This window comes from Arachis ipaensis, chromosome B2 (genome assembly GCF_059453495.1).
Source record: "Arachis ipaensis isolate K30076 ecotype BB chromosome B2, ASM5945349v1, whole genome shotgun sequence".
Taxonomy (NCBI): Eukaryota; Viridiplantae; Streptophyta; class Magnoliopsida; order Fabales; family Fabaceae; genus Arachis; species Arachis ipaensis.
Window position 1 is genome coordinate 97,367,787 of NC_142437.1, and position 72,089 is coordinate 97,439,875.

Sequence of the window (72,089 nt, forward strand, 5' to 3'; positions counted from 1 at the left end):
AAATGGCCTAGAATCGAAAAAGATACCCGACTAGAATAATTAAGAATAGCTCCGGTGTCTACTCCCAACGGCAGAAAAACAGAAATCAGACCCAGGCATTCGTCCTAGCGGCAGTAACATCACTCCGAGTGATTAAGGCAACAGAGACACCAACAATAATAAGAATAGTGGAACAAAATAGAAGCGAAACAAATTCAAGAAAGGAAGAAACAGTTATCAGTAAATCTGGCCCGGTTTCGGCGATGGCGTACAACTAAGTAACTCGCGGCAATTGAAACCCAAGAAGACAGAGGCTTTAGTTGCGGTCTCTGGCGGCCAACACGGCAACGTAGAGCTCCGGCGATGCAACAGCAACCTGGGTGCAATGACGGCGAGTCCAGCAACTTCGGTGGCAGATCTTTGGCGACGGTGGAAGAGCGATAGCGGCATAGGCACCGATGCCTCCCTCTCTCATTTGCAAGCTCGACAACAACACCCATGGTAGCTTTGCACGAAGCTGACGGCGACCCAGAGCTTTAGCGGCAACGATGGCTTAACGAACGGCGACTGGGCCGGGCGGTGACACGCGATTCCATCCTCCTTCGGGGCTCTCTCTCTCTCTCTCTCTCTCTCTCTCTCTCTCTCTCTCTCTCTCTCTCTCCTCTGGACTTGGGCTCGACGGCGACAATGGTGCGCGACGATGGCGGCGGACCCAGCAGCGTCGGCCAGCTCCTTCCTTTCTTCCCTCTCCTTCTCCTCCGTTCCCCCCTGCTTTCTCGAATCTCCCTCTCTTCTTTGTTCGTTTCTCCCTTTATTTCTTCCTGTTTTTCTTTCTTTCTTTCTTGGTGAATGGGTGAATGGCTGAGGGTTTTGGGGGGTGGATGGCGGTGCTGTTAGTATTAGGGAGGTTAGGGTTTAATTTGAGGATATTTGGGTTAATTAGGATTTGGTTATTCTAATCAAATTAGGGTATATTTTATTAATTTGAAATCTAATTTAATCCCTTGAAATTACTTTAAAAATATTACTTAATTACAATTTGTTAATTAGATTTTAATCAAGTATCTTAATTTAAAATTAGAGATGATATAATTTATTTTCTTTGTTTATGAAATTAAAATATTAAATTCTAAAATCTCAATTATTTAAACTAAATCATATAAAATTCTTATTCTTTTACAATTACTGAATTTTATAATTTAAGTATAGAAAATTATCCAATAATAATGAAATTAAGTAAAATTTATATTTTAATTATCAAAGCCTAATTTAATTATTTTCAATGAAATAATTTCTAAAAATAAAATCTCTAATAAATAAATAAATTTGAAATTGGCTCATAATAAAATTTTCTGAAATTTCTGGGTCTTACACTTCTTGCTCTCTCTAAGTTACAAAAGTGAGGGAATAATATTCTAAGTCTTCAAGATGTAGGCCAAGCTAAACTTCATCAAAAGGCAAAATATTATGTATCTGCACGATTATCTGTCATTACTGGGCCATTGGAGCTTCATCTAAAGGGGGAAGGAAAGGGGTAAGAACTTGGGGTTTTTAGTAAGGTCGGAGTTGTTAGTTAAGTTCATTAATTCTTTATTATTACCAAATAACCGTACTTGAACATAAAATACAGGAAATAGTAAATAAACAGAAAAATAATAACCAAACAGGAAATACAGAAAATAGAATACAACAAAGAAAGCATACACAGGTACATAATGCACATCAGGGAGTATATATGGTAAACAAGTATGATGCATGTCTGTCATATATATGCAAACCATGAGCTCACGTGTTGGTTTACACCCGATAGCCCGACATTACGTAGGCACAAGTCCTAGATATAACTTTTGCATCGGTTGCATATAAGTCGTATGGCCAAAACCACATCAGTTGACTTTTAACCCCTTTTCTACAGATATGCATACCCCCGAAAAGCAATTCTTAGTCTGTGGGCGTCCCCACTATACAATCGGCACCAAGGCCCAATCAATATTTACCTTTCAGTTTTCTATTTCTATAAATCCTTTTCAATTCCTTTCTTTGTTCTTTCTCTATTCCTTTTTTCTTAATTGTTCCTTTCAATCACTACAAAAAAAAATACCCATTTAGCCACACTTTTTTTAAATTACATTTGAAAAGTGTAGTCTATTCCTAGAATAGGCTACGCTTTTCTTCATGTTGCCCTTTTATAAGAGAATAGGAAACACAGTTGTGGTATCACTTGAAAAGTGTCTCCTTAGATATTACAAATATCACTTATAAAGCGTAGCCTATTTGAATAGCTATGGCTACACTTTTTACACCAAAGATAATGCTTTTGAAGAGTAACCTATTTGTTATGTTTTGGGTGCGCCTCAGAAGTGTTGCCTAATGTATGTAGAACCAAATGCCCCAACACTTAATCATTTTTTTCCCTTTTCGCCAATAAACACTAATGTAACTTAGCCAAATCAGAGAAGAACATAACTCTCACCACCAACACTTTGCGTCACTCAATCCCAAATTGGAGGAAGGTTTCGCCATCACCAATCACCACGCACTACTCGCCACTCCAGAACCGTAGCTCCTCTTCCACACTCACCGCTCCTTTTACACACTCACAGCTAACTATAATATCCTACGACACAGAGCTTTACGCCTAAGACGTAAATAAGAGGTGACAAAGCGCTATGACCTCTAAAAGAAAAAGACGTACATAAATATAGTTGAAAGAATTTATAACTAGGAGCCTTGAAAGAAAAAGTTAAAACGAAACACAAACAGGAAAGCGCATCACTCACGATCGGATAAATATAGAAAGGTAGATAAGATTGAGTAGAAAAGATAATGTGTATATAAGATTAGAGTTCCAAAGATATAAATAACAAGCTCTAGGCTCGACCTGCGAAGCAAATATATAATCCCAAAAGCAACCCAAAATATATGACAAAACACCTGTTCCTCCAAGTTAGCCTCTAAGAGGGACAAAACATAATATATACAAGGTGGAGAATCTACGAACATATATAAACATAAACAGAATACAAACACCGAGTCCTAAGATAGTTCTTTGCTTCCAAGAGTCTCCAGAATGCTCAATGCGGTATCTCATGTCCTGCTTTTGAAAATAATATATATATATATATATATATATATATATATATATATATATATATATATATATATATATATATATATATATATATAATGAGAACCCAGGATTCTCAGCATCGTAAAGGTACCTGCGTAGTTAATATAAAAGGTCCCAAAAAAGCCAGAGGCTTTCCTAAAACTCCGACACTCAAATTTAAAACTTAGAGTTATAATTTAAACCAAAAATTAGGTAAACTATCTAAGGTACTCAGGTTCTAAATCTAATTGTAACTCAATCCGTCACTTTTCGTTTCATCCAATCCTCCGAAATACTATTGGAACAATCCTCGTCACACCTCCAGCATACGAGGGATCTCTCAATTGCAAAGACATACAATACAGACAAGGAAAGACATAGATAAAATGCAGTTATAATAGGCAGAACATATAGTAAATAAGCATAGATAATCAACCAAGCAAACCCAAATAATGCACACTCAAACAAAATAGACAAATTCATATGATGTATGCCTACCCTACTGGCTGTGAGCTCACGTGTCGGTTAGTTTGCCAGAATCTGACACACCCGGTAGCTAACCTGGATATCGTCTCTCTGACATGCCTCTACACTCTTGGGATATAGTGTCTAGGGTGTTCAAAACCGATCCGGACCAAACTAAACCGATCAACCGAACCAAAAAAATAAAAAATCGACCAAACCGAAAATTAAAAAAAAATCGAAAAAAACATATTTTGCTGTTTTTATTACGGTTCGGTTCGATTTTCAATTCTGACCATGAAAACCCCAACTGAGCCAAACCGGTATACTAAAAAAAACCCTAAAAAATTAACCCCCCAGGCCCACACCCCCTGCCCCCCATACCCCCAAACGTGACCTAACCCCCCACCCCCAAACATAACCTAGCTGCTCTCTTCTCTCAGTCTCGCTCTGACGCTCTCTGCACTGGAGTCTCGAGGCCGGCGGTGAACCCACCTTCTTGCAGCACCTCTAAGCGTCGGCAAAGTCCTTCCTCCCACAACCTTGCAGTGCCGCCGAAGCATTCCTCCCAGCGCTGCCAAACCTTTTCTCCCAGGACCTCCTCACCAACAGCACCACCCAACGCCAGCCAGCACCACCATCTTTGTTTTAATGATTAATTGGTGTTGGGTATTGCAGCAATTGCAGGCATAGAGAGGTTTGTATATAAAGGGGTGGCATCAAATTTGGTTACATACCTAGCTGATGTAGTGAAGCTAAGGAACTTATCTGCTGCAAAAATGGTTAATACTTAATAGTTGGTGTGGCTTCACTTCCATAATGCCCTTGTTGGTGGCACCCATTGCTGATGCTTATTGGCACAAATATTCCACAATTATGGCCTCTTCTTTCTTCTATCTTATGGTGAGTCACCCTCCACAACTTCAATATCAACTACCTTTATATATGAATAGATAAAATATGTTTCATTTAATGATAGATAAAATATGAGTCAAGCAACATATTCTTAACAGAGGACAATTTTTTTGGAGTTTAGATATGACATACTAATATAATATAGCAGCCATATTTGTAATAATATATTATTCTTATAAGTTCCATTATGGATTACGTTGTAGGTTTGTTAGAAGCTGAGTCATAAATAATCTTCCTATTTGGGCATATATGAAGTAATGCTTTCTATAAAAGTTACAGCGGGTATAAGAAAGTGTATCATGTTTTGCTACCTTTCAAAGTCAGATATAAAATCAACCAGAGTATCAACATAATTTTTTTTTTTTTTGAAAAAGAACACTGACACTTTAATAATCCTGAATAACATGAAAGGTTTTACTTGTAATCTAAGCAGGAAACGAATTTTTCATAGTCCCTCATTTTTCAATACTTATATTAAATTTTCCAGGCATAGATCACCTATGTAAGTTAGTTGTTAATGTTGTTGTGTTTATTATTATTATATTGGCTATGTAATATAATTATAAGTCTGCTAATTTTCGATTATATGAAGCTACTTAAATATACTTATTATTGTTTTCCATAACTAATATGTCTGGGATTTCATATTCTTATGTATGTAACCACAAAATAAATAAATAAAATAAAAACATAAGCATGTGTTATAGAACTGAAGTTATTGTCTTGTCCTGTTTAAGCAGTAAAGCATGATGATAACATGATAGGCTTGAAAAGATTAACTTTAGATCAGTTGTGTTACTATCGAACTTTTAAACTTTTTAGTTGTCGTAATTAAATTCTTTTTGTCATTAAATTTTATTGGATCAAAACTTTGTTAGCTATTCTATATTTGTGTTTGTCGATTTCAATGTTATGACTTTGTGAAATAGTATGGTAGTATTTTTTTAAATTGATTGAAAAAACCGAACAAACCGAACCAAACCAAACCGATTTTAATTGGTTTGGTTTGGTTCAGATGACTTCGATAAAAAAACCGAACCAAACCGAACTGCAGTTTAATTAAACGATTGGATCAGATGACTTTTCTCTCAAAAATCGAACCAAACCGCACCGCAAACACCCCTAATAGTGCCCGTCACACTCTTGGGATATAGTGCCCGCCACACTCATGGGATATAGTGCCCATCATTTTCTAGGATAAAGTGTTCCCACACTCTTAGGGTATAGCGCCCGCCACGCTCTTGGGATATAGTTCCCATCACACTCATGGGATATAGTGTCCAACTCACTTCTTAGGGTAAAGTGCTCCCATACCCTTGGGATATAGCGCCCGCCACACTTTTGGGATATAGTGTCCGACACACTTTACAAACAGAGAAAAAATAATGTAACAAAAGTGGAACAGAATATACACAACCAAACACACAAGTAGAATCGCAACTTAAATAATCATTCCTCAATCCACCTCATCATAGTCACAATCACCATCTATCAGGGATATAGTGCCCCAGCACACTCTTGGGATATAGTGCCGGTCACACTTTTCAATCATAAACATTATCCTCATCTCTTACCCAGAGCAAGTGGAAACCGCCACTGCCTCTTACCCGGGGTCTCTTTCTCAATCAGATTCAATCTTATACTACATTCAATATTTTCGCACCCCATTGATTGATCTCTTCTCTTCATAGACCCCTTTGCACTTCAATTTAATTTCCTCAATAATTTCACTCTTCTTCTATAATATAAAAACTAACTTTCGAGCCTTAAATATTAGTTACCGGGGTTTGAAAAGCTAGTGGAATGATTTAACATTAAAAAATATCACATTTGGGAAAAACAAGGGTTTTGCGTACGCGGGATTATGTCCGTGTACGCGAGATTTCAAAACAGCGGGGGATTCTCGCGTTGCGTATGCTGTTCGCGTACGCGAGCGTCCAAATTTGCAGGTCCATGTATGCGGAACGCCTGAGCAGAGCCCGAATCCCGCGTCGCATGCACGTTTGCATACGAGACCACCCCTTTTTCCTCAAAAGCTGCTAAGTTTGCAGAAAACCAGATTTTTGCACCAAACTTCGATCGCACATAACTTTTTTGTTTTAAATAATTTTTCATCCATTTTTTAAATGACATAAACTTCACGGACCCATTTTTCATTTGAAATAAGTTTCACAAAATTCGGGAGTCCGAAAGTCGTGTTATGACCCGCCGAAATTGGTCAAAAATCAGTCTTTACCAAAAGTTTCCAAACACTAGTTTTCCAAAATCCTCAATTTATATCACTTCAATCACAATAAAAAATCACTACCAATTACCTCTCCATCCTTCCTCAATCACTCCACACCCAACTTCTCAACTCAATTCACATTCCACATTCCTAATTATCACAAATCATCACCAACATCAATAATTATCATCACTCCATAATCATCAAATCATCAACATATACAATTTATATACAAAGCAATTCCATATATATTCATTCCTTCTCTTCCTCAACAAACCAAACAATTCAAAATCAAACAACACAATTCATCAACATTAATCTATTACCATCACAATCCATTATCATCATCAATCATCACAATCATCAAAAATCAATACATTTTCATAATAACTCAACATTTACACCAAAGTTACTAAACCTTAACAAGCTTCTATAATTCAACCTATCCTATAGCCACTAGCCTAAGTTTTCACGTGACATTAAACATTAACTACGAGAAACCAAAATCATACATTGGTCGATTTCTCCCTAAGTGTGGAATACTTTAAAAGCCTCTCCTTTCACAAGCTTCAAGCTTCCATATGCCAATTTCACAAATTTAACTGCTAGAATTTCATCTCAACCCTCCAATTGAACTCCAATTCAACAAGATACACAATCTTATTCATACAATATTACAATAATCAATATAGGGCTCACTAAACCACCAATTCACAAAGTTTAGGGTTCCTTCACTGTTACCTACGAGTCAAATGGACAAAATCGGTGATTACTCGCCGCTAGAGTTCACCTAAGTCATCAAAACACCAAATCCCTCAATATTCAAAAACCCAAAATCACAAATTAAAGAGGGGAAGAATTGGACATGAAATCTCAAATTCCTTACTAAATTGTTCGGTGAGTTTTGTAGAGAATTTCGAGACGAACGCGTGGTAAAATTGAAATCAAGAATAAGGATTTTGGAATTTTGTTTTCCTTTCCTCTCTTCTCCATGGGCTGAAGCAAGAATGAGGAAGAAAGCTTGATGCTAAGCTTGTATATATGGGGTTAGGTGAGTGGACTTGGGCCCATATATATTGGGCCCGGTTCACTCGATTTAGCTCGTTGGGCTAAAATTTTTAAAATTATTGTTAAAATTTATATTTTAATTATTTTTACTCTTCTAACTTATCAAATTTAATTTCCTAATTCTTTTAAATAATAATTAATTTGGTAGCTAATTATTTACTAATTACCGAGTGTTTACACTAACCACTCAAGAACCATTGTTCCTCTTTGTTGTGTGCTCACATCAGAAAGACTCTGCAGTCAGCATCGTCCTCCCTTCACTCACCATCGTCGATAAGGTATGTATTTACCTTCATTTGATTCTAAAATTTGTGAAGGTTAAAATTTCGATTTTAGGGTTTTCAATTTGGAGGTTTGGCTATTGTTGCAGCGCAGGTGAACTCTCGTACCCAACATTCCGTTCACGCACGGTAATGTGAGCTTAGCTAATCAAGATTTTGCCCACTACCAACCTTGCCGCGAGTCTCGAAAAATTTGTTAAGTGGTAGGTTGGCTATTATGGTGTTCAATTAGTCACCGAAATTTTTCTTTTTTCGTATAATTTGATTATACTTGATGTTACCATGAGCAATTTATTTATGGTGAATTCTATGGTGTAGAAAGAAAAAAATTTTTACACCTATAGAATACTTGTGACATAGCATAAGAAGGATATGTGGACATTTGTAACTGATTGATGGTTCAGCAATAACAGAAAAAGCTGACATTATAACTTACCGCAGTGATTAGTAGCATACTCCCATAAAAATTAACAATTTGATTTGAAATGTAATCACAGGTTTTTTTTTTTTATCATTTGATGGGCCAAATTTATTTGTTGAAAGAGTATCTTGTTTAGCCAAAACCTCGTGAACCACGCAATATGATTATCCTAGCAGTATATTAGAGTAAAAAAATATATAAAAAAGAACCAAAATGCAGGCACGAAAATAAAAAAGAATTTGTGATGAATGTATATTATGGTTATCACAAATTAATTTCACCAAAGAATTTTTGTAACTCATGGTTATCACAAATTATTTTTATTTTGTTTTCTAAAATACAACTAGTATAACTTATTTTTCAGGAATTATAGTTTGGTTTAATAGCAGTGTTTATGTTTTTCAAAAATTTAAAAACCTAGTTTTATATTTAGTAAACTAAACCAAAAAGATAATATATTTATACTTGTAATTTTTAAAAGTTAACTTCTATTTATTAAAATTAAAAAAATCTAAAATAACTTTGTATATTAAAAAATATAAACATTTATCTTTATATTTATATCTATTATGATATTTTAAATTTTAAAATTATTTTACTAAATATAATTATTGTTTTTTATATTTATTGAAAAATTATTTTTAATTTGATTTATCAAATTTATATGCTACAAATTTTAAAAAATTATCTTTTAAAAACTAATTTTAATAAGTTACTTTCAAAAGTTAAAAATTTTACTAAACCAGCATTATATTTAAAAAGTAAAAAATATACAACTTTTTATAAATTGCAGTCTTTAATAATTTTACGCTAAATATTAAAATACAAAAAAAAGTTATTCACCCAATTTTTTGCTACAAGATGATGTTATTGTCTTATAGCATAATTACGTTGTTTTTTTATTATTTACTATCATTCATTTCATTTTAAATTTATGATATTAAGTCTATAAATTATTTTTTGACAACTTTTTTTAAAATATTGGATGTTAACTTTTATAGTAAAGTTACTTTATAATATAATATGTTATGAAAAAAAAAATATTTTAATTTATATAACTTATCCAAACACCAAATTATGGTCTCCCAATTTCAAAATTGGTATATTTATCAAAATCTACTAAATAGATAAATATTAAAAATGTGGTTCAGCTTTTTTTTTTTTGGGGTAGCAGTTTAAAATTTTGATCCTTTTTTTTCACTAGATTTATGGAAAACACTGCATCCCACCCAAATATTTTTTATTCGTCTTGTGCTTCATGATTATTGGTCAAACAAAACTCTCTCAACTAACTCACCTGGCCCATAAAAAATAAATTAAAAACTGTAATTATATTTTATCAAATTGTTAATTTTTTAGTAATGCACTGCAAATTACCGCAACAAATTATAATCTGTGTATCATTTCTGTTATTGCTGAACCATGAATCAATTGTAAATGTCCACATGTCCTTTTTATATTATGCCACAAGTATTTTGTAGGTGTAGAAAATTTTTTTTTTCTTCCATAAAATTCACCTTTATTTATTTATTCGTTTGAATTTATGAACCTGACAAAAAAGCAGTGACATGTTGCTTATGTGAACAGGCCTCTCGTTACCTAAAATTTAGCATTATCTAAAAATATCACGTTATCTAAAAATCTCACCATCATTTATAATATGATAGTTCCAAACTTCTAATTGACAGTTGATAAGGAGGATTGAAAATTCACCATATTTAACTAGCTATTAGAAATACCATACAATTCAGCATATAATATGTTAAAAATAATTTTACTTAATTGCATGAGACAGAAGCCAAAAAAAAAAAACAATAAATAGTAAATATCATTATGCAAACAAATAATCAAAACTGAACTTAAAAATCATAGTCTCTCAAATGATTTTTTTTTTTTTTTTGTTGAACTCTCAACCTAATATTCAAGTATCTTTCAATTACATAATATTTTTCAACAACTAAAACTCATAATTGGTTGTTTTCACACAATAAATTCTTAACTCAAACTTTTTTCTTTCCAACACAAATATCAATAACAAAATTTCTAAGCTAATGAACACTTTCAATAATAAGAATACTCTCATCTAATTTCTGAAAAATTAGAAATGAGACACCAAAAACATAAACACATCTAATATTAACATGAACAATATAAACACAACCAAAATTAAAAATTGACACGTCAAAATTATATTAATATTTTAAATTTGAAATTAATAGAATAGTAAAAATTAGATATTTGATGTAGAATTACAAATGTTTCTCAAGATAAATTTAAAAAAACAAACAAGTATAATGTCTTCAAAACAAATCCAAAACTCATCATTTGATCACACAAATCTTACACAAAAATGTATAGAAATACAAACTCATATACAATTAATTAAATAACATAATTCAAGCATCTTTCAATTACATAATATTCCTCTACAGAAACTAAAACTCACATAATTTTTTTACTCACAATAAATTCTTTGACTCACTCAAGCTTTTTTCTTTCAAACACAAACCTCAATAACAAAATTTATAAACTAATGAACACTTTCAAGAATAAGAATACTCTCATCTAATTTCTGGAGGGGGAGGCGCTGTAACTATGAATTTTTGCGAAAAAAAGGTTTTACTAGTAAAAGTCTGATTTAGAATATTTATAGTTTTATTTGGGATGTGTTAGTGTTTATAAGATTTAAATTTTAAATTTTAAATTTTAATTCTTTTTGTATATTGGTATTTAAATTAAAAAATAAACCTATTTAGATGTGATTGTTTTAGTTTTTTTAATTAATTAATATAATAAAAAAGTTGAGTAAAAGATTAATTTAAAGAATATCTAGTTAAACTTATATATATATATATATATATATATGATCTCTCAAACAGTCACGCACTCACATTATTGTTATTATTAGGTTGTCTTTTTTTATTGGTTGTTTATTTTTAATATTAAAAAATTATTGAATAATATTTTTGAAATAAAGTAGACTGATAAAAAAGAAAAAAAAAAAACACTATCTTCGTGAAGAAATACTAGAAGTCGTTTTTAAAAAAATTTTGAAAATATGATCATATTCACATTTCTAATCTGATCACATCTGAAAGTTGTCAGATTGGATCAGATCAATCTAGATATAAAGAACATGTATATCAAATTCGATATTTTTTATGTGGATCGGACAAGATTTTAGCTAAATCCAATCTTATACAGAGAAGTAAGAGGAGCAGATGATGAGGTATGCAGAAGTAGAGGATCAATACCGTGAAGAGCAAGAGTTTCGACGCATAGAATACAAAGGTGACTAATATGAAGAGCATGGTCAACCATATGTACATGCAGAGTGGCTCCTCCAATGCATTGATGCCCTTCCATCTCCATTCATGGCCGGCAATGATAGCATGCGAGAGTCGTGAATCAACAATCCACCACCACTTAGATGTCCCGCGCTCCCTCTCCCACTAGCACGAGGTTGATGCGGACTAACAATGATTTCTTCCACCAATACTACATATAAATGATGTTTTATAACATGTCTCACGTTAACATAAATTTAATAAATTTTACAAAGTTTTAATGGTTGGTAATTAGCACTGGAAGTGTTCGCAGTGCGGTTTGAATCGATTTTGAATCAAAAATTCATTTGATCCGAACACTAATTTTATTTGCGGTGCGATTTGGATTGAATGTTTTTTAAAAAAAATTCGGCAGTTTGGATTGGATTGGATTTGTGGTTTTGTAAATTAAAAAAATTAAATAATCAATCAAATTTTAAATAATCAACAATGACATAACAAGTTTCAACAATATCTTAAAAAGTCAGCGATAACATAACAATAGAAATAAAATTATAGGTTAGTTAAAATAAATAAATAAATAACATTTTGAACATAAAATATTTATTAAATAATAATAATACATGAATAATATAAAAATATATAACAAATTGAATATGTTATAAATATAATTGTAAATATAATAATAAAATAAGCGGTTTGAATTGGATTGGATTGGTTATGAAAAGTAGATCCAAAATCCGATTCGATCCAGCGGTTTGCAAAAAGTAGAATATAATCAAATTCGAATTAGTGGGATTTTAATTGATTTCCGGTTTAGATTTGATTAGATAAGCGGTTTAATTTAGATTCATTTGGATTTAAACACCCCTAATTAGTACACATAACTTTTGCCTTTATAATTTATTTGACAATTTACCACATTTTAATGTTTTTATGTGTACCTGCTTCTCCTGCAATCAAAGCTTCAATGGATTCATTGGTATCTCCTACGGCAAGACAGTAAGGAATACGAAGAGAACAAAACAAAAAGAAAAGTATAATTTAGTGATGAAGAATTGTGTGTAAGTTTAATAACAAAAGAATATGAATTAAATCTTAAAATGGTTTCTAAGATTGGCCGCTTACACCGAAAAATTTTTTAAGATCTCAATGTCAAGTTACTCTTTACGTTGTGCCTGTGAGTGCTAACATGTACCCTTTCACATCGGACTAGACGATATGACGTCGCTTTAATTTTTGCGCTTAACACTTGATTCAACAACATCGCATAACATTAATGAACCAGAAAAAACATATTATCCCCACAAAGAATATGTATAACCATTAAGACAAAACTTACATCACTGAAGATCGTAGGAACTACTTCCATTCTTAACTAACTTTACTGGGATATTCTAATTCCACGAAATAATACTATTGAACACAAACACTAGACCCTTTAGATGTGAGAAAGGAAATAAGTTGAATACATATTCATATAAATTCAAATGAACAGTCTTTTATTCTACATAGGAACTTCAAAAGAATCAAGAAAGAATGTGAGAATCAAACATGATGTAACAAGATTCCATTAAAAATGATTATGCTTATTCATCAATTGTTATAAAGGGTATGTGAGAAATCTTAGGCCAATCTTCCCCTATGTCCTTCTTGCAACGTTCCCTTAGCAAAGGGCAACCCCAAATGCTGAGAAATTTTAGTGTATTAGGCAACCCTTCTTCTGGCAATGACTGAATCTGAGGGCACATGCTAATGTTAAATTCTAACAGAGAATCAAGATTTTCAAGCCCTTTGCCGTTCAATCTTTTGAGATGCACAAATCCATCAATGAACAACTCTGCTACATTGGCAGGTAAAAGATCATCATCAGGGAAACTTTCCACATTCTCGCATCTTCCAATTATGCTAAAAATTTCCAGAGACTCCGCCCTTTGCAAGTTCCAGTCAGACCGGTTCGCAACAAGTTTGTCGCAGTATCCTATTTGGAGTTCAGCTAGACCAGATGGTAGACTGCCTCCAGGAAAGTACTCAATTTTGGGACATTTGTATATTATAAGTGTTTGTAAAGATGGCATGAGAAAGTCCATGTTCTCTGGCAATGAGATCAAGCTCTTGCAACCAGAAATCAAAAGGTGAGTCAGGTTGGGAGCTGAAAAATTCCCACAACATACAAAAGCAGGACAGTTTACTATACTCAGTGAGTAAAGGCTTGGGAATTGGAGACAGTTTTGTGACAGCAACAAGCATGTTAGAGCTTTGCAGCCCTTAAGAAAAAGGTAACTGAGATTGGGAAACATGGACATTGGGAAAGATACTAATGAATCACAACTTTCTGATATTGATATCCATTCAATTGTTTTGTTGGGTTGCTCAGTTGGAATCACAAGTTTCTCACAGTCTTGGACAATAAGTTTCCTTAGTGAACTTGGCAGTTTCAATTGCGGAAAAAGTATGTCGCGTGAACAGCTAGACATTTCCAAGCTTTGAAGGCGAGATCCTGTGTACTCTAACGCTTTAAATGTAGATTGCATGATCTCACAACCTTTCACTTTAAATGATTCTAGATTGCTTGGTATTTCCTTTAGAACTACCTTGTCACAATTAGTTATCTCCATTTCCTGCAAAGCTGGAGCCTTGGGGATTGAAGCAGCAAGCTTTTGGCAGTCTCTGATGACCAGTTTTACCAAACTCTGTAGCTGGCGAGGCAAATCGTCGCTCAATGATGGACAATTTTCTATGTGAAGCTCATACAGGCAAGGGAAAGATTTTTCTCGAAGAGAATGCCATTTTGTCCATGCCGGTAGACAAATGAATTTCAGTATCTCCAAAGATGGAAATGGCTTCAATGCAGAGGATCCATAAAACTCATTGCCAATTGTCACCAGCTCATCAAACTGCAAAATTTCAAGAACCTTAAGGGAAGGAAGTTGGCCAAGAGGTGGCAAAGAATTACAGTACCTACAACAATTTAGTGACATAGATGTCAAGCTATGAAAAGAATGATTTCCCAACCAATTTGGGAATCTTGTTCCGCGATAATAATGGAGAGAGAGTTTCTTCAGGTTTTCATGGGGCCTTAGATTATTTAGCAGATTGATTTCTTCCTGTGAATCTTTGAGACCAGTTGTACCATCCCAATTCAATTTCAGCTCTTCAAGAAATTCCTTATCCACCAATTTAGCATTCGATGCATCTGCAGAACCAGCAACATTTTGTAACTTGTTAATAGAGAGCGATCCATGAAGTTTTGATATCTCTTTCAACTCTTGAATTGTTGATCCTTTATTTTTGCCTACAACAAATGTGCTCAACATTTTAAGATTCACCAATTTGCTGATCTTCTTTGGCATCTGCTGCAAGGGAGTTCCCCGAATATCAAGGTATCGCAAATTAACGAGACGACGCAGATTCTTCGGCAATTTCCTAAGGGAAGCACATTTTGCTGCCTTCAGTGTCTGCAAGTTGTACAAAGTGCAGACAGATTCAGGAAGCTTTGTTATTGAAGTGCGAGAGACATCCAAATAGCGAAGATGTATCAGATTGCCAATTGATTTTGATAATCTTTTAATCTCATAACAATCATTCAGAGACAGCACTCTCAAACACGTTAGCACTGTAAGATGATCAACTGGCACCTCCTGAGATGTAGATGCCAAGAATGGCCATAACAAATTCAGTGATAAGAAGGTGCGCAGCCGCTTCGCCATTTTTAAATCCTCTACCAAGTCTAGATCATAGTTATCCCTTAGAAAGGATATGTGCCTGGTCTTTTCCATGACAGGTGGAGAGAACTTATCTTCCAACTTAGAACAAAATTCTCCAAACACATCTCTTGCTAGATCATTTATGAGATCATGCATCATGAACTGCGATTTGTGAAAGCTCGACTTCTGAAAGAACGATCTAGAGACCAATTCATTGAAGTATTGGTCACCGACTTCTTCCATTGTTAAACCTTGATTTGGGGTTTCAATGAAGTTCTCTGCCATCCACAACAGTATGATTTGCTCCTTATCATATATATATCCCTTAGGAAATATAGAACAATAAGCAAAGCACCTTTTCAAATGTGAAGGGAGATAATAGTAGCTCAATTTCAAAGCTGGAATAATGCCAAGTTCTTCATCCGAAAATTGCCATATTTCTCTCTTCAGTATCTTGTACCAATCATCAACAGAAGGAATTGATCTTAAGAGACCACCAAGAGCTTTCGCAGCTAAAGGTAATCCTCTGCATTTCTTAGCAATTTCGCCACCAAGAACATGAATATTTTGATCCTGAATTGCACTACGAGACAGAAGCGCATGTTTTGCAAATACCCTCAAGCAATCTTCATCCCCCAACTCTTTCAGAAAGTAAGTCTCGACGGTTCCCACCTTCAACGCAACAGTTTCGTGTCGGGTTGTTACTATGATTTTACTTCCCTGATCACCAATTTGAAGCGGCCGGCAGAAAAGCTCCCAATCATCAGGTCTAGCATTCCAAACGCCATCTAACACAATTAGAAATCTCTTCTTCAATAGCTTCTCCTTCAGTTTCACCTGGAGCAGATTCAAGTCATCAAGGTCATAATTATACAAACCGGTCACGGCCAATATCGTCTTTGTCACATGAGACACATCGAATTGCTGTGAGACATCGATCCATGCTTTAAGACCAAAATGCTCCTCCACCTTATTATCATTGTACACAAGCTGAGCAAGTGTGGTCTTTCCAACACCCCCAATTCCCACAATTGGAATAACACCAATCTTACTACCACTTGAATCATCTTCTTCTAACAATAATTTCATTATTACCCTCTTATCCATTTCCCTCCCAAAAACTTCATCTACCAATGATGTTGTTGGAACAATTTGTGACACTATGTCCACATTCCCCTCTACCAAACCAAGATTATTCTTTTCAGCAACAATAAACCCCAGCCTCTTTAGTATCTCTTCCAGCCTATTCTCAAGATCTCTATAATAAGAATTGAATGAAATTGGGAACAATTTTTTCGAAACCGTACCTGAATTTGAAGCTTTTTCAGCTTCAGTTGCAATCTCATCCAAGATATCATCAGCATCAAAAGCTGCATCTTTCAGCGTATTGACCCATTTCTTAACTTCTGGATCATGAATCTGTTTCTTCTCTGCATCACTCAAAACTTTACTCACAGATAACAACTTGATTTCCAAATTTTTCACCGAATTTCGGCTGAGATTCTTTTCTTTGATGAAATCAAGCATTTTCTTTGAAGCCAATCTATCAAACAACACTTGAAGTGCAGCAGATAGAAAAGCTCCACCCACTAGTGCTGCTGCCATTTTTTTTCACTGGAAATCAAACCAATCTTAGAAATGGTATCAAAGAGTAAATGGTATCAATGTTCTTGTGTGTATAAATTGTGAAGAACTGTTACCCCAAAAAAAAGGAACACATTATGTGAACAAATCATTGGTTGACTTGATTCAATGGGATTTCTGAAGATAACAAAGCAACAACACTAGTAGGTACATAAGAAATAAGAATATTTTATTGTTATTAATCTAATGAAGGAACTAAAAGGTGTGCGACTTTAATAGTACTAAAATTGAATATTTCAGTCCTTTTTTTCTTGGATTTTTTATTTAAACAAATAAAAATATTTTATTTATTAAAATAAAAAATTTATAAAATAATTGTAAGACAGACCGAATTATACGTATATAAACTTATCCTGTTTACACTATAAACGAAATAAGAGTAACAGTAGCCTATATACATGTCGTTGGACTCCATTTCCAACCTTTCGACCACTTTCTTTAAGTTGAAAATGGGTCAGAACGTCGCTGTAAACGACATGTATATATAGGTCGTACCCACTTTATATATTTCGTTTATACCGTAAACAAGATATACACGTGTCATTCGGTCTATCTTATCTCGTTTACAATATAAACGATACATGTGTTTCGTAATTATTGTATAAATTATTTATTTCATTAAATAAAATATTTTTTAAATTTATTTAAATAAATTTTTTTTTCCTTTTATAAATAGGAAAGTTACACCGTTAACTTTTACACAAGATTATACCAACTCTCTCGATACCAAATCTAACAAAAACTACATTCACTCACTGGAGTGTGATAACACGCGCGTCAGCTCACTCGTCCGCTTAAGCAAGTGTCGGGGGTTCGAATCCCGCCTTGTGCATGCAGCAACTCATTGGCCAGTGGCAGACCCTTAAATGGAGCTCCGATCCGCGACGGATTAATTATTGGCCTGTCGGGTTGGGGGATACCGTGGGCAACCAAAAAAAAAACACGCGCGTCACTCAACCATTTTCAAAGCGCGCTCTCACTCACCATTATGGAAGATACTTCTTCTTCACGTTCCTCTTTCTCCTCCTCCTCTTCCTTCTTCTTCTTCTCCTTTTTCTTCGCGTGTTTCATCTTCATCGTTGTTTTTTTATTACTATTGTTGTTGCTGCATTTTTTTTCCTCCTCTTTTTTCTATTGATTTTACAATATTATGTATTTTTTCTTCTTTGTTAGATTTTTTCTCCCGAGAAGAATTATAAGAAAACGAAATAAGAAAATGAGGAAGAAAAAGCAGTAGAAGATGAAGAGGCAGTAGAAGATGAAAATGAGGAAGAGGAAGAGTTTTAAATTATGCAGAACTTATCAGAATAAAAATACACCAAAAAATTCTTAAAATACACCCAAATATCTTCGTATTACACCCAAATATCTTCGTGTTACACCCAAATTTGCTGCAAATATAGAAAAATATTTTCTCTAATGCTGCATTTTTTTCTTCTGTTTTTTCTTATTTCTTTCTTTCTTTTAGTTAATTGAATGTAAGTTCATCCTCTTTCAAGTAATTTTGCAGCATTATGTGTTTCTTCTTCTTTTTTGTTTGATTTTTTTTTGTTTTTATTCTTGTTAAGAGAGTAAAATAAGAAGAAATTTGAGAAGGTAAACTAAAAAAGAAAAGATGAATAAAAAAAAGAAAAAAAGATTGTGATGATGATCAAAAAAAAAAGAAGAAACAATAGAAGATGAGAAGGAGGAAGAGGAAGAATTTTGAATTATGCAGAACTTATCATAATAAAAATACACCTAAAAATTCTTAAAATACACCCAAATATCTTCGTGTTACACCCAAATTTGCTACAAATACAGAAAAATATTTTCTCTAATGCTGCATTTTTTTCTTCTTTTTTTCCTTATTTCTTTATTTCTTTTAGTTAAATGAATGTAAGTTTATCCTCTTTCAAGTAATTTTGTAGCATTATACGTTTCTTTTTCTTCTTTGTTTGATTTTTTTATTTTTATTCTTGTTAAAAGAGTAAAACAAGAAAAAATTTGAGAAGGTAAAATAAAAAAAAAGATGAATAAGAAAAAAAAGAAGAAGATGGTGTTGATGATAAAAAAAAAAAAAGAAGAAATAGTAGAAGATGAAAAACAGGAAGAGGAAGAGTTTTGAATTATGCAGAACTTATCAAAATAAAAATACACCCAAAAATTCTTAAGATACACCCAAATATCTTCGTGTTACACCCAAATATCTTCGTACTATACCCAAATTTACTGCAGAAAAATATTTCCTCTAATGCTATATTTTTTCTTCTAAATTGAACCACACCTTAGCCTTGGATTCAAAACAATAATCAAATTTGTTATGGTTCAATTGACATTCTGAACCTGAATTATTTATTATCTTCAACAACGAGATAACTGATGATGAAGGAGAAAGAGAAAACAAAAAGAGGAGAAGAAACTTCAATGAAAAAAGAAGGAGAAAGAGAAGGAGGAGGAAGAGGTGGTGTTGATGACGACGATAACGAGAGAGAGAAATTACGAAGAAGAAGAAGAAGAGGAGGCACCGAGAAAGAAGAAGAAGGAGAAGAAAAAGATGAAGCACGAAGAAAGAAGAAGAAGAAGAAGAAAAAGAGGCACGGAGAAAAACGTAAAAAATATGTAAATATAAATGACTTGTATGGAAAAATGCTTGTATGCAGAGAATAACTCTTTTTTTTTATCTTTTTTCATAACTTCGAAGAAAACCCAAATTTAGTGTTGTATTCTAAATCTCTAAGTAGAAAAATATATTATTGGTAAGGTAAGTAAAAATTTTTAAAAATGGGCGTAGTAAAAAAATTGATAAAAATAAGAAAATAATATTTTAATTTTTTTTTAAATTAAGATAGTAAAATTTATACATGGTCAAAATTACAAAATTAATAATAATTAAAATTTTTTATTAACCTTTTTATTTTAGATTATTTATTTTCCTTGTAATACGATTATAATGTATATAAATATTTTTTGTTGGATAAACAAATACAACTTTTAACGAAAAATGCTAGGGTCCAATATCTTTAGTGTAAAAAAAAATGAGTTAAGTCTTAAAGTGGTTTCGAAAATTGCATTCGAACTTCCAAATAGTCCTTGAAGTTAATAGTTATCTAATTTTGTCCTTGAACTTGCCATCCAGGATTCATACTAATCCTTAAGACGCTGTCCGTTCATCAGAACCTTGAAATGACATCGTTTTGGAAAAAAAAGAAAAAAAAAGGAAAAGGGGAAAAAACACTCTCCCCTTCCCGTTCCCTTTTCCTTCCCTTTCTGTTTCCCCAACCCGAGGCCCGTCCTCTTCTGCTTCCCCTTCTGCTTCCCCAACTTGAGGCTCTTCCCCATTCTCTTCCCCTTCTCCGTCCCCAACCTGACCCCCTCCCCCTCTCCAACGATACTCTCACACTCACAACGCTAAACACACAGAACTCTCCTCAACTCTTGCTGTCGCAGCCTCTCGCCGGCTCTGTTTCAGTGTCGCGCCGCTCATCCGCCTCCCCAACCTAGTTTCTCACAGTCAAACACAGTAGAGGTAGAGGCAGAGCACAAAGCCTCAACCTTCTCTATCATCGTCGTGCCGCTCGCCAGCCTTCGTCTTGTTGTTGTCCCACTCGTCGCCGCGCAGCTTGCCAGCCTTCATCTCGCGCAGCTCGTCAACCCCTCTGCGTCAACACATCATCTCGTTTCTCGCCGTCACTTCTCGCTTCTGCCTCCCTCTCTAGTCATCGCTGCCACTGCTCGCGCAACGGCAATCTTCTCTTGTCTCCTCTCTGTCTCCCTCTGCCTCCCTCTTCTCTCCTCTCTCTCGACCATGGTGAGTTTTTTTTAGTTATTCAATCATTGTTCTTTAATGTTCAGGGTGATTATTGCTGCTGATCCTATTTTAATAAAAAAATAATGGTTGATTTTAGCTATTTTTTATTCTATAATTATTGATGTTTTTTTTTCATTGTTGCTATTTTTGTGTTTGTTGTTGTTTAGGTTGAGTGATGCTTGCTATTTAGGTTGATTGATCTTTTTTTATTGATGCTGGGTTTTTTTTTTGGTGAAATTTTGTGTTGCTGTTTTTTTTTTGTGATTTGTTGAAGAAGAAGAACAGAGTTGAAGAAGAAGGGATTAGAGTTTTAGAAGGGGATTGCTATTTTTTGTTAAATATAAAACGACGTTTTAATATAAATCAGTCCAACTCAGCTTTCTGATGGATGAAAAATGCTTAGAGACTACTATGAGTCCCGGAGTGCAACTTCGAGGATAGATTTGGGTAATTATTAACTTCAGAGATCACTTTGAGGTTCGAGTACAATTTCAGGAACTATTTTGGAACTTAACTAAAAAAAAAAGATAGTTGACTAATGTAATTCCAAATGTAAGGCAAAAACAATAAAAAATGTTAGTGGTATAAAATTTTGCTTTTTAATTTTAATATTGGGAGATAGATGGTATTTTTCACTATTATTGTTGGCGTGTGTGTTATTCATGTGTGTGAATGATTGTTGACTGCATAGAAGATAAATCTGAGCCTCTGATTTTTAGGGGCACAAAATCGGAGCGTCAGTTTTCAGTGAATTCGGAGCCTTAAATTTGAGAGTTGAAGAGAAGTGTAAGACCCAGAAATTTAAAAAAAAATCTTATTACAAATTAATTTTAATTTATTTATTCATTAAAGATTTAATTTTCATAAACCATTTTATTAAAAGTAATTAAATCAAATTCTAATAATTAAAATAGAAATTTTAATTAATTTTTCAATTATTGAATAATTCTCTATATTTAAACTATAGAGCTTAGTAGTTATAAAAGAATAAGAGTTTTATATTACTTAGTTTAAATAATTGAGATTTTAGAATTTAATACTTTAATATTTATAAGCAAAGAAAATTAATATTATCTCTAATCCTTGAATTAGAGTATTTCATTGGAATTAATTTGTAAATTTATGATTAAATAATATTTTTCTTAAAGATAATTTCGTTGAATTAGTTTGACTTTATAAATGATTTAATATTGGAGCTGGTTTGATTTTGAAAATGATTTATTATTTGATTTGGTTCGATTTTGAAAATAAGTTGATATTAGAACTAGTCGAATTTTAGAAAATGATTGAGATTTGGAAATGAGTTTGATTTATTGGAAATAAATTGAATTAGAGAAATAAATTGGTTTTGAAATGGTTTGACATAGAACCTGATCTGTTATCAAAATTGGGTTAAAAATTAGAAAGGATTTGATGTTTGATATTGAAGCTAGTTGAGAAATGGTTGGAAAATGTAGTTTTGATGCTGCCGAAATTTTTATAGGATTCGAAAATTTGGTTTGAAGTATTATTTAAACAAATATAGATGAAAGAATTATACTATTTTGAATTTAATTTATCAAAGAAAGGTTTATGTTTCGAGTTGGATTTTCTTGAGAAGAGAATTACGTTTTGAGTGTGAATTATTGATGAACGGAAGGGAGGTGTGATGATGATAATTATTGAATGAATTGAATGATGATGAGGATGTATTTGATTTGGAAATATTTTATGGGGATCGTGGTTATTTACCGCCCACCAGATTTTAAAGTAAAGACTTTTTGCTTTTATAATTAAAAATTCGGTTCATATTCGCGAAGGTTCAATATTAAATAAATATAGTATTAAATTATAGGATTAGAGGTAAGTAACGCCTGTACTTTTAGTACGATCATGAGGTATTAACAGTAAAGGTGTTACATTATGGTATCAGAGCAGTTCATCCTGATTAGAGCCTTGGGAATGGACTGACTATGTTTCATTGAATACTTTGAGTGTCTGTCATGTTATATAGGTCTTGTCCTAATGATGAAAAATAGAGCTTTATGCACATGACTGTCTATTGATTAACGCTGTTAGCTTACCGTTGCATATCTGCTGATGCTATGTCTGGCCAACTTAATATTGATGGTTTATGTATATGGAAAAGTTAGCAGGTTATCATAAGTAAAATAGAAATAATAGGTAACGCATATCGCGCGATTTAGGGATATTAGGAGCTATTTCTCAAGGTTACTATGTTACGTGTCTTGAAATTCTGTTGATACTTGTAACTTGTTCTTTCATCATATACCTTGAAGTCTTTGTTTGAGATTATTTTCCAACCCTATCCCGTCGTTCATATGTATTCTCATTTCATCCAAACTGCATGTCTGCTTAATTTCCTTGAGGTACTTGCCTTCATCTGTTTAAACTCTTCTTTTTGGTTCATGTACTCTTGATGTAATTTTGAACTTGTTCGATTTGTCATGCATTGTGAATCTTGTTTGAACTCTTTGATTTAAGTTTCTTTCTCAGAATGTGAGTGGATTTCCTTGCATTTTTCAATCTGCTTGAATATCCTTATGAGGTTTCGATTTCAAGAATACACTCAAAATTTTGGTTTTAAACATTTTAAAAGAAATTTTGGATTCTCTCTGAAGAAGTTTCAAGTAAATCTTCTCTTGTTTGATTGTATCTATAGCCATTCTTCAAATTTGATAAAAATGTTGAGTTTGGCATGTCCTTATTTACATGAATTTTTGAAAGCTTATGTATTTAAGACCTTACCTTGAAATCCTCCTTTTTGAACAGAATTTGAATTCTTTTCAATTTTACCGCAATTTTATTACATACCTCTAATTAACTGATTACTTAAGTACTTTTTGAAATTTTTGAGAAATTACTTTTGGTCCTTGACCCAATTTAATTCCATCTTTCAAACTTCGCATATTCTATCTTTACCTTAGAAATAGTTTTGACAAAAAACAACTCTATTTTCTTCCGATCCTCTTACAATTTTATGCATATCTTTGTTTGGTTATATATCTAAGCATACTCTGATATTTTTGAAGGAAAATTTTGTTTATATTCTAAATAACCCACACTTTACAAACCTCACGTAACTTATTCAACCTGAATATGTTTCAAAATAACGCAAACATCCATACTTTTGTTAATTCCTTTAAAAGTTTATTTCATGTTTTCTCTTTTATAAGGTAAGATGATCCTTCACTTAAATTTATCTATTCTTCATGGACATTTTATTCGATTGCATTCTTAAACAATTTCTCTTGAACTTTGCAAACAACGTCCTTGACTTTGGTCACTCTCTTCTTATAAATCTTGTACTTTGATTCAGCTTGAATCTGTTTTAAACTAATACATTGTTTTTCTTCTTATTGATCCTATCGAATATCTTTGATTCAAGAGTTATTCTCAAAGTTGCCAATTGATTTCTCTCTGGAAAACTTCATTGCTTGTGCATCCTTATTTACTTGCAATTTCATTCATTCTTCCAAAATTCTTATGGGTACTGTCTTTGTCGCTTGTCCTTCCTTTCTAAAATCTCGAGACCTTTTGAGTGAACTCGAGATGTGTTAGTATCACATGCGACCTTTAGATATAGCAAGCAATACATTAGTTCTTAGAACACGGTTGGTGGACGCGGAAGGCGAAGCTTGTAAATATGCGATGCCATAGAATGTCGTGGAGCTTTGTTTTACGCGAAAGAGTTTTGTTGATATTAAACTTGTGACTGGTAGTGAGTTTGCGAAGTGATTAATGAGGTCGAGAACTTTCGAATAAATTGTACGATAAAGTACAGTTGGGAGTTATGATAGTAAGCTATGTTGGAAGTGATGTTGACACCATGTAACTTCTTTGTTTTGAGCCTACCTTGTAACTTTTGCTTTATACCACATTCTTCCCTTATATCCAAGTCTTACAGATTCTTTGGTATTTGAAGATTTACATATATCCCAAAACTTCTTGTTTTTCTAAAGTATACAAAAGAAAAGTATTAAAACTATGTAATATCTTATGTATTACTTTAATTTTTGAGGATGAAAATTTTTATAAGGAGGGTAAGATGTAATACCCAGAAATTTTGAAAAAAAATCTTATTATAAATTAATTTTAATTTATTTATTCATTAAAGATTTAATTTTCATAAACCATTTTATTAAAAGTAATTAAATTAAATTCTAATAATTAAAATAGAAATTTTAATTAATTTTTCAATTATTGAATAATTTTCTATATTTAAACTATAGAGCTTAGTAGTTATAAAAGAATAAGAGTTTTATATGACTTAATTTAAATAAATGAGATTTTAGAATTTAATACTTTAATATTTATAAGCAAAGAAAATTAATATTATCTCTAATCCTTGAATTAGAGTATTTCATTGAAATTAATTTGTAAATTTATGATTAAATAATATTTTCTTTAAAGATAATTTCATTGAATTAGTTTGATTTTATAAATGATTTAATATTGGAGCTGGTTTGATTTTGAAAATGATTTATTATTCGATTTGATTCGATTTTGAAAATAATTTGATATTAGAACTGGTCAAATTTTAGAAAATGATTGAGATTTGGAAATGAGTTTGATTTATTAGAAATAAATCGAATTAGAGAAATAAATTGGTTTTGAAATGGTTTGACATCGAACCTGATCTGTTATTAAAATTGGTTTAAAAATTAGAAAGGATTTGATGTTTGATATTGAAGCTGGTTGAGAAATGGTTGGAAAATGTGGTTTTGATGGGACCCGTAAGGGTGGTATAGTCCGAATTTTGAAGGAGATGCTGCCGAAATTTTATAGGATTCAGAAATTTGGTTTGAAGTATTATTTAAACAAATATGGATGAAAGAATTATACTATTTTGAATTCAATTTATCAAAGAAAGGTTTATGTTTTGAGTTGGATTTCCTTGCGAAGAGAATTATGTTTTGAGTGTGAATTATTGATGAACGGAAGGGAGGTGTGATGATGATAATTGTTGAATGAATTGAATGATGATGCGGATGAATTTGATTTGGAAATGTTTTGTGGGGATCGTGGTTATTTACCGCCCACCAGATTTTAAAGTAAATTATTTTGTGGGGATTGTGGTTATTTACCGCCCACCAGATTTGATATGAAATTGTTGTGGGATCATAATTATTTACCGCCCACGTGTGTGTTGCTTTCCAATTGAAAACGTCTGTGGGGATCGAGGTTATTTACCGCCCGCAGATGGTGGGGATCGAGGTGGTTTACCGCTCACCAGTTTTCAAGGGGACGATGCCTAGGTTAGCTACCGGACATGTCGGATTGGCTATATAACCGAAAAATGAGCTCATTAGCCATAGGACAGGTGACGAGTGGGATTTTTGCCAGTAAAGAATGTCACAAAAACAGTCGCGTTGTAGATATAGTCTCTAAACCAACAAAAACCCCTTTCGTGCAAACATGTTGGGTGTCACAAGTAACAAACCCCTTTAAAAATTGTTAACCGAGTATTCAAACCTCGGGTCGTCTTCTCAAGGAACTGCGAGGAAGTATGTTCTTATTATTGGCTATAAAGGTTGTAATCGGGGTTTAGAAGGTGAGAAGCAAGTAATTTAAATGACAAGTAAAATAAATGGCAATTAAAATAAATAAATACTGTAAAGCAGACTTTTGGCAAGGTAAGAGAAATTGGAGGTCCAACGTAGTTATCTCTCTCAACTATAATGAAAGTTGAATCTGAACTCCACTTGGTCAACCTTTAATAAAGCAAAGGAAAGTCAAGAGACTAATTAAATTGACCTTTGAATCCTATTTATTTCCTAAGAAAAGGTTTGGATTACTTAAGTTCAGCTCAATTAGCAAGATAACAATTATCAAATATGTTGAGTTTAATAACTGTTGAGTTACTGATTTCTTAACCAAGACCAAAAGGGAAAAAAGTAAAATTGCTGGAATAATAAAAATGTCCTTAGATGGGAAGCAATGGTAACTTAAATCAAAGAGAACAATCATAAACTGAAAATACCTCAAATATTATTAATTCAAATAGAAATCTGTAACATGGAATAATTCATAAATCAAATTATAATAATCAATTCAAATGTTGGAATCAAATAAATAAAAGTAAACTGAAATAAAAGAATATTAAACCTGGATCCAGAGTTACTCTCAAAACAAGAAGAAATCCTAAATCCTAAAGAGAGAGAGAATCTCTCTCTAAACTAAATCTAAATCATGAAAACTAGAAATTGGCGAGCTCCCTTTGAATGGATGCATTCCTCCACTTTATAACCTCTAATCTATGCTATCTGTACTTGGATCTGGGCCAAAAAGGGCTTCAGAAATCGCTGGGGGCGTATTCTATAAATTCTGATACGTGGCCTCTGTCACGCGTCCGCGTGAGTCACGCGGTCGCGTCATTCAGAGCCTTTCCTTGCCACGCGGTCGTGTCAGTCACGCGTCCGCGTCGTATACGTTCTGCTTAAGGCGCGCGGTCGCGTCAGTCATGCGGCCGCGTCGCTGCATCTTCGCTTCTGGCACGCGATCGCGTGGATACTAGTTTCCTTAAAGCTCCGTTTTGCCTTCTCCTTCCATTTTTGTATGTTTCCTTTTTCATCCTTTAAGTCATTCAGCCTTAGAAAACCTGAAACTACTCAACACACTAATCACGGCATCGAATGGAAATAAGGGTAATTAAAATAATTAATTTTAAAGCTTAGGAAACATGTTTTTCACATGCAACACATAATAAGGAAGGGGAAGTAAAACCATGCAATTAATGTGAATAAGTAGGTGAAGGATTGTATAAATCACTCAAATTAAGCACAAAAGATCTCATGAAATATGGGTTTATCAACAGGCATGCATCATATGTATTTGTATGCTTTGGTTGAGTTTAAATTTGTTTTGGTTTGCCTATTTGCTAAAATGTTATTAACTGCTATATGAGCTATTTGCTGTAACTGCTATCTAAACCTGTGCTTTCCTTATCTGTATTGTTTGTTTTTGTTCTGATATGGTACTTTTGAGATTTTTGGTGTTGAGATGATGGCTGTGCTAATTGATTGTGTGATAGGATGAAGGCTGTGATTGGTTTTTGATTGAAGTATTAGTAAAGTATAAAAAATCAAACTGGTTCAGCATAGACTTAATGAACCTATGTTTGGAACAGGTTGGTCATTCATATAGTCTAGGAAACTGATTGAGATTTCCTTATAAGAAATGAAGGGGTTTGGATTTCTAAAAAATAAAAAAGAGCTTCTTTGAAAAGGTTTTGGATGATTAATAGTTGGTTTTTAAAAGAATTCACAAGACGAGCGATAATCACTTCAATCGAAAGACAGTTTTCTTTTAAATATCTTCTTATAACAATTCTTAAACCCTCTACTGAGAACCCTTTCGAGGATGATGTTCTCACTCTCCTATAGAATTTCGTTTTCAGTGACAGGTTCAGGAAGCTTTGGCACAGGCCGCGGTCGAACTATGGAGTTATATATATATATATATATATATATATATATATATGTTTTCATCTTTTGTATTTGACTTAGTTTTAGATTTTATTTTACCCCTCGTTATTTGTCATTTCGAGATTTTAAAGGGACGAGACTTGTATATTAAGAAGTTTTGGATAAGTCTATGTATTTATTATTATGTGAATATGATGTGTGACTGTGTGATTTTAAAGTAAAGACTTTTTGCTTTTATAATTAAAAATTCGGTTCATATTCGCGAAGATTCAATATTAAATAAATATAGTATCGAATTAAAGGATTAGAGATAAATAACGTCTGTACTTTTAGCACGATCATGAGGTATTAATAGTAAGAGTATTACAAGAAGCATCAAACGACCAGCTTGAATTGAAGAAGATCGGATTGTGATTATGTGTGAGCAAAATTTGAGCCTCAGATTTGAATCCCTTCCAATCCGACAGACAGGGGGGAAGCAAAGTAGATCTTACGGCAAGGGAGTAGTCCGCAAATCTGACCCTCAGATTTGTGGCCACCCCCATGTGTCGTCCATGCACTCTAACATTAAAGACTAAAGCCACATTCCTATCTTTTTTCTTTCAAGCTTCATTCCTCTCTTGAACATCACTTTCTTCTTTCTCTACAACACTCTCATTTACTTCCATAACTCATATCCTATCCATCCAAAAAATCAATTACAATGTCTAAAAAAAATTAAAGAAATCGATCGCCCTAAACTTCACATTGTTAACTATTTTGGTCAAGTTAATTATATAAGTATTTTTTTAAATTTTTTAAATATAAATATAAAAATAATAATATTTGTGAGTTAATGTTATTTATAGTAAATAAATGATAATATTAACATTATTTGGATGATTGTTAGTTTTAAATGCATATATATGTTTATAACAGTAGCTAGTTTACGTTGTTAATAATAATAATAATAATAATAATAATAATAATAATAATAATATTATGATTGTGAATAACAATTAGTATTATATTTTTTATGCCATAATTATAATTATTTTATAAATTTATTAATTGTATTTGTTAGTAAAATGTGTAATTGGAATTTAGTTTGTTGGTTAAAATTTTTTATAACACCCGATTTTGGAGTTGTTGGTAGTATTCATTTAATGTTAGTGTCATAATGAATTAATTAAACAATGTCAATTAATAAATTAATAGAGCTTAGTTTGTGTATAATTTGATTAATTATTTTAAATTATATGCGAATATGAATTAAAATTTTTGGTTTAATGTATAAGATATTTTTGTAATAGAATAGATAGCAATTTAAACTAATTATTGCCAAAAATAATTAAGTTATTGGAGATAATTATTAATTTTAGGTTCTATATTAAACTATAATTAATTATGGCCTTCTTGTTTATGGTTATGTGTAGAGTAAAGACCCATTTGTTAATTATATTTGTAAGTAGGTATTGTTATAAACAAATTGAATATATTCGTCTGAATATTATTGATAAGATACTTAGTTATAATGACAATTAAATAAAAATTAATTTAGTGGATAATTTTATTACTTATGAATGCAAGTTTAAATGATTTTTTGTTAACGTTCGAATAAATTTAATGTTAATTATAAGTGTTTTAACTTATATATGATTAATTAAGTAAGACAATTTGAGTTATTATTTATCTATATTTTGTAGGGTATAAGAACTTTGAGGTGTATCCACATGAATCCACCGGATTCATATAATCCGATTGTCGAGCCTCTTGTGTGAGCAACTAGGTTTTATTATGTATTCTAAGTTGGAGTGATCCAAGGTCAGTCGACTTTGGTAACAGCTCTAGTAGAGAGATGGCACCCATATACACACACATTCCATCTTCCGGTAGGCGAGTGCGCTGTTACGTTGGAAGATATGGCTCTAACCCTAGGTATTCCGATAAATGGTCTTCCCTGACAGGAACAACTATGACTAGTCAGGAGGCCATGGAAGCCGAATGTTTACATCAACCTGTTGCACCTGGGACCAATGATTGCAGAGAAAGTTACATCAAGATGACCTGGATTAGAAATGTGAAAGAAGGATTAATTTTAAATGATCCAATTTCCATGGAGAGGTATGTGAAATGCCATATATTGTTATTGTTTGGGTCAATTTTGTTTGCTGATAAGTTTGGGTCAGCAATTCACTGAAAATTTCTACCATTACTTCGTCACTTTTCTCGGATTCACGAAATCAGCTGGGGATCGGCATCTCTAGCACACTTGTACAGAGCATTGTGTAGAGCAACTCGCTTTGACTGTAAAGAGATTGACGATCCGCTGACATTGTTGCATATCTGGACTTGGATTCGTATGTCATTTCTTACCCCGATTCTTGGTGTCCCACGACGCTTCCCGCTAGCTAACTGGTAATATGAATTGTTATACGCCTTTGAATAATGTTTTACTTTATATTTCAATATCTGGATAGGAATTTTATTAATGAAAAAATGTGTAAACAGATGGCGTAACTGGGAGCGTGTGAATCAGCCGTATAGATATCATACTGTTGCATATTTTAGGGGATTGTTAGATGAGGTTCGGGAAGACCAGATATGTTCTCGTCCTTTAATATAGAAACATCTCAATGTACATGTATGTTGATGCCTTTTGGATAATGTAGTGTTTAATTTTCTCTTATTTGTTTCTATCCAGTTTGTTTGGGAAGTTTACGGTATTGATCGAATAGAGGCAGTTGTCATCCCAGAAGATGTCCGTAGTCATTTAGAAATTTGGAGTGTAACAGTACCGTTGATATTGTTTGAGACTCTTAAGTGGTATACAATCAATAGGTGCAGGAGACAATTTGGGTTTGTACAGAGTATCCCACATCAAGAGAGGTCTCTGGATGACCAACATGGTGAGGTTTTGACCAGACCTAAAAACTTAGTTTGGTCCGTTACACACATATTTTAGATAATACAGTGGACCAACCGATATAGTCACATAGGAGCCTGTGCCTTTGCATCATCCATTAGATCTTTACATAAACTATAGAGAAAAATATGGGACTCATTTGCACTTGTCTGATATGGTCTTACAAGAATATCAAGAATGTGATGCTATGCTAACTCAGCCACACCAGCCAGAGCCGCAGCCATTATTACGATCACTTTAACCCCCACAATCAACACCACTTCAGGAGGAACCTCAGTAGTCTTCAAATTGATATGTTCCTCAGACCTATTCCTCAGCACTCTTCAAATTCATATGCTTTGTCAAACATGTTTTGCAATAACTTATAGTATAATTAAACTTTAACTAATCAATGACAGATTTTATCTCTATGGATGGATCAGCTTCCACTAATAGTTGAATTACTTTTGCAATTGTGATGGAATCCAAGTTGGAATGGTCTTGAGAAATACTGAATCTAGTGCAAGTGTGACTACTATTATATCTTTTTATCTCCCAACAATACTTCCTCTAGATCGTGCTAACCCTAATCAGCCAATCACAGCTCGTGCCATACTGTGTACATTTGGCATAGAATGTTTGGGGTTCCGATTCATACATCCGGTAGTCTACGCCTCTACGAATAGCATAATCTTTGACTGCCGTAATCACAGCTTCTCAAGAACTAAATTCCATTCCCACGACGATTTCACTGTCTGCCACAACAGGAGCTCTGCGATAACAACACCATGACCTCAACTTAGAAGTGTACATATACAAAAATAAACACACATTTTAAATTTATATAAATTTATAACCGTAGATTTTGAATTTTAAATAATTAGTATAAAATATACAATATATAACATAAATAATTATACATTTTAAATTTTAAATAATTAGTATGAAATATAAAATATATAACATAAATAAATATATATTTTAAATTTATATAAATAAATGTATAAATATATACGTAGATTTTAAATTTTTATATAATTAGTATAAAATATAAAATATAATATATAATATATATTATAAATAAATCTACAATTTAAACTTTAAATATATATAACATTCCTAAATAAATATGATTATACATAAATAAATAATGAAATCGATATATATACATTTTCAATTTTAAATATGTAATACGTATAATATAAATAATATAAATATATATAACTTAAATATAATGCTTATATTAATGCTTACATAGTTAGAAGTACATTTTAAATATGTATCATATATAATATAAATATATACGTTTTAAATATATAAATATACAGCATATATTAAACATATAAAAATATGGCAAAAAACTCAATTAAGTCAAGGAGAGCACAAATTTACATGATTAAGCCAATCTGAAAACAACTTCATCAATCAACCAAACCACATCTATATGTAATTCGAAAGAGGTAGATTCGAATTACATTTGTATATAATTCGAAGGAGCTCATTTCGAATTATTCACAAACAAACGATGACATTAATTCGAGTCTTCTTGTTTCGAATTATGAAAAAGTATAATTCAAAGTAGGTTGCTTCGAACTACACTTGTACATTATTCGCAAAGTAGTTCGAACCTAGTTGATTCGAATTACTAACATTTCGCCTCTAGTTGTAATTCGAATGGAATTGATTCGAATTACTAACACTTGTGCTTTTTACTGTATTCCGTATGGATATTCAATAAAGATTACATTTAATAATACCCATAATGAATACAATCAAGAGTACATGCAATAATAAATTATAATATTATTTTTTTAAATTTGTTATAATTTTTTTTATACATTTTTTTCTAGTATATTTTTAATATTATATAATTTTTTTTAGTATCCTATTTTAGTAAGTTATAATTTTTTATTATTATAATAGATTATTTTTTCTAGTATCCTATTTTAGTATGTTATTATTTTTAGAATTATAATAGTAAAAAATTATAACATACTAAAATAGGATTGATAAATACTCTAAGCTTTGTTGAGAAAGAAAGGTGCAATTTTGGAGTGCCCCAACTGTGAATTGTGACAAAGTGTTTGTATTTTGGAGATATGAGTTAACTTGGTTTAGGAATTTTTGGTTTGGGATATTGATTTTTGGAATGAGAAGCGGCCATAGTCAAATATGTTGCCATTTTGATTTGCAAGCATGTTTTTGTAATAAAAAGGGTCTATTGTTGATTGGCAAATGGATTTCATGGTCATCTGCTAAGGACAAAGATGTCATTAACAAAAAGAAGGGAAGAAAATGGGATACAAAAAGATTGATAAGAATGAAGAATTTCTTGAAAGCCATATTGGGATCTTATTGAGAATGTGTGAGAAAAAAAATCAAATATACAATTATTCCTCTATATATAAGCTCAATATATGTTAATAACAAATTTAAAAAAATAATAAAAAAATAGGATACTAAAATATGTTAAAAAATATTATAACCTACTAAAATAGGATACTAAAAAAAATATTATATAATATTAAAAAATATACTAAAAAAAGTATTAAAAAAAATATAACAAATTTAAAAAAATAATATTATAATTTATTATTGTATATACTCTTGATTGTATTCATTATGGGTATTATTAAATGTAATCTTTATTGAATATCCATACGAAATACAGTAAAAAGCATAAGTGTTAGTAATTTGAATCAACCCCATTCGAATTACGCGAAATGTTAGTAATTCGAATCAACTAGGTTCGAACTACTTTGCGAATAATGCACAAGTGTAGTTCGAAGCAACCTACTTCGAATTATACTTTTTCATAATTCGAAACAAGAAGACTCGAATTAGTGTCATCGTGTGTTTGTGAATAATTCATAATGAGCTCCTTCGAATTATATACAAATGTAATTCGAATCTACCTCTTTCGAATTACATATAGATGTGGTTTGGTTGATTGATAAAGTCGTTTTCAGATTGGCTTAATCATGTAAATTTGTACTCCCCTTAGCTTAATTGAGTTTTTTGCCCTAAAAATATATTATCCAAACATATAATTAAATTTTAAATTTTTAGTTACACATGTTATATAATATAAAATTACACATACAAAATAATAAAATAAACAAAGCCATAAAATCTACATATTAATACTGTCTATACTCGATATATAACTAAATAATGTCAATCTTATTATTATTCTACAAATGCAGTTAAATATCACTAATTGCATAAAGAATCTAATAATAATCATACTATTTTACGCCAAAATTAATTATTTATATTATAAAGCTACTATATAATTATCTAAACTACATACCTGCATTGAAGTATGTTGGAAATTCTGGTGCATGTATAGCCTCCAAATCTAACACGCGCATAAAAGATGACTCTTCGAATGGATACTAGTTAGCTAGTGCATTTGTCATTTTTGCTACATCTGTCTCTATAGTGTCATCAGCTTCATTATCGTCTTTATTTGGACCAATAACTTCATAGTTGCCTTCGAACTTATCCTCGCTGTCACTGTTGTAATCTCTCCATTCGATATTTCGATCAGCTTCAGATGGTTGGAACTCAATGTATAGTTTGATACACGACACCTGTTCTTGAGTTTGATAATAGATTGAAAACATCTCTTACATACTCGCTTCATCAATGACATACTTCGTTTGGAAATGAACAAACCCACTATTTTACCAATTTTGAGCAAATCTAAGTGGTTTAATATCTAGTGATCTCGGAGCGAAACCTACTCCTCTTGTGAGTACCAGTTTTCAAAATGCGTCAAAAAATTTTCTCGATTGAACAAAAACAACAAAAGAAAATCTAAAAGAACAAAGCAAAATAAATTTAGAAATAAAATAACTGAAATTGAGAAGAATACCCAAAATACAATGGAGGTCCTGGGTTACCACCAAAACTTGATAAATTTTCAAATCTAACTAGAGGACCATACCCAGGTGGAGTGAAACCTGGAGGAAACCAATAGTTACTGGCAGTTGCATTACAACAATCCGTGGACAAAGATTTCGTCCACTATTCCCAACTAGGGGTTAGTAACTATTACTTTTTCCCAAATTGTACTATTTTCCACACGCGACAATGTCTCTGTCGGAATTGGTGCAACCACAGTAACATCATCGTTTGCAGATGATTCCACATTAGTATTAGAAACTTCTTCCGCCATTCGAATAATTTTGCCACTTCTAAGTTGCATGTACTAGATCATTTCAAAACACTTTTTGACACACTTAATTTTCAAAAATGTCCCACCAGGCGTGCCAATTTGTTTTACCGATTTTTAGCAAATCTAAGTAGTTCGATATCTAGTAATATAGGAGTGAAACCTACTCCTCATGTGAGTACCGGTTTTCAAAAGTGCATCAAAAGATTCTCTCGATTGAACAAAATCTGAAAGAACAAAGAAAAATAAATTTGACAGTAAAATAACTAAAATTGAGAAGAATAACATTGAATTTAAATAAAGTAATAAACTGCCTTCGACGGAATCGAAGGACTTTAAAATCAAAATTAAAATACTGAATCTTAAAGAAAACAGAAAAAGTAAAGTCTTGCTTGAAAAGTAAATGTGCATGAAAATAAAAGTTACACGAAATTTAAATGAAAAGTAAAGACAATGGAAGGAATCCTACAGAAAAAAAAAGCTCTAAGCAGACTTAGGAATTCGCTGGGGATGTGAGTGTGCGAGAGTATTTTTTGATATGAGATTTCAACCCTTATTTTTTCGATCTTTCACCTATTTATAAGAATCTTCAACTAATCAAATTCAAATATAACTTCCACGTGTGTTAATCTTTAAGTAACTGTTCGCGCTCCTTTGCACGACATGGATAATTGCCACTAATCAACTTCACTTGTTCTTCTTCTTCGATCAAGCTTATCAATTGAATTCTACCTCTTTTCCTCGACAATCCTTTTTCGATAAGAGTTTCATTCTTCAAAAGGATCTTTATCGAAACTCGACCTCGATGTTTTCAAAATTATATTTTTCGACCAACACCCACCAAACACTAATATATGATGCAGATACAAAATGCTCGATACCGTCTTTAATATATGCGAATCTACTCTTTCACAAATAACACCTTTTAATTCTTCATGTTAGAATATAATTAGCATCAATTAGCATATCTAAATATTTATTATAAGATATTACGTCTTTATTATTACGATTCTCTTAGTATCTATAAATACCCTTTTATATTGTATCATTCCACACAACTTGAACAGACACAACTTGAGCAGACAACTTGAATACACTCAATAATACACAAATCTTTTTTTCAGTTTAGTCTTTTGTTTCTAACATGGTATTAGAGCTATGGTATCCTCCTTGAAGAGGATAGGTTGTTAGGATATGCGGTGAAATTACCGTACTTTTTGCATTTTTTTCTATGCCATTCTTCTTTCTCTTTTGTCACTCCTTTGATGTTTTTTCACCTCACCGACTAGCCTATTTTCTCTATCTTGTGTTTTTTTCGAGTCGAATGATCAAACACCATTGTCATTCGCTGCTTACCTATTCTCATGAAGAATAGTTTTTCTTCTCTTTCGGCAGTTCCGTCTGCATTCTCTCGTGGCAGTTCCATCTGCGTTCTCTCGTGACAGTTCCGTCTGCATTCTCTCGTGGCAGTTCTCTCGTGGCAGTTCCGTTTGTTTTCTCTCGTGGCAGTTCCGTCTGCGTTTTCTCGTGGCAGTTCCGTCTGTGTTTCCTTGTGGCAGTTCCGTCTGCGTTTCTTTCCGGCAGTTCCGTCTGCGCTTCCTTCAGACAAGCGGCAGTTCCGTCTGCACTTCCTTCAGACAAGCGGCAGTTCTGTCTGCGCTTCCTTCAGACTAGCGGCAGTTCCGTCTGCATCCGTTTTAGAGAGTTTATGCATTTTTTTCTCTTTATTTTGTTGTTTTAAATAAGTTTCAAACTCAAGTTGTCACTTGAGTTTGATGGGGATGTTAGAATATAATTAGCATCAATTAGCATATCTAAATATTTATTATAGGATATTACGTCTTTATTATTACGATTCTCTTAGTATCTATAAATACCCTTTTATATTGTATCATTCCACACAACTTGAACAGACACAACTTGAGCAGACAACTTGAATACACTCAATAATACACAAATCTTTTTTTCAGTTTAGTCTTTTGTTTCTAACACTTCAAATGGTAATGTAAAAAGAATAATAAGCTCACATGGATTCTCGCATACAAATCTTACGCCTTCATGTGTTTGTAACAAGATTTGACCATGGTAATATAAATTTAATGTGGTAACCCTATCCTCCATTTTGTTTAAAAACAATGCTTCACTAGTAGTTTATATGGGCAAAAGTAAAAAAGGAACAAACTTAAAATGGTAAAAAACGAAGAAAAAGATGAATTGAAGATGAAGTTTCTGCAAGTGATCCGTAGGTATATATATATATATATATATATATATATATATATATATATATATATATATATATATATATATATTAACAAATCTGAGCCTCAAATTTGGATTTTTCTAAAATCATTTTTTTTTAATTTACAAAATTGACCCACTAATTTAGGTTTTTAATTTTTATATTTTTTATTACTGAAAACTGATCCGCCGATTTGTTAAAAGTAAAAAAAAAAAATTAGTCACACACAATTCGGAGGCTCCGATTTGTGAACTACCTAATTTTAATTCAACTAACCTAAAATCGGAGCCTCAAATTTCTTCCCCCCAAATCGGTGCATCCCATTTGTGCTTCTGAATTATAAAAAAAAAAAAAAAAAAACCACCTCTATATACTTTATAAACACACCCTTTCTCCATATTCTGGAACAACAGATTATCTGATTTCATATTCAAAAAATTGACCCACAAAATTTCTAATTTTCAAAATTGAATAGAAGCAACTCGTTGAAAAGTTTGTGTACATATATTTGAAGAATTGTTATGAAACATTACAACTTATTACAAAATTATTAACGGTCAATTTCCATGAACTAAGCAGGTGAAAAATAAAATTCATATCAACTACTTAATACGGTCATAGTATCATAATATTCAAAAGACTTGTAGGATTAAATTGTCTAACTAATGCTTTATAAAATATCAAGTGCCAATTCTCAGTCTTTTTTTACTAATTAATGACAAATTTGTTGGATGTGAACATTAATACATCATCCAATATGAATACGTACATTCATACATAGATGAAACACATCTATCAAATGCTTTCTGGAGTAGGCACTAACTGCATTTAGAGTTTAATTCAAATGTATTTCAGTATAAGAATTTGTTAAGAATGAAAGATGCAAGGAACAGACATAATTGAGATTAATGGTCAAAAATAGAGTTTAATTCTAATGTATTTTAGTATAAAACATTTTATATAATTATTTAATTATATTCATTTGTTTGGATATTCACATAATATTTTTACTGACGTGATGTTATATAACTCAATATATATATAAAGTTATTTTATATTTGCATTCAAATTAAATTCATCAAAAATATTGGAATACCTCATACCATGATCTACTTGAAATGCTTCGTGATTTGTATATTGTAATGATAACAAGCTAAGGCCATAAAGCTTATGACCAAGGCATTGCCTATATATTATTCCGAAGTCATCCTTGGTAAGCATAAGGATTTGCAATATAATCATGATTTAAAATAAGATGAAAATTCATATATAATTATTTTTACGTGAAGTTGATAGTAAAAAATTATTAAATAATTTAACATATTTAACTAAATTATCATTTAACAATTATTAACTATCAATTTCACACAAATAAAAATTACATGTAAATTTTTACCTTAAAGTAAATGTTGGGATGTGATTTTATGTATATATACAACATAAAGCAAAATTAGTGGAAAAGAATGCAACCTCTCTCAAGCTATAACAAATTATCCTTCACAAAGTAAAGTTAATACCTAATACCTTAACTTATTAACTATTGTTTCGTATAAAAACTAAATGATTATTAGAAAGGTTTAGTGCGATTTTAATTCCTATAATTTTTGTTAAAAATCATTCCTAATGTTAGATTTTGTTTCAAAATTATCCTTTCGACTAAAATATCCTTCTTCTTTTTCCTCCTACTCACTATTGTATCGTTCAAATTTTGTGCATTTTTCGAACTCAATTCACACTTGACCGTTACCTAGTTCACCATTCGTATTCCATTACCACTACATCCCAAATAACCTTAACTCATTTTTATTCAACCCTAACTCTAAATCTCTAAAATTAAACACACTCTTTTTTACACTCACTCACTGACACGGAAGAATAGAAGAATATAAGGGACAAAGGAAGGTGGAAGAAGAAGAAAAGGAGAGGGAAAAAAAAAAGAGGAGAGTCAGTGTGTATAAATTAGAAAAGAGTATTTTTGTCTAAAAATTAGAAAAATGATGGTTTTAAAACAAAATTCAACGTTAGAGACAATGTTCAACTAAAAAGAACTTTAGGGACCATTTTAATTTTCGACCAAAATTATAGAGATCAAAATCGGACTTAATTATTAATAGGAATATCATGGATAAATTTGTTAATATTATTTGTTAGAGACTAATTTATCCAATACAAAATTTGTTAGGTACTAATTTAGAATATCACCCTATATTTAATATTATCAAAATTTCCTTTCTTCATCATTTACTAGAGTTAATGTTCTTAAGACATCGGGGAGAAGAAAAACACTCCAGCATATCAGTATTTGAATGCATTGATCTCTTGATAAAAATGTTCCACCAAAACAAGGATGGTACTCCAAAAAAGGATATGATTCTTATTTTAATTAACTTATTTAGTTTCAAGAAACATATGGCACTCATCACATTCAGATAAACCAGTAGAGTCTAAGCATGTTATACACTCATTGATCACCCGTCATTCGATGAATCTATCGGGGGATCCTCGTCTTTGGCAGCTCCGGTGTACGTTTCAGATTCATCAATTGACTTGACGGCAACAACTGAATCCATCGAAGAGTCTGAAGTTCTCGAAGTAGCTGAATCCGCAACGTCTGTCTCAGCAGTAGAGTTGGGAACGAGTCCTTGTGCCTCACGTGCTGCTTTCTCCTTGGCCTTTTTTGCTCTTTCCAACACTTCTTCCTACACAAGCATTTTGTTTCAAAACAGGTACAAATACAAGCATCTCAATCTGTTTAAACCACACAAATAAAAGTATAGAAACAAGAAAGCAATGGAATGGAACACATTTATCGATTTCTGTGATCGGTTGATGGTTCCGGTGGATAGAACAAAAGGTTTGATGTTTTATTAAATGAAAAGTTTATGCAAACTAGCACATGGCATTTAAAACTAATGAATGAAGCATTCTGCACTTGCTCAAAATTTCCCAATTGGAACAAAAATGCTGAACTTTTGCCAATACCAATAGCATCGCCTATTGTTCATCAATTTCAATCAGATAAAATCATACTAGATAAAACATTTGACCACCAGATCCTAGTATTTCAAACACAAGCAGGAGATTTAGAATAATGGGCAACAATAATGTTGATCTAGAACTGAAGCAACTTTAACTGAAGCGATATACTCGAAAATGCGCGGCTTGGTTTGATAAATACAGTACAAAGTAACACTAGCTTGGGTTAAAATGATCCTTTACCTGAAACTCCTGTACTTGTTTTTGTTGTTCAGCTTGCAACCTACCAACTGTACTCAGAAACTCGCCAACTGCAGATTCAACTCGCTCGTTCACGGCTTCAGCTACAGCTTTTCCCAAGAAAAATGCATCCAGTATACTCCTGCTGCTGCTGCTGCTATCACCATCGCCTGCATAATTCAGTTACATATTTACTTGATAGACAACAATACACAAAAAGCTAACACAAAAACTACTGTAAACCAGCCCATTCAACAAATATCCAAACTTAGGATCAATTTCGTCCATGTAAACTGCCTTTTTCCTATGGTTATAGAAAAGGGCAGTCCGGTGCATAAACATCCCGTGTTAACGTAGGTCTAGAAAAAGGCCACACCCAAAGAGTGTAATGTAGACAGCGTACGCTGATAATTACATCAGTGGTTAATTTCATGGATTGAATCCGTGACCTATGAAGTCACACGGAGACAACTCAACCGGTGGTTATGCAACCACATATTTAAACTTCCAAACATTTGACAAAATACACTAGAAAAAATGGATTATAAGTAAAGTGTTCACATCTTTTGAAAAGAACAAACTGCTTGGTGCAGCAATCCCAATTCACATTCATATAATTCGCAACCTAAGAGTTGTTTTATGTGTACATATAGATTATGAAACACTATACCGACTCACATCGCAAGGTATCCCACTTCTTATTTGTACACACAACATTTTCCAAGTTGTAAAAGCGTGCTACAACCAATTAGGTTCCCTGAACATTGAAATGCCAATAATTCAGCCCCAAAGGATTAACATGCTCACAATGAGTCCCAATAGAACTAAATAAATACTATGTAATTCATTTGACAAATTACCCCAAATCAACATAACCACTAAAGTTTACATAAGCTGGAATATTTTGTCAAACAAAATGCATCTTTCAACTTCGGAAACTAAATTGAGACTTTACAATCCAATAACCTAGTCCTATTCGACCAACCCCCGGCGCCAAAAAAAATAAAATAAAATAAAATAAAACAAAAATATGCAGTAGCAGAAACAGCAGCAAAGGTGAACATATTCAACATAAACAGCCCAAATAGATTGATTCTAAACTTGATGGCGGAACCTCCATTTAAATCATTCGACACAACAAAGAAAACACCAGCATTAAAATATCCCAAAAAATTTGAAAAATAGGGAGGGGGGAAAATGTGAAAGAAAAAGGAAGTGAGACCAGAGGCAGGGCCACCGGGCCAGATGCTACTATTGCAGCGAAGTGCAGTGATAACAGAATCCCTTTTGCAGTGAAATCCAATGCCTCTGAGCTTGGAACAGCGAGAAAGAACATCTAAGTTGGAAGAAAAGGGAGGGAAGGAAGCACGGGTTGTGGCAGATGCTGAAGGCGAAAGTAGAGAGTTCATTGTGCTTTCTCTTCTCTTCTGAAACTGAAACTGAAGCGGAGAGAGAGAGAGAGAGAGAGAGAGAGAGAGAGTATCTGTGGAGTGTGTCCGTATTTCGTGGCAACCCCCACAAGTAGGACTTGTCACTTTTGTCTCCGAAGGAAAAGATATCTCCCAGAAATCTCAAGATAGTTATATAGTACAGCTGAATCAAAATAAAAGAAAATTAGGATTTAGGAATAATGTAACAAATAAATTTCTCAGGATTATATTTGGTATAAATTAATTTTTAAAAAAATATTAATAAAATTTTGTATAATAATATATGTGAATACATTATTTTTAAGTTAGCTTTTATAGTTATAACAAAAAAATTTAATTTGAACAAAATATAAATTTTTAAAAATTTATTTATTATTTTATTCTTATAAATAAAAAATATAAGATATTTACAAATTACTAAAATAAGAGAGAAAAAAAATGTTAAATACAAATGAATTAGTTAGATAGAATTAAAATCAGCTGGGATGTGCGGCTAAATATTTTAGTTAATGGAGGTTATTTGATGATTTTTATAATTATTTTAATTAACGTGTTTTATATTCATGTGAAAAAAATTTTTTTTTTTAATTTATTTACAATCTGTTAGTAATATTTGTCAAAAAATTATAAAACATCAGTAATATTTTGTAAAAAAATAAATTCAAATACTCAAATAGTGTAATTTGTCAATGACATTTTGTCAATCCGTTAATAATATTTTATTAATTTTACTAGGTCTCCACAACAGCGTAAACCACGTTTTTGAGCCAATGTAATTGAATCACAATTCAAAAATTAAATTGGTAGAACAAATTTTGAATTGTAAATAGTATAAAATCATAAGATTCATAAAACATAATCTAATATATATATATATATTTGTTACCAAAAATTCACAAAATTATCAATGTACGTAGTTCATTATTATATTATATATAAGGTCCAAAAAACCAAATAGTTACCAGCACAAGTCGAATCTCTAACAAAAGACATAAAAGTCTTAACTCTTAGATACTAACAAAATAGCAAGTAGCATCTCTTAGAAAGCAAGCACTCTTGAATTTAGATTTTTTCAATTTTAAATTTTTATTTTAAAGAATAAAATGTAATCTTTTATTTTTAAATAATTTTTTTTCAAATCTTTTTTATTCTATTTATAAAATAAATTATGAGAGATTACACTTAATTCTTTAAAATAAAATTTAAACTTTAAAAATTCAAATATTTTTTTCTTATAGTTATAAATCCAATGCAATTGAATTTTAAATTCTTTTAAAAATTATATTAACTATTTCCTAATAAAACGAACGCATGATTTAAGTGCAATACTTCAATTTTTTTTTTTGGAAGTTCCTAACAAAACGGTACGTTTGGCGCATAGTTATTAACTTATTATTGTTAATGCTATTTGTTTTCCAATATTTAATATATTTATCCTCGAAACCTATAAATATAAGTGATATTTTTCACATACAAATAACAAACTATGAAAAACGGATATTTCGTTATGTTGTCATGTTTGTGTGTTGGACACATTTTGAATATGATACTGATCGACACTGGTTTGATATGCATGTCTGCCGTGTCCAACTGTATCTTAATAAAAAATAAAAAATTCTAATCGACACTGGTTCGATACGCGTGTCTGCCGTATCCAACCGTGTCTTAATAAAAAATAAAAAATTTTTTTCCGGACACACTTGGACACACCTAAATATCATCATGCATGTGTCGCGTGTCTATTATCCAACCTTATTCTTAACATGTATTCTTAAAATAAGTTTAGAAATAATATATATTATTATTTATTAAAACAAAAAATATTTTAGATACTTTTATATAGTTAAAAGAAGACATTAAAAATAGTTAAAAAATTATTTTATATTTTAATACCAATAAAATATCAAAAATTTATTGTAATTTATCTAAAATACATTTTAAATTATATATATATGCTGTGTCCCCGTGTCTTGTAAGATTTTAAAATTTGTGTGTCCGCGTGTCCTGTGTCGTGTCGTGTCCGTGTCCGTGTCAGTATCCGTGCATCATAGCATACAAGCATTTTTTCATACAAGTCATTTATATTCACGTGCGTATGTTCTTCTTCGTGCCGTTACTGCACATTCTTCTTCTTCTTCTTCGTTATTTTTCTCTCTCGTTATCGTCGTTACCAACACCACCTCCTCCTCCTCTTCCTTTTTCTCCTTCTTTTTTTATTAGAATTTCTTCTCCTCTTTCCTTTTCCTCTTTTTCCTCCATCATTAGTTATCTCGTTGTTGAAGATAATGAATAATTCAAATTCAGATTGTCAATTGAACCAGAACGAAATTGATTATTGTTTTGAATCCAATCAAGTAGCTAAGGTGTTGTTCGATTCTATTTAATTTTTTCGTTAGTAATTTATGATTCTGTATTTGTAGCAAATTTAGGTGTAACACGAAGATATTTGGCTGTATTGTTTAAGAATTTTAGTTGTATGTGTGCTGATAAGTTCTACATATAATTCAAAACTCTTCTTCTCCCTCCTCCTCATCTTCTGCTGCTTCTTCTTCTTCTTTTTCATCATCATCATCATCTTCTTTTTTTCCTTGTTCATCTTTTTTTTTCTTATTTTATCTTCTCAAGTTTCTTCTTGTTTTAATCTTTTAACAAGAATAAAAACAAAAAAATCAAACAAGAAGAAGAAGAAACACATAATGGTACAAAATTACTTAGAAGAGGGTGAACTTACATTCATTCAACTAAAAGAAAGAAAGAAATAAGGAAAAAAAGAAGAAAAAAAATGCAGCATTAGAGGAAATATTTTTCTTTATTTGCAGCAAATTTGGATGTAACACAAAGATATTTGGGTGTATTGTTTAAGAATTTTCAATGTATGTGTGCTGATAAGTTCTGCATAATTCAAAACTCTTTCTCTTCCTCCTCCTCATCTTCTACTTCTTCTTCTTCTTTTTCTCTTATTCATCTTTTCCTTTTTGTTTTACCTTCTCAAGTTTTTTCTTATTTTACTCTCTTAAGAAGAAGAAACACATAATAGTGCAAAATTACTTGGAAGAGGATAAACTTACATTTATTCAACTAAAAAAAAGAAAGAAATGAGAAAAAAAGAAGAAGAAGAAGAAGAAAAATGCAGCATTAGAAGAAATATTTTTCTGTATTTACAGCAAATTTGGGTGTAACACGAAGATATTTGAGTGTAAAATGAAGATATTTAGGTGTATTGTTTAAGAATTTTCGGTGTATGTGTACTGAATTCTGCATAATTCAAAACTCTTTATCTTCCTCCTCCTCATCTTCTTATTTCATATTTGCATTTTTTTTTGGGAGAAAAAAATCAAACAAAAAAGAAAAAATACATAATGTTGTAAAATCAATAGAAAGAGGAGGAGGGAAAAAGATGCAGCAACAACAACAGTAATTAAAAAAACACTGATGAAGATGAAACACATGAAGAAAAAGGAGGAGAAACACAAAGAAGAAGGAGAAGAAAAAGGAAGAGGAGAAGGAGGAGAAACGCAGGATACAAAGAAAAACGTAATTCGCAATCGTTATGTAAATGACTTGTATGTGTTCTAAATATAAACCCACACGTAATTAATGAAAAGTATTTAACCACCCAAATTAATATTACTAGCGGTTCAATAGGCACTAATATGCCTGTTCAGCCACTTTTCTATTATTTTGAAAAAATTAATTTTATTTTTATAATATATTATTCGCTCTTCAAATTTATTAGATCATTTTTTTATTTTAATATTAATGTGATCTTATTTATTCATATTTTAGTGTTGGTGTTAATGTATCATTCACCCTTTAAATTTGTCAGATAAGTATTTTTTTTCATCATTTTAAAATTAACGTAGCCTTATTTATATGATATTTTGTTGAGAGTAAAATTACTATAAAAACCTTTACAATGCTAAATTATAAAAGCATACAATAAAGATATATGTATATATTATCAGAAAAAGGTATAGTTCAAGAAATAATGACAAAAATGTTATCCTAATTTAAAAAGAATATATCTATAAACCAAAATGCATGTTAGTTATTTACAAAAGATTATTTTTCCTAAATATCATGGATATTCATGTTTGTCGTCTTCTTTTTTAAGTGGTAGGCCAAAATATGATTTTGAATCTGAAGAGGCCTTCATTTTTCTACAAATAGTGGAAGGATAGAAGAAATAAATATGCTTATTTTTTTCGTTTTTAAATATTAAACTATAAGAGAATTAATGAAAAAATTAGGAGAATACAAAGATTGTGTACCTGGAAAAAATCCATCGTAATTTATCATACATCTCCTTGTCAATAACTTCTTACATCTTGAAAAACCGTCAGATTTTGTTTACCATAAAAATAACCATATAAACACTTCAGGTTTATTCAATTAAATTGATTCCTTATTATAGAGAAGAATTCAATTAAAACCTGTAGAATTGTGATATCTTGTTTTGCATTGAACTTTCTGAAAGGACAAAAAAAATGACATTAATTCTTGTTTATCATTGACAAAATATAAATTAAATGATATTACATCTTTTTTGTTAGGTATTTTTTTTAATAACAATTACCTGCAATGATATTGTTTTGTATCGAAATGAGTTAGTTGTGTTCTTCTAAGTTTATGGCTGAAAAAAAAAGTTAAAGTTTTAACATAATTGGTATATAGGATGAAATAGACGAAAATATTTATTATGTAATAAAAGTTTATTGCATTACCTTTTATTCTTTTGATCCAATATTTCTCTTTTTACCATCTTCCATAATTGAGTTTTGTCTGCTTTAACTGTACCTCCCCAACCAATAGAATAAATTTTGAGTGGATGAACCTAAGTCAATTTCACGTTTGATCAATAACACTAAAACAAAAATATGTATCATCAATGCAATTGTCACTGTCATTAATGATGTAATCCTTACTTTATTGTCGGTTGGTCTCATTGATGCAATTGATTGCTCATCCTTCCATGTACTCCATAAGGATTGAAATCCTATTTTCTGTAATTTATTGCATATATGTATTACAATATATTTCAGTAGTGTTTTATATATTACTTTAGAATTAAGTAATGATACATCTCAAATAAGACATACCTCAACCTTTTATTGGTTTTAAAATTTTAATTTTTATAATTTTATTTCTAAAATTAAAAAATTGATAGCAAACATTTAAAGAAATCAAATTTTGAATTTTTTTTCAAAGTAAATATAAACATTGCAAACTATAATTTCTGAAAAAACCAATAATGATATATTTTAAGGATGTATGATATAATTTTTATAATTTATGTGAATCGTAGTTGGTGCATACCTGTTGGGTAAAGTAGAGGTTCAAGTTCCTTTCGCTTATCTCTTTTAATATGCTCATGAGCTCTCTTGATATCAATTTATCTATTAAAAATCTTAGTCATTAGTTGTTAAAATTAGTGAACAAAACTATCTATTCCAATGTTGATATTGCAATGATAGAATTACGTAATACACAAATTATACTTGTAAAAAGGTGGACGCATTTACTAAGAACATAAATTACCTAAGGTGCAGGTAACAAAATTTCTTTGAACACCACATTCTTTGTGAATTGTCTGCTTTTTCCAGCTATTGTTCCTTCTTTGACTATAATTTTTGTGGTTGCCTGAAAAACATTTCAAGATAGTGCAACGTATAACTGACCATAGCTGAACACATGTTTAGGGAGATAGATCCCTACCTTAGGAATAGTTTGCCCTTGTGATTTATTTATTATCAAGGCAAAACTCAACCTTACAGAAAATTGCTTCCTAATAAGCACAAAGGGTAATCCTGAGTTCTCAGTTGTTTTGTATTTTATCCGAGACAGAAAAGTTCTTTGTCCAGAGTGATAGCTTGTTAGGATTTCCACGTCTAACATGTTTTGAAAAGTTCCTCGACACAGTAATCTTGTGCCATTGCATAAGCCTGCCTTAGGATCTATGTTTCTCAGTAACATCAAATGAGCACCTTTTTTTACCTTCAATGTATGAGGTGGCAATCCACCCGTGGAGATTGAGTTAAGATATTCTTGTTGATACAGATTATTTGTATCTCCTTCTACTTCATCAAAGAATGCTAAAATTCGTTTATCTCCCGAAAATTGGTTGATGATTATATCATTGAGCTGTTGTATATCATGGTTTTTGGGTGTTAATATCGCTCTCTCCACTATGTAAGATGCATCCCACCCATGAGATTGCAAATTTGGAAAAGTTTCTTCTATTAATTTGTGTAATGATGCCTCACCTTCCCATGGTATTGCCATGTGTGCTTTTATGTGTACCACGTCCTCAGATATGGTAGGCTAAATCCCATCCCCTATTCGCATGAGATACTCCGCAAAATCATGATCATTAAGAGATCACATGTTTTGTCGCAAGTGGAGAATTTTGGTGGATGTCCACAAATGTGATTTAACAATAGAAGCTGAAATCATTTGTGACTTACTTCCTTTCGGCACAACAGGTAGTACTTGGTGGAAATCCCCACCCATAACCATCACCTTTCCTCCAAATGGATTATTGTTTTCTAATTTGTCTCGCAATGTGCGGTCTAATGATTCCATTGTCTCTTTATTAGCCATTGGCGCTTCATCCCAAATTATCACTATCGTCTGCCTAATCAGTTTTGCGAGATCAGATTGTTTACTTATATTGCATGTGGAGGATGGCTCTGCATTGATTGGGATCTTAAATCTAGAATGAGCTATTCGACCACCAGGCAGTAAAGTTGCAGCTATTCCTAAGGACGCAGTTACCAAGACAATATGCCCTTTACTTCTTAAGTCTGCAATTATAGCTCTGTAAAGAAATGTCTTACCTGCTCCTCCTGGTCCATCAACAAAGAACACTTCACTTTCTCTTCGATCAACTGTATTCATAATGCACCTGAAAGCTGCAGACTGGTCATGATTCAATCTTTCTATAGAACACAGGTCTTCTTGAAGAACTTTGATGGACATTTCTTCTTGAATAATTCTAGGCATGAAGTTGTCGTTGTCATTGTCCGAGGTTAGAGCTGGTAAATCGTATTGTACAATATGTTTTCCATGCTGTAGGAGGATGTCATTTAAATCCCTAAGCAAACGATTTGTCAATCCATTGCATGTTGTAGTGCTTGTTGATGCGTAATCACCCACCATACATGAAAGAAACTTGTCCCACAGAATTCTTACATCTGTTGGCTCACAAAAAATTAAAATGGTGGCAAACAACCTTCTTAAAGCACATGACATTCTTAAAATGGATGCCTAAACCAAACATGATCTTATACTACTATCACTCTTTAACAGTCCTCGATGCTGAGCGGATTGCTTAAAGGACGAATATTGGACACCATCGACTGTTAGCAAATCATCCCAACCAGTTGGGCCTCTTACATTTGACAACAAAATACGCAAATAGAAATTTTCACCTTCTGTTGGCAAAGCAGTATAGATTCGACCGATATCTCTCTTAGGTGACCTGCGTCAACGCTATTCTTTTTTTCTTGCTGTGCCAACTTTAATATTCTGGGATTTCTCTGTACAAAAGATGCCTAGATTGTTGGTCATCGGCCCGATTAAGTGCAAAGAATTCAGTGAGCATTGTTCTTGAGAAATAGTCATTATTAACTATTTCAGAAATAGTTTGGTGCTCATAAAAGCTCATTTGATGTTGATTTGGCAAATGAACTTGCAACCTTTCAACTGATGGGTACATTCGGTAAAGGTTGAATCTAAATATCCTCCAGCATGCCTCTGGAGCGGCAATCCATCTTGCATCAATAAACTGTTGTACCTCATCATAATGAGAACTTCTGTGAACCTTCATTGCCACGCGGATCTGGTCCCTTATAGCAATACTTGTATAGATATTTTATGCTTTTGATGCTGCTACATATTTCTATATTGATATGACAATCATACTTCAGTAGTAGCTAAGGGTTGTACGGAACCACCCATCTATTGTCAATTGTGACATTTTGGTTTATAGGAATTGGAGTATCAAATCGCCTCATATATTAAGGATATGAGTCATCACCTCGTCGTGTCTCCGGTACGAACTCTTTTGGGTAGTTGCGTTTACATTGACCGTTCTTCATGCATGGTGAAGATTGATTTAGGGTTCCGTGTAACACCCTCACTGTTAGAATGTCACGCTTCTGGCTGCGCCACTCTGATAGATCGGGTATTACGATCACTCTTATAATATTTAATACTAAGATATGAGCCTGTTTAAAACTTAAATCGTATTACCAACTGTTCATGCCCTGGGTTGAGCTGTATGACCCGGGCTAATAGACGACAAGTCGACCGACCTCTTCAGGTCAGGATTACCCGACCTCTTCCTAAAGAGTTCGGTCAAATCACCAGGAGAAGCCCAAAAAGGGCCCAAACAGAGGGACACAGCCCAATATAAAGGCATTCAAAGCCTAGAAAGATAAGGGCGGTCCCCCAAAAGATAAGATGACTTCACTCAAAGATAAGATAATTATCTCTAGAAAGGTCACTCTACACTACTATAAATACACTAGAGCACCCAGGTATAACTCATACTCTGATTCTACTAAAAACCTGCTTAATACCCTTGTTAACTTAAGCATCGGAGTCCCTTGCAGGTACCACCACCCTCCGATGATGAAGGATCAGCACCACCAACTAAGCCCAACAAGTCGAACACAACAGCTCTGACCAGTACAAAGAGATCTCGTCCGGGATCGACCTACAGTTTTAGGTAACCCTCGAAACATTGGCACCGTTGCCGGGGAACCTGGAAGTCATCCCACCATCATGACGAACAACCTTGACAATGACCACGACTCTGATCTAGAAAACAGGACGCCGCACAAAAACACGGACACCACACCAAAGGATACTTCTCAACCAAACAAAGACAAAAATTCGCCAAGTTCGGAAATCATGGAGGAACTTCAAGCTCAACAAGAGCGCCTCAAACAGCTCAAAAAAGAGGCTGAACATCAACGAGAAGCCGAGAGGGACCTTCGGATAGAAACTAGGCGACGTCGAGAGTTAGAGGACAAGCTCTTGAAGCTCGAAGCCGACTTTAAAACAAAAACCATCCAACCTGATTCTGAAGGCAGCTCTCACAAAGATCAAGATCCATTCACCAAAGAGATCATGAAGGCCAAAGTCCCAAAAGACTTCAAAGCTCCCGACATGACTCCATACGACGGTACATCGGATCCCAGCCATCATCTCAGTAATTTCAGAAGTAGAATGTATCTCACGGACGTCTCGGACGCCATTCGATGCAAAGCCTTCCCAACAACCCTAACAAAGACAGCAATTAAATGGTTCGACACTCTGCCCCCTAGATCCATCACAAGTTTCGACGACATGGCCAAGAAATTTCTTGCCAGATTTTCCATCCAGAAGGACAAAGCCAAACATGCCCCAAGCCTACTAGGGATCAAGCAAGGAGATCGGGAGAGTCTTCGCAGCTACATGGAGAGGTTCAACAAAGCATGCCTGGACATACAAAGCCTACCAACGGAAGCAGCCATTATGGGTCTCATCAATGGCCTGCGAGAAGGACCTTTTAGTCATTCCATATCAAAGAAACATCCAACATCTCTGAATGAAGTGCAAGAACGAGCTGAGGAGTACATCAACATGGAGAAAAACTCTCGGCTAGGAGAGACCTCAAAATCTGGATTCTCTTACTCCTCCCGGGATAAAAATAAAGAGTCCAAGAATAAAGAAGACCAATACAGCGAGAAGCCTAAAAAATACAACAACTACACCCCTATCCGGGTGTCTCTTGTGGATATTTACCGAGAAGTATGCCATACTGAAAAGATACCACCACCTCGTCGACTCAAAAGCAAGAAAGAAGGAGGAAATCGGACAGAATACTGTGAATATCACCGAATCTACAGACATCCTACCAATGAGTGCTTCGACTTTAAAAATGTTATTGAGAAATTGGTAAGAGAAGGGCGACTAGATTGGTATTTAGCCAACAAATCGGATGAGCCTCGAAAAAGAAGAAGGGACGAAGAGGTCAGACGAAGAGAACGACCACCTCACACCCCAGAGAGACATGTTCACATGATAAACGGAGGATTCGCAGGAGGGGGGGGATCTCAAAATCATCTCGCAAAAGACACCTCAAAGAAATATATCATGTCGAGGGAGGAGAAGGATCACTCGACCTCCCTACTATTACTTTCACCCAATAAGATGCAGTAGGCATCATCCCGGGACATGACGATCCTATGGTCATCACTATCATATTGGCCAATGCAAACCTCCACCGCACCCTGGTGGACCAAGGAAGCTTGGCGGATATCTTGTTTAAACCCGACTTTGATAAACTCGGCCTGCAGGAGAAAGAACTTAGAGCATATCCGAACAGCTTGTTTGGACTAGGAGACACTCCAATCCAACCGCTTGGATACATCTCACTACACACAACCTTTGGAAAAGGAACCCGATCAAGGACACTCAACATAGACTACATTGTAGTTGACGTAAGCTCAGCCTACAACGCCCTGATAGGTCGGGCAACATTGAATCAGTTCGCAGCAGTAGTTTTAACTCCACATCTATGCATGAAATTCCCAACTTCAGAAGGGATCGCTACGATAAAAGGAGATCAGAAAATAACGTGATGCTGTTACAATGAAAGTCTAAACCTCAGAGGCAAAGGGGAAGAAATCCACACCATCAAACTCGGGGGAGTTCGAGGTCGGGAAGAACTTTGCCCACAACCTGAGGGCGAAATCGAAGAAGTCCAGATCAAAAACACCTCGGACAAAACAACAAATATTGGGGTAACCCTGAAAAAAGAGGTAAAGAAGCCCTTGCTCCAGTTCTTAAGGGATAATGTCGACCTCTTTGCATGGAGGGCCGCAGACATGCCGGGCATAGACCCCAAGCTAATGTGCCATAAACTGGCAGTATACCCAGGATCTCGGCCAGTACAGCAAAAGCATAGGAAGCTCAGACAGGAAAGATCCCAAGCTGTGGAAGAACAGGTACAAGCTCTACTGGAGGCAGGATTCATAAGAGAAGTCAAGTACCCCCTATGGCTAGCCAATGTTGTCTTGGTAAAAAAGTCAAATGGGAAATGGCGGATGTGCACTGATTACACTGACCTCAACAAAGCTTGCCCAAAAGATCCCTATCCACTCCCAAATATCAACACTCTAGTAGATGCCTCCTCCGGATACGAGTACCTCTCGTTCATGGATACTTATTCAGGATACAATCCAATGTATCCACCCGATCAGGAAAAAACCGCATTCCTAACTCCAAAAGCTAACTATTGTTATGTCGTCATGCCATTCGGACTCAAAAATGCAGGAGCTACTTACCAAAGATTAATGAACAAAGTCTTCATAGACCACATCAGGAAACTCATGGAGGTATATGTAGATGACATGTTGGTAAAAACACAGAGCGAAGAATCGCTACTATCCGACCTCACCAAAGTGTTCGACACCATAAGACAGCACGGTATGCGACTCAATTCAGCAAAATGCACCTTTCTAATAGAAGCTGGCAAGTTCTTGGGCTTCATGCTCACACAAAGAGGAATTGAGGCAAACCCGGATAAATGTCGGGCAATACTCGACATGAAAAGTCCGACCTGCGTCAAAGAGGTACAACAACTCAACGGAAGACTGGCAGCCTTGTCCAGATTTCTAGCCGGATCGGCCATAAGATCTCTCTCCTTCTACGCCACTTTAAAGAAGGGAAAGAGGTTTGAATGGACAACGAAGTGCGAGCAGGCTTTCCAGGATTTCAAACGGTTCCTGGGACAACCATCTATTCTAACTCAACCACGGAAAGGAGAACCACTTGTATTATACCTCGCAGTAGGAAATCGGGCAATAGCCTCAGCACTAGTCAGAGAAGACGAAAATAGGCAAAAACCTATCTACTTCGTCAGCAAAGCTCTACAAGGGGCAGAACTGAACTATCAAAATATAGAGAAGTTCACCTACGCCCTCATACTAACTTCGTGACGACTTCGCCCCTACTTTCAGGCTCACACCATCACGGTTCGGACTAATCAGCCCATAAAAGGCAGTCTCCAGAAAACAGACTTAGTGGAAAAATTCTACAATGGGCAGTCGAGCTGTCTGAGTTCGATCTTCAATATGAAACTCGAACGGCCATCAAGTCCCAATATTTGGCCGACTTCATTGCTGAGTACACTGACACTCCAGGAACTCCCACAGAATGGAATCTCTACATAGACAGCTCTTCAAACAAAACCAGAAGTGGCGTAGGCATGATAATAGAAAGCGATCAGGGAACCCAAATTGAACTTTCCCTCAAATTCGGGTTCCCTGCTTTAAACAATCAGGCCGAATATGAGGCACTACTAGCTGGTGTGAAGCTGGCTAAGGAGGTTGGAGCTCAAAAGCTTATCATCTTCAGCGACTCACAAGTAGTCACCTCACAAATAGCAGGGAGCTACCAAGCCAAGGATCCCACCATGAAAAAGTACTTGGACAAAACCAGGGAACAGCTCGGACAACTCGGAGAATATGAGGTTTGCCACATACCTCGGGAACAGAATGCTCGAGCTGATGCACTCTCAAAACTAGCCAGCACCAAACCAGGGGATAACAATAGAAGCCTCATCCATGAAATACTGCAGAAACCGTCAATTTTGGAAGAAGAAAAGGTCCTAGCCATAGCAGGACAGGATCAAGGATGGATAACTCCTACAATCAACTACCTCAAATCAGAGATACTCCCTACAGATAAGAAGGAGGCAAAGAGGTTAAAGCGAGAGGCACAATATTACACCATCATAAATAACATTTTATATAGGAGAGGGATCTCAACACCCCTATTAAAATGTGTGCCGACCTCCAACACAAAAGAGGTTTTAGAAGAAGTACACAGTGGCATCTGTGGCAACCATCTCGGAGCACGAGCTCTCGCCAAAAAGGTACTCCGAGCCGGATTCTTTTGGCCGACTTTGCAAAAGGAAGCAACAGAGTTCATAAAGACATGTCCACCATGTCAAAAACACGCTAATTTCCACATCGCCCCACCAGAGGAACTCATCAGCGTAACCTCACCTTGGCCATTTGCAAAATGGGGACTCGACCTCCTCGGCCCCTTCCCCCAAGGATCAGGACAGGTCAAGTTTCTCATTGTAGGGGTAGATTATTTCACAAAGTGGATTGAAGCAGAACCCCTAGCTAATGCCACTGCTCAAAGAAGTCGGAAATTCCTATATAGAAATATTGTCACACGATTTGGGGTTTCTTACTCCATTACCACAGATAATGGCACCCAATTCACAGACGCAGGCTTCAGAAAATTGGTAGCCGACTTGAAAATAAAGCACCAATTCATGTTCGTAGAACACCCCCAGGCTAACGGACAAGCAGAGGCTGCCAACAAGGTCAAATTAGCCGGGTTAAAACGGAGACTACAAGACGCAAAGGGAGCCTGGGCTGAAGAGCTCCCACAAGTCCTATGGGCATATCGAACAACTCCACACTCCACCACAAGGGAATCACCTTTCCGACTAGCTTACGGAATGGAGGCAATGATCCCAGTGGAGGTCGAAGAAGGATCCCCCAGAACGATCCGCTACAGTGAAGAGGCTAACTCCCAACTTCAAAAGGAAGAGCTCGACCTACTTCCAGAAATTCGAGAAAGAGCTCGGATCAGGGAGGAAGCGTTAAAACGTCGAATGGCCTCAAGATACAATCAGAAGGTAGTACAACGAAGTTTTGCCAACAACGACCTCATCCTAATCCGAAATGATATCGAAACAAGTCGATCAGGAGAGGGGAAGCTAGCAGCTAACTGGAAAGGACCCTACCGAGTCACAGAGGTACTGGGAAAAGGCTACTACAAGCTGTCCGAACTCGAGGGGCGAGAGCTACCAAGGTCATGGCACGCCTGCAACCAAAGAAGGTATTATAGCTAGGAGGTAATAAAGGTCTTAGGTCAAGGTGCACTCTTTTTCCTGAGAAGGTTTTTTAACGAGGCACCAAGCCAAGATCTATAAACTGCTTGACTTAGAAGGGTAAACACCCACATGTATATATTTTTCCTATTTGTTTACTTTTTATTTGAATAAAACTTTTCAGATTTCTTCTACAAAGCCTCTTTACAGGTTGGCAAGGTGAAAAACAAATTCACTGCCCGACCACGATGAAAACCGAATTCATCGTTTGATTTCGACAAAGGTCAACCAAGTGAAAATCAAATTCACTGCTCGATCAAGACCAAGCTACAGGTCATCAAGGTGATGATCAAACTCATCGTCCGATCACGGTAAAATCGACAAAGTTATAAAAAGTAATCTATAAGCTGAGGCCTGGCCAGCCCTGACTAAAAAATGGACTACTAATAACTTAAGAACGGACCGACATGAAGAAGTCGGACCAATCGACCAAAGCAACAAAAAGTTATAAAAAGCAATCCATAGAAAGAGGCCTGATGAGGTCTGAGAAAAAATGGAATGCTATAACTTGGGATGGACCGACATGAAGAAGTCGGACCAGACTGATCAAAACGACAAAAAGTTATAAAAAGTAATCCATGGCAAGAGGCCTGGCCAGCCCTGCCCAAAAATGGATTAATAGAAATAACTTAGAAGCGACCGACATGAAGAAGTCACCCCAAGACGATTAAAACTACAGAGTTATAAAAAGTAAATCTATAAAAAAGAGATCTGGTGAGGTCCAAATTAAAGATGGATTGCTAGAAATAACTCGAGAAGATTCAAAAATCGACCAACAGAAGGCGTGCGCTATAAGGGACACAAGCTCGACCCAAAACGCCATGACCTCAACAAAATCAATCTACAAAGCATTCTATCAAGAATGCTAAGAAGAATAGTCGAACAAAGCTAGCTTCGACTAAAGCAGGAAATAAAGCACAAAGGCAATTGAAAAAGGTCGGAAAGCAAGACTCCAACACTCCAAAGATTCTTGGAAGTGCCAAAAAGCTGCAAACAACCATATCATGAAGAAACAAAGCTACTCTAATTAACACTCAGAAGGCCACTCGAAGGTCGACCTCAAGAGTTCAAAAGTATTTGTTTTTCTAAATAAAGTTGCTAGGGGAAAAGCAACTACAAAGTCACAGTCAAACAAAACACAAAATTACAAAAATCTAGAGTTTCAAAGACCCACAAACTGGGCCATAAGATACCAAAGCAAAAAAAAAAAAAAAAACTACAAAGCGTTCAAAGATTCTCCAGTGGCGGCATCTTGAGGCGAAGGAGGACGAGTCGCGAGAGGGACAGCATCAACAGTCCCATCCGGCCGGTTCAGAATTTGAACATCAGGGTCAGACTCGGGACGGCCAACCTCAGGTGTAGAAGTTGGGGAAGTCGGCGCAACAGAAGCTTGGGTGGATGGCACAGGAGGTGGATATACATCATCATCATCTTCATTCGAGGCAGGGACGATCTTCCCATTCTCCACAATATTATCCAAACTGAAGAGAGACAGGTTGAGATCGGGAGCAAGAACTCGGACCTGATCTTTCAAATTCTCATAGGCAGAAGTCACACTACCCACGAGATGGCCCTGGAGCTCGGCATAATCAGCCCGAGCAGACTCCAACCTTTCCCTGAGCTCTATCATCTCACCATAAGTCCGAACATAGCTCTCTTTATGCTTCTGCACCATCTCCTCAGCCAGATTTGCAGAAGCCACATCCGTAGTAGCTCGAGCCCTCTCATTTTCCAAGTCAAGCTCCAACTTGATCACTCTGGCATCCAGCTCATCCCTCACCCCCTTGATCCTATCGAATTCTAACTTGGCCTCCTCCATAAAAGCCTTCGTTGCATGAACTGGGATATCCTGAGCAGTTCGGAACAAGGCTGCACCTATGTGTGCCATCTTCACGCTACTCCGGGTAATAAAGTCCAGATGGTGAAGAATGGAAACGTCGTCCATAGGAAGTCGGCCGTAAGGGGCGATTTGGTTGTCAACAAACCCCATAGCATCAAAGTCAGGGGCGTCAAGGTCAAAGGGTTCAACAGTCCTCTGTCTTTTTGGAGGAGGGCCAGGAGTAGGAGAAGAGGTAGCAGCAGAAGTTTGGGGAGGATCAACCAAATGGACCTGAGGAATAGGAATCACCCTCCTCGGCCCAGAAGTGCTCAAGATCGGCTTTTTAGGAGGAACATGAGAAGATCCTTCCCCAGCAGCCTTAGCCGAGATGTTCTGGGTAGCTATAGCTTTCCTCGCCTTTTTAAAGGCTTTCATGGAATCATTATTCTTAGTCATCTCTGAAAAAACACAGCAAAAGACAAGTTACAAATTGGAAGAAAAGGAACAAAATTAACAAAGACAAACAAGTAAAAAGAAGTCGACCACTACCTAGCTCAGCTCAGAGAAGTGAGGGATCCCCTAAAAACCTCTTAGTATCGAGATGAGGAGGTTGCCCCTAATTCTCCTCCAACACATTCACAAAGGCCTGTTCGACCTCATCCAGCATCTCCCACGAATATCTAGAAACTAGAACATTCTTTTGCCAACATAAGGGGAAGACAGGTTCATTATTTGACTCCAAGAAAAATGGCCGAGCTCCTTCAACAGCTCGGACCTTAAAGTAATAATTCTTAAAGTCCCTAAAGGACTCATCATACATGGAAAAAACTTTCTTTCCCTGGGCAGATCGGAAAGAAATCCAAGAAGCTTTCTTTTTTGAAGAAATCCCAGGCTTAGTCAAAAGAAAGAGATAAAAAATAGGGTTTGAGAAGGCTTAACATCTAGTTCTTGGCACAATAACTGAAAGATCTTAATAAAGCCCCATAAGTTCGGATAGAGTTAGGATGGAGCTACATTACACGACCACAACAAATCGGTCTCAAAGGAGGTAAAAGGAAGGGTAATGTTCATTTGGCTGAAAAAGTAGTCATAAGCATAAAAGAAGGGGCATTCCCCCTGGGTCAGAGAAGGGAAGCAAACCCTCTCGTCGGAGTCAGGCGCTCCCAACTCATAGTTCTTCTCATGATCCCTACTACTACAGATCCGGTGATGTTTTCTAAGCTCCACACAGTACTCAGAATTAACTACTGAAATGCACATCAGGACGAGGGAGTCCAGCCAGTCAGACATTCCCATGGGGACTTTGGAGGATGTCTCGACAATATTTTTTTGAGAAGACATGGTCAACTAGTCCTACAGCAAGAAAAAGAAAAAGGGGTTACTATCCAAACAGGTCGGGCAAATCAAGAAATCAGCTCGGACAAATAGGGATACAAATCATACAACAGCGAAAGGAGACCCCAGGACTCGCACCAAGGTCCAGGGGCATCCTTTGGAGGCAGTAACAGAGTAAGGATTCAGGAAAAATCTACAAGTCTACGTCTCGGCATCCCCCAGACAAAAAAGAAAAACCTTTTCAAAAACACTTCGAAAAAAGAAAATAAACCACAAAATGTCATCAAAGTTACCATCTTTTTACAAACTTATCAGCAAAGGGAACCATCAAAATCAAACACGTCAAGTGGAAATCATCAAAGACGCAATCTTTTTCAGGATCAAACAGTTCATTAATCCAAAAGCTACGAAATCAAAAATGGTAACAACATGCAAAGCCCTAAAAGCATCAACTATCAGGAAACGCAAAAAGGATCATACAAAGTCGAAGAAACTCCCAGAGCACACATTGTAGCAATAATCAGGCATAGCAAAAGCAAAAAGATTCAAACTTTTTCCAAGCAAGACACGAAAAGAACGACGTGGAAAAGAAAAAGAGAGAAGAAGAAGACCAACATGTAACAAGGAGGAGACAATAAACGTTGGGAGATTGAAACAATAACGAAGCCGCGCCAGACGATCACCTTTCGAACAAGAGAACGAAGCACTAGAAGTGAAAGAAGAGAAGTGAAAAGAGGAAAAACGAAACAAAGCTTTGAAATTTCAAAAAAAGACACAAAGAGGGAAGTTAAAAAGGAAACGACAAAGAATTAATGAGTATTTAAACTTTGCACGTTCCCTAGAAAAAGTGCAACGCACGACGCAATTTAAGAGGGGTAAAGGAAAATGCTTCACATTCAAGAAGCCTCAGCAGAATCAACCGAAGTTCTCGAGCCCGGCCTCTCCAAAGGATCGAAATCGTTAAAAAAGGACTCGACCTTAAATGGAAGACCACGCTCGAGCAGGGGCACTATTCATGCCCTGGGTCGAGCTGTATGACCGGGCTAATAGATGACAAGTCGACCGACCTCTTCAGGTCAGAATTACTCGACCTCTTCCTAAAGAGTTCGGTCAAATCACCAGGAGAAGCCCAAAAAGAGGGACACAGCCCAATCTAAAGGCAATCAAAGCCTATAAAGATAAGGGCGGTCCCGCAAAAGATAAGATGACTTCACTCAAAGATAAGATAAGATAAGATAACTATCTTATCTCCAAAAAGGTCACTCTACACTACTATAAATACACTGGAGCACCCAGGTATAACTCATACTCTGATTCTACTAAAAAACTACTTAATACCCTTGCTAACTTAAGCATCGGAGTCCTTTGCAGGTACCACCACCCTCCGGTGATGAAGGATCAGCACCACCAACTAAGCCCAACAAGTCGGACACAACAGCTCCGACCAGTACAAAGAGATCTCGTCCGGGATCGACTTACAGTTTCAGGTAACCCTCGGAACACCAACCAAAAGATTTTTTAAAAGATAGCATACATCCATACAAATATCAATACTTACAAAGGATATATATATATATATATATATATATATATATATATATATATATATATATAAACATATTAATAATTTTACAAGCATTACATAATCAAATCCCTATCCCTCTTGTAAAAACTCGTAAAGATAGAGGCGGGGGAAAAAAATAACTAATAACTAAAACAATAACATTGAATAAACAAAACGCAATAAAACTCTTCATAAGCCTCGTCATTCGTCTCCTGAAAAGATAAAGCTGTAGGGGGTGAGAACCTAACCACACGTCTTACTACAGAGTTTTTAGAATTGTCATAATAAGATATTTAATAAGAAAATCATTTTCAAACTCAGTGGTTATTGTTGTCTTATGAATCATTTGAAAACCGATAGTTTAACCACCAAAAATTCAAAAGAATTTTAAAGAAAATTAGCTAATTATCCAAAAATTAGAAACTCACTTTTCAGATAAAAAGATCTTAAAAGTTTTCTAACAGTATGAATGACCAACCTGTTCCAAGCATGGGTTCACTAAGTCTAAACTGAACCAGCTTGATATTTCATACTCTACTAAACCACGACATAAACCAAACATGGCTTCAGGCCCAAATAGCTCAATCAACAACCAATTTACTGTAACCCAACCAATTTCAGTTATAAACACAAGTAGGGATGTTCAAGCATAATTAAGCAGTTACATCAAGTAGAGCAATTAACAATTAGACATAATTATTCACATAGGAAAACCAAGTACAATATACACACCCAAATAATGTCACATAGATGCATATGATGAATGCCTGTCCTATGGCTGATGAGTCTCATCTGTTTGTTATCAAGCCAACCCGATAAGTCCGGTTTGCTAAAACTTTGGACTGTCCCCCGATGTAAATCCCCATGAGTCTATGCATAGCTTTTTCTCATATATATATCAAATCGCTCAATGGGGGTACCATTCCCGGAAATTTATAACTGCCTGGTCACCCTTACGTCGTAGGGTCAACAGAGTATTAAGTTTCAATCTGGAACATGTGGTGGCAAGCCACGGTACTTTACCCAGGAAAACTCGTATCTTATATAATTCAAATTCATAAGCCATATAAATAATTCAATTATAATTCATCAATATCCACATCATTCTCAATCGTATCTCATTCATCATCATACATCAATCATTATCCTTCATTATCACACCTCCCATTCCGTTCATCAATAGTTTTAATTCAAAACATAATTCATTCTTTTCTAAATGAATCAAACTTAAAACATACTCATTTTCTTAATAACTCAAAATCAAACCATATAACCTTTGAATCCAAATATTTTAAAATAATCATCTAAACAAAACCTCTAATTTTTATAAAATTTTGGCAGCATCTCCTCTAAAACTCAGACTCTGCCATCCTTTTCGGGTCCCATCCAGACATCCCTCAAACTCCTTTATATCATCTCTAATACCAAACCAATTTCAATATCTCAAACCATGTTCAATTTTTTAAAAATCATTTTTGATAAATTAACAACCCAAATCCAATGTATCAAATCATTTTCAATAACCCAAACTCATTTCCATTATCAAAACATTTACAATTCTCAAGAAAATCAATTCAGCAACCACCAATTTATCAAAAATAAATCCATAACCCAAATTATCCAATCTTCTCAAACAATCAATCAATCAACCACACAAATAATTACAAACGACCAAAACAATTCAAACCAATCCATAAGACTTACGAAATCACAAAAATACATATTTCGCTTTAATATCATTTTATAACAATTCTCAGAAATTAAAATGAGTTTAAGGAAAGCGCCCCTACCTCAATTAGCCACAAGTTGCATAATTAAACCCATTAAATCCTTATTTTCATGTTAATCGGTAGCAGTGGTAGCAACCGCAGATATTCTCAAGCAACCGCAAGGATCACGGCAACAACAACATATCTGACATAATTTGGAATTGACGCGGAATGGATATTAAGCGATATTAGAACATAATTGGTAATAGAGTATTGTGGTAAACAAGAACAGAACCAAATAATCTCACCATGATAAACAAAATAGGATAACACAGTAGCAGCTTCTAAGTTGACCGAACAGCAGCTTCGACAGTGGCCAGAATCTCCGATGGTTCAGCAGCAACCTTAATTTTTGACATGCAATCACTGGAATCGAATCCCTATGGTACCAACAGCTCAGAATCTCTAACAACTTATATCGGAAAACTAATTTTTCAAAGGTTCCAAAAACAAAATGCTTACCAAGAAGACAGGGGTTCCACTGGCGGCGACTGAGAAACGGCGGCGACTAGCGGCGACGAACGGCGGGTCTGACGGTGATGAGAAGGCAGCGTGATCTCCCTCTCTTTTTTACTTCGCGGGTCTGACTCCCAGCGGCGGCTTAATGGCAGATCGGCGGTTCTGTGGTGACGGTGTAGCAGGATGCGACGGCGACCTCCCTGCACCGGTGGCTACGGGACGCGAACGGCGACTGCGACAAGGCTGGCTCCATGGCACTGTAGGTCAGGGACGACGACTGCCCTTGGTAGCGGTGGGCTCGTAGTAGTGACGCGACGTTCCTCGCGGAGCCTTCCTCCCTCGCGCATCTCTCTTTCTCTCACCTGCGGGCTTGACAGCAGTAGCCATGGAAGCTCCTCGTACGGCAGCGACGAGTGGGTAGGCGCGACGAATTCCTTCTCCCTCTCTGCGTCTCCCTCTGCCCGATCTCTCTCTTGTCGTCGGCGTTGGCGGCATCGGCATGACAGCTCGACGGTGGTTGGGCGTGGCACTTGGCTTCGACAGCGGCAGCCCAGAGACGGCGGCGACAGCAACGCCACCCTTCCCTCGCGTGCACATCCTTTCTTCTCTCTTCCTCGGCTTGCAGCACAGCTTTCCATCCGTTCTTTTTTTCTTTCTTTTCTTTTCGGTAGCCATGTATGTGTGTGTTTAGTGTGCTTCTGATTGAGGGAGAGTGGAGAAAGGGGGAATTGGGTTTCGAAGGTGAGTAAACATGAGTGGCAGTGAGGGTTAGGGTTAGTGGGTCCCAATTTGGGAATTTACGGTTAATAGATTAGGATAATTTTAATAAAATTAGGGTATAATGCATAAATTTAAATTATAATTCAATCCATTAAAGTTACATTAAAAATATTACTTAATTCTCAATTTGCTAATTGACTTTTAATCAAGTATTCTGGTGCACGAAATTGTGATTATCAATGGCACCAACAACTTGGTACGCACAATTGTAATCTCAACTCTTTGTCACAACTCTGCACAACTAACCAGCAAGTGCACTGGGTCGTCCAAGTAATAAACCTTACGTGAGTAAGGGTCGATCCCACGGAGATTGTCGGCTTGAAGCAAGCTATGGTCATCTTGTAAATCTCAGTCAGGCAGATTCAAATGGTTATGAAGTTTAAGAATTAAAATATAAAATAAGATAGAGATACTTATGTAATTCATTGGTGAGAATTTCAGATAAGCGTATGAAGATGCTTTGTTCCTTCTGAACCTCTGCTTTCCTATTGCCTTCTTCCAATCAATCATACTCCTTTCCATGGCAAGTTGTATGTTGGATTTCACCGTTGTCAATGGCTACCTCCCATCCTCTCAGTGAAAATGGTCCAAATGCGCTGTCACCGTACGACTAATCAGCTGTTGGTTCTCGATCATGTTGGAATAGGATCCATTGATCCTTTTGCGTCTGTTACTACGCCCAACACTCGCGATTTTGAAGCTCGTCACAATCATTCCTTCCCAGATCCTACTCGAAATACCACAGATAAGGTTTAGACTTTTTAGATCTCAGGAATGGCCGCCAATTGATTCTAGCCTATACCACGAAGGTTTTAATCTTAGATTAGAAACCCAAGAGATACACATTCAAGCTTGTTTGCTTGTAGAACGGAAGTGGTTGTCAGGCACGCATTCATAGGTGAGAATGGTGATGAGTGTCATGGATCATCACATTCATCATGTTGAAGAATGAATGGATATCTTGGAGAAGAAATAGGCTTGAGTTGAATAGAAAAACAATAGTACTTTGCATTAATTCATGAGGAACAGCAGAGCTCCACACCTTAATCTATGGTGTATAGAAACTCCACTGTTGAAAATACACAAGAACAAAAGGTAGGCATGGCCGTGAGGCCAGCCTCCCAAAGCGTGAACATACAAGTTCAAAGATTAAAAAGTGTGTCCGAAGATGAAAATACAATAGCAAAAGGTCCTATTTATAGAGAACTAGTAACCTAGGGTTTACAGAAATGAGTAAATGATGTAGAAATCCACTTCTGGGCCCACTTGGTGTGTGCTTAGACTGAGCATTGAAGCTTTCATGTGTAGAGACTTTTCTTGGAGTTAAACGCTAGCTTTGGAGCCAGTTTGGGCGTTTAACTCCAGCTTTTATGCCAGTTCTGGCGTTTTGACGCTAGAATTTTTATGCTGACTTGGAACGCCGGTTTGGGCCATCAAATCTTGAGAAAAGTATGAACTATTATATATTGCTGGAAAGCCCAGGATGTCTACTTTCAAATGCAATTAAGAGCGCGCCAATTGGGCTTCTGTAGCTCCAGAAAATCCACTTTGAGTGCATGGAGGTCAGAATTCAACAGCGTTTGCAGTCCTTTTTCAGCTTCTGAATCAGATTTTTGCTCAAGTCTCTCAATTTCAGCCAGAAAATACCTGAAATCACAGAAAAACACACAAACTCATAGTAAATTCCAGAAATGTAATTTTTGAATAAAAACTAATAAAAATATAATAAAAATTAACTAAAACATACTAAAAACTACTTAAAAACAATGCCAAAAAGCGTATAAATTATCCGCTCATCACAATACCAAACTTAAATTGTTGCTTGTCCCCAAGCAACTAAAAACAAAGTAGGATAAAAAAAGAGAATATACAATGAATTCCAAAAACATCTATGAACATCAGTCTTAATTAGATGAGCGGGGCTTTTAGCTTTTTGCTTCTGAACAGTTTTGGCATCTCACTTTATCCTTTGAAGTTCAGAATGATCGGCATCTATAGGTACTCAGAATTCAGATAGTGTTATTGATTCTCCTAGTTTAGTATGTTGATTCTTGAACACAGCTACTTTATGAGTCTTGGCCGTGACCCTAAGCATTTTGTTTTCCAGTATTACCACCGGATACATAAATGCCACAGACACATAACTGGGTGAACCCTTTCAGATTGTGACTCAGCTTTGCTAGTGTCCCCAATTAGAGGTGTCTAGAGCTCTTAAGCACAATCTTTTTGCTTTGGACCACGACTTTAACCGCTCAGTCTCAAGCTTTTCACTTGACACCTTCACGCCACAAGCACATGGTTAGGGACAGCTTGGTTTAGCCGCTTAGGCCAGGATTTTATTCCTGTGGGCCCTCCTATTCACTGATGCTCAAAGCCTTGGATCTTTTTTATTTTACCCTTGCCTTTTGATTTAAAGGGCTATTGGCTTTTTCTGCTTGCTTTTTCTTTTTCTTTCTTTTTCTTTTATTTTTCGTCCCTTTTTCTTTTTGCAAGCTTTTCACTGCTTTTTCTTGCTTCAAGAATCATTTTTATGATTTTTCAGATTATCAATAACATTTCTCCTTTTTCATTATTCTTTCAAGAGCCAACAATTTTAACATTCATAAACAACAAATTCAAAAATATGCACTGTTCAAGCATTCATTCATAAAACAAAAAGTATTGCCACCACTTCAAAATAATTAAACTATTTTAAAATTCAAAATTCATGTACTTCTTTTTCTTTTTCAGAAAACATTTTTCATTTAAGAAAGGTGATGGATTCATAGGAAATTCATAACTTTAAGGCATAGACACTAAGACTCTAATGATCATGTAATAAAGACACAAATATAAATAAAACATAAAGCATAATTTTTCGAAAAACAGAAAATAAAGAACAAGGAAATTAAAGAACGGGTCCACCTTAGTGATGGCGGCTAGTTCTTCCTCTTGAAGATCTTATGGAGTGCTTTAGCTCCTCAATGTCTCTTCCTTGCCTTTGTTGCTCCTTCCTCATGACTCTTTAGTCTTCTCTAATTTCATGGAGGAGGATGGAATGCTCTTGGTGATCCACCCTTAGTTTTCCTATGTTGGAACTTAATTCTCCTAGGGAGGTGTTGATTTTCTCCCAATAGTTTTGTGGAGGAAAATGCATCCCTTGAGGCATCTCAGGGACTTCATGATGAGGAATTTCCTCATGCTCTTGTCCATGAGTGGGATGTCTTGTTTGCTCCATCCTTTTCTTAGTGATGGGCTTGTCCTCATCAATGAGGATGTCTTCCTCTATGTCAATTCCAGCTAAATTGCAGAGGTGACAAATGAGATGAGAGAAGGCTAACCTTGCCAAAGTAGAGGACTTGTCCGCCACCTTGTAGAGTTCTAGGGATATAACCTCATGAACTTCTACTTCCTCTCCAATCATGATGCTATGGATCATGATAACCCAGTCTATAGTAACTTCAGACCGGTTGCTAGTGGGAATGATTGAGCGTTGGATGAATTCCAACCATCCCCTAGCCACGGGCTTGAGGTCATGCCTTCTTAGTTGAACCAGCTTTCCTCTTGAATCTCTCTTCCATTGAGCGCCCTCTTCACAAATGTCTATGAGGACTTGGTCCAACCTTTGATCAAAGTTGACCCTTCTAGTGTAGGGGCGTATATCTCCTTGGATCATGGGCAAATTGAATGCTAACCTTACATCTTCTGGACTGAAATCTAAGCATTTCACCCCGGATCATTGTAAGCCAATTCTTTGGGTCTGGGTTCACACTTTGATCATGGTTCTTGGTGATCCATGCATTGGCATAGAACTCTTGAACCATTAAGATCCCGACTTGTTGAATGGGGTTGGTGAGAATTTCCCAACCTCTTCTTTGAATCTCATGTCGGATCTCTGGATACTCACCCTTTTTGAGTTTGAAAGGGACCTCAGGGATCACCTTTTTCTTGGCCACTACTTCATAGAAGTGGTCTTGATGCACCCTTGAGATGAATCTTTCCATCTCCCATGACTCAGAGGTGGAAGCTTTTGCCTTCCCTTTCCTCTTTCTAGAGATTTCTCCGGCCTTTGGTGCCATAAATGGTTATGGAAAAATAAAAAGCAACGCTTTTACCACACCAAACTTAGAAGGTTTGCTCGTCCTCGAGCAAAAGAAGAAAGAAGAGAGTAGAAGAAGAAGAAATAGAGGATATAGAGGGGGGGTTTAGTGGTTCGGCCAAGGGGGGTAAGTTGTGTGTATGATGTGTGAAAATGAAGAAGTGAAGATGAGTTTATATAGGAGTGGAGAGAGGGTTAGGGTTCGGCTATTTATGGGTGGGTTTGGAAGGGAAGGTGGTTTGAATTTGAATGGTAAGGTAGGTGGAGATTTTATGATGGATGGATGTGGATTGGTGATGAGATTTATGGAGAAGAGGGTAGAATTTGATAGGTGAGGGGTTTTTTTTTAGGGAAGAGGTATTGAGGTGATTGGTGAAGGGTGTTATGGTAAGGTGTGAAGAAGAGAGAGAGAGATGAGGTAGGTAGGGATCCTGTGGAGTCCACAGATCCTGAGGTGTCAAGAATTTCTCATCCCTGCACCATGTTGGCGTGTAAACGCCCTCTTGATTGCCAATCCTGGCGTTAAACGCCAGGTTGCTGCCCATTTCTGGCATTTAATGCCAGCTTTTCTCCCCTTTCTGGCGTTTAAACGCCAGCTCTGTGCCCTTTTCTGGCATTAAACGCCAGCTTTGTGCCCCTTTCTGGCGTTAAACGCCAGTCTGGTGCCCATTTCTGGCGTTAAATGCCCAGAATGGTGCCAGGCTGGGCGTTGCTAAACCCCGATTTTGTGGTTTATCTTGTGCTTATTTTGGGGGATTTTATCACCTTTTCTCACATTTATTCAATGAAATAGCATGGTTTTGTAATTCTCCCTTGATTTGTGCTTAAATGTGAAAACATACTTTTTAGGCCTTAAAATAGCTAAATTTAATTCACTTTAATTCCATTCAATGCCTTGATGTGTTTGTTGAGTGATTTCAGGTTCATAAGGTAAGTATTGAATGGAAGAAGTGAGGAGAAAAGCATGCAAAGTGGGAGAACTCATGAAGAAATGAAGGAACCGTAAAGCTGTCAAGCCTGACCTCTTCGCACTCAATCGACCATAACTTGAGATACAGAGGTCCAAATGAGGCGGTTTTAGTTGCGTTGGAAAGCTAACATCTAGGGTTTCGAAATAATATAAAATTTGTCATATGTTGCCTGACGCATAGGGGCGTGCACGCGCCATGTACGCGTGCATGCCGATTCTGTCCGAGGCCCACTTTAATGAAATCGCCCCCAGCGATTTCTGAAGCATTTTGGGCCCAATCCAATCCATTTCTGATGCTATTGAACCCAAAGATTGAAGGGGGAATGAACCAAGTAGACATAGTTTAGTTTTCATCATGTTTTAGGTTAGAATTCTAGAGAGAGAAGCTCTCCCTTTTCTCTAGAATTTAGGGTAGTTTAGGTTTAATTTTCTTAAATCCAATTTTTAATTCTTGTTTTGATTTAGTTTCTCCTTTTAATTTCTTGTTGTTACATCTCTGCTCTTCTAGTTTTACTTGTCATTTCCTTTATTTTGTTACTTTTATGTTGATGAACCCTTGTTGGATTTCCATTTTCTTTTAATGCAAATTAATGTTTGATGTTCTTTTTATTGATGAATTGAGTTGTTGATTTACTTTTCTTGCAATTGATAGTTGGTAGATTTATATTCTTGCACATTTTACTATGCTTTACTTTTATGCCTTCCAAGTGTTTGATAAAATGCTTGGAAGGATGTTAGAGTAGATTTTGAGCATTCTTGGCTTGGAAAGAGTAATTGGGCAATATTGAGTCATGAAAACCCAAATTATGTTGGTTATCTAGAGTTGTTAGCTAATATTGTTTTCATTGATGCTAATCTTTTGCTAATTTAATTAGTGAGTTGATTAGGACTTTTGGAATATTGTTTCCATTGACGCTAATCTTTTGCTAATTTAATTAGTGAGTTGATTAAGACTTTTGGATTGAGATTAGCTAGTCTTATTAGACTTTCTCTCATGGAAGATAATATGATACCTTCTTCCAATGTTGGAGATGACGTAATAAGATAAATTCTTGTTTATAATTGTGACATGATTAATTAGTCTTGTTTGACTTTCTCCCTTTGTGTTGGAGTTGACTAAATAAGATGAATTAATCATTTTATGACTAGGATAGAAAGCCTATGATCTCAATCCTTGCCATGAATGTCTCTCTCTTTATTACTTGTTTTCTTTAGTTACTTACTTAATTTACTCTTCTTGTCATTTAAATTCTTGTCATTTATTTTAGTGCCCTTCTTATCAACCCAAAACCCCCTTTTACCCCCTCATAGCCAATAATTGACCACTTTATTGTAACTCCTTGTGAGACGACCCGGAGTCTAAATACTTTGGTTATAAATTTATTGGGGTTTGTACTTGTGACAAAACCAAAATTTAATTTGATGTGAAAGTTGTTTGTTGGTTTGGGGCTATGCTTACAACGAAGTAATTCCTTTCTTTAGGAAGAAAATCTAGACCGACCACGATTTTTGCTATCAAATTATTGGCGCCGTTGCCGGGGAGTTGCAATGGTGTTATGTTATTGGCTATTGTGAATATTGTGAATATGTTCGCCTTTTGCTTAATTGTTAGTTTTTGTTAGCTTTAGGACTTTGTTGCTCATTTTTGTTAGTTTTTGTTTTTATTTGCTATCATGAATTCTCATCACTTTGGCTATCAGTTTATTTCAAATTATGTTGTAGGAAATGGGAGCTACAATGAGGATGTGCATCAAGGATGGAACAATCAAGGATGGGAGGAGCCTCAAAGGATTGATCACCCTTATTGGCAACAACAACCTCCGGATTCTTATGGGTATAACTCTAATCCTAATGCATATCAATCTAATGGATGTGGTGACCCTTATTGTGATTGTTAACAGCCACCACCATATGCCTATGAACCACCTCCTCAACATAATTTTGCACCACCTTACTCACAAGCCCCTTTTCACCAAACACCTCCATATGACCCCAACCCTTATCCCTTATACCAACCACCTTATGAACCATATGAACCACACATGGAACCACCACCATTCCAACACAATTACTCTCAAGAACCACCTCAATATACACCATCTCCATACCCTTATCAAGATGAACCAACTTCCAATTATGAAACCTCCTTCCCAAACAATGAACCTTCTTTTTCCACACCACCTCCAATGGATGATCCTCTTCAAGAATGTGTTAGTTCTTATATTCAAAGGCAAGAAGAGAACCAAAAGGAGTTTAAGGAGCTAGAAGCCAAGATAGCTATCCTAGCAGAAGCCGTTAGCAATATGGTCTCCTCGTAACTAAGCCTAAGCAACCAAGGCACTCCTATTGACGAATGTGGAGAAGCAATTAAGGAGCATAGTGAGGGAGTGAGTTTAGAGCTTCAAGGTGAAGAAGAGGAGTTAAAGCAAGGAGTGCAACAAGAGGAGGAAGTTAAGATAATTGAGCCGGAAGAAGTGGTTGAAGCCTTTGAAGAGGTTGACCAAGAGATGGATTCAATCATTGAAGAATTCTTATGTACAATTGAATCCTCTCCAATTGGGTTTGACATGGAGATTAAAGAAGAAGACACCTTGGTGCACAAAATTGTGATGTCCAGGCTCGAACAATCCCTGGCAACGTGAGCAACTTGGTACGCGTAATCGTGATTACAGTTTAATTATGTAAAATTCATGGCTCTTTCTTTCCCTGGCAGTGGCGCCAAGAACATGGTGCCAATACCATGGTTCACAACTTCGATACAACTAACCAGCAAGTGCACTGGGTCGTCCAAGTAATACCTTACGTGAGTAAGGGTCGAATCCCACGGAGATTGTTGGTATGAAGCAAGCTATGGTCACCTTGCAAATCTCAGTCAGGCGGATATAAAATAATTATGGAGTTTTCAAATAATAAATAATAGAATAGGGATAGAAATACTTATGTAATTCATTGGTGAGAATTTCAGATAAGCGAATGGAGATGCTTTCGTTCCTCTGAACCTCTGCTTTCCTGCTATCTTCATCCAATCAGTCTTACTCCTTTCCATGGCTGGCTTTATGCAAGGGCATCACCGTTGTCAGTGG

At 35.0% G+C, this 72,089-nt stretch overlaps 2 protein-coding genes, 1 long non-coding RNA gene and 1 pseudogene across 4 annotated transcripts; 2 read left to right on the forward strand and 2 right to left on the reverse strand.

Annotated features, from left to right (window-relative positions):
- Window positions 1-3,949: 3,949 nt before the first annotated feature.
- LOC110268923 (uncharacterized) lies at window positions 3,950-8,532 on the forward strand. Its single transcript, XR_002357669.2, has 3 exons — window positions 3,950-4,453; window positions 7,988-8,038; window positions 8,131-8,532. It is a non-coding gene; the product is annotated as an uncharacterized LOC110268923 (long non-coding RNA).
- A 4,663-nt stretch (window positions 8,533-13,195) lies between these two features.
- On the reverse strand, window positions 13,196-17,265 carry LOC107627475 (putative disease resistance RPP13-like protein 1). Of its 2 annotated transcripts, XM_088503571.1 has the most exons (2): window positions 16,764-16,970; window positions 13,196-16,293 (listed from the first exon to the last, which is right to left on the reverse strand). In XM_088503571.1, the coding sequence occupies exons 1-2, from the start codon at window positions 16,830-16,832 to the stop codon at window positions 13,339-13,341; spliced, it is 3,024 nt and encodes a 1,007-aa protein (XP_088359697.1). In that variant the 5' UTR covers window positions 16,833-16,970; the 3' UTR covers window positions 13,196-13,338. The 2 variants fall into 2 exon arrangements, with proteins under 2 accessions (XP_088359697.1, XP_016185793.1); XM_016330307.3 differs by having other exon boundaries at window positions 13,196-17,265.
- Window positions 17,266-30,271: 13,006 nt separating this feature from the next.
- On the forward strand, window positions 30,272-31,583 carry LOC148574946 (uncharacterized; annotated as a pseudogene).
- Window positions 31,584-39,918: 8,335 nt separating this feature from the next.
- On the reverse strand, window positions 39,919-42,260 carry LOC107625534 (uncharacterized). Its single transcript, XM_016328187.3, has 3 exons — window positions 42,062-42,260; window positions 40,843-41,009; window positions 39,919-40,322 (listed from the first exon to the last, which is right to left on the reverse strand). The coding sequence occupies exons 1-3, from the start codon at window positions 42,246-42,248 to the stop codon at window positions 40,092-40,094; spliced, it is 585 nt and encodes a 194-aa protein (XP_016183673.1). The 5' UTR covers window positions 42,249-42,260; the 3' UTR covers window positions 39,919-40,091.
- Between the last annotated feature and the right edge of the window lie 29,829 nt (window positions 42,261-72,089).

Bases quoted from the DNA above. Each gene is read 5' to 3' on its own strand.
- LOC107627475 (XM_016330307.3), bottom strand. From the start codon at position 17,061: ATGGCAGCAGCACTAGTGGGTGGAGCTTTTCTATCTGCTGCACTTCAA.
- LOC107625534 (XM_016328187.3), bottom strand. From the start codon at position 42,248: ATGAACTCTCTACTTTCGCCTTCAGCATCTGCCACAACCCGTGCTTCC. The intron at 41,010-42,061 runs GTCTCACTTCCT...TGAATTATGCAG, and splicing joins GCCCGGTGGCCCTGCCTCTG to GCGATGGTGATAGCAGCAGC. The intron at 40,323-40,842 runs GTAAAGGATCAT...ATGCTTGTGTAG, and splicing joins AACAAGTACAGGAGTTTCAG to GAAGAAGTGTTGGAAAGAGC.